General features: G+C 38.2%; 1 protein-coding gene across 5 annotated transcripts; it reads right to left on the minus strand.

The window, feature by feature from the left end:
• Window positions 1-1,062: 1,062 nt before the first annotated feature.
• On the minus strand, window positions 1,063-50,925 carry NPHP3 (nephrocystin 3). 5 transcript variants are annotated; one of them, XM_059162611.1, is made up of 28 exons: window positions 50,425-50,917; window positions 48,308-48,433; window positions 47,641-47,791; window positions 45,042-45,194; window positions 43,880-44,013; window positions 42,298-42,458; window positions 38,589-38,745; window positions 36,415-36,489; window positions 33,764-33,937; window positions 31,529-31,632; window positions 30,419-30,533; window positions 30,039-30,182; window positions 29,462-29,559; window positions 28,256-28,358; window positions 27,772-27,854; window positions 25,819-25,957; window positions 23,603-23,767; window positions 13,702-13,796; window positions 13,033-13,155; window positions 10,259-10,448; window positions 9,853-10,094; window positions 8,767-8,842; window positions 7,423-7,550; window positions 6,102-6,342; window positions 3,993-4,118; window positions 3,099-3,214; window positions 1,920-2,093; window positions 1,063-1,697 (listed from the first exon to the last, which is right to left on the minus strand). In XM_059162611.1, the coding sequence occupies exons 1-28, from the start codon at window positions 50,818-50,820 to the stop codon at window positions 1,685-1,687; spliced, it is 4,002 nt and encodes a 1,333-aa protein (XP_059018594.1). In that variant the 5' UTR covers window positions 50,821-50,917; the 3' UTR covers window positions 1,063-1,684. The 5 variants fall into 5 exon arrangements, with proteins under 5 accessions (XP_059018594.1, XP_059018595.1, XP_059018597.1 ...); XM_059162612.1 differs by having other exon boundaries at window positions 1,063-2,093; window positions 50,425-50,918; XM_059162614.1 differs by lacking the exons at window positions 6,102-6,342; window positions 7,423-7,550 and having other exon boundaries at window positions 50,425-50,921.
• Window positions 50,926-72,089: the final 21,164 nt, after the last annotated feature.

A 72,089-nucleotide genomic window follows, 5' to 3' on the forward strand; every position in this document is an offset into this window, starting at 1 on the left:
ATATGAGTACTCAAGTCCCAACAGTAATTAATGAATTTTTACCATAAATCACTTTGAATACTGTTAGGTTTACACTTACGTTTTTTCAAGTCCAGATTTTTGGGAACAAAGAATAAATGCCTGTTATCCTTTTGCTGGTTTTTCCCTTTTCAGGGTTCTTCTAGAATATTAATCCCAGATTATTTCCTAAAGCAGTTTCTAAAGGCATTAAACTTAGTAGACTACTTATAATGTATTAAATTACAATACTACCAGATAATAAAATTTTAAACTTTAGTAGCTTAATTCTGAAACCATTGTATGGTAATTTCTGAGCTTAATTACTTTGTGCCTTTCATAGCTGGGAAACCCAGAAAAATGTACTATGGTCATGTTTAATCTTTTTTCCTTTTGAACTTCTCTCAAAAGGAGAAGACGACGCTCATTTTATAAGCTCCTGCCAAATTTCTTCTAAGTCACCACCGTAGTGCCTTAAAATCAGACCATTGCTTCTCAAACTTAGGTGCATGTGAATCACCTGAGGATCCAGCCAAATTGCAGATTCTGATTTAGTAGGTCTGAGGAGAGGCTCTAGAGTCTTAATTTTTCATAAGCTCCCAGGTGGTACTGATGATTCTGGTTCATGGACCACCCTCTGTGTAGCCAAGGCTTACATAACATTAACCAAAACCCTATAGAGTCACCAAAACTTAATTTGATCAAACTACTCTGAGTATGGACAACATGCAAGTATTTTTTGTAATGTTTGAAGTATTTATTAATTCTCTAACTACATCTCTCTTGTATAAACTGAAGTGGGGAAAAACCTTGAAATTGCGCTTTTATTTTAAAACGGCCAGGTATGGGGGCGCCTGGGTGGCTCAGTGGGTTAAAGCCTCTGTCTTCGGCTCGGGTCATGATCCCAGGGTCCTGGGATCAAGCCCCGCATTGGGCTCTTTGCTCAGCGAGGAGCCTGCTTCCTCCTCTCTCTCTCTGCCTGCCTCTCTGCCTACTTGTGATTTCTGTCTGTCAAATAAATAAATAAAAAAAAAAATTAAAAAAAAAAAAAAACAAACAGCCAGGTATGGTTATTTTATCTTTTACCTTTATAATTAATATGTTGGAATCTTACAGGTATTAGAATTGAAGATTTTATTACATATAAATACATAAAGGGTACAAAACCAAAAGTGGCAATATTTGTAAAACATTTCATTTTCATATAAAATAGACTAATCTGAATTTGAGATAAATAAAGAGATTTAGGGCATGTAAGAAAGGAAAGGAGACTGTCATGTCCCTATTTTGGGGAAGGTCAAAGAATGCTAAGAGCTTGACTTACTGCATTAATAACTTCAGATTATGCGGATACATATAACACAGCAGAACAATGTGGAAAGCAGAGGGCTTAGCCCAGTCTTTTCTTGGAAAAGGTAAAATTTTTAAAAATGTAGCAGAGACAACTGTTACTAGTTCATTTCACAGAAAACAGTTCAAACCTTCCATAAACATTATCCCTTTATTCCTTGAAACTTTTCTTTGAGGTAGAGATTTGGGCCAGGCTACCGCTGAAAAGCACAACCAGGAATGGTGAGGCCAACATAGCTCTTGAGAGATGGAAGAATTATGGAACTGAACTCCTTGTTTTCATAGCTATGCCAGGTCTTGTTGAACAGAGAACAACCACTCTTCATGATCAGTTTCATCATTTTAGGGTTCTAATGTGTCAATATCCATGGATATAAAAAATTAGAAAGTTAATTCTTTTAAGCAGCATATACAATCATGACTCAAACTTCAATGTAGTCTTATGCAATTTCACTCAAATATCAGTTAAGTCACACAAACTCAAAATTCTTTGTTTTAAATTCTTATCTTCCAAATGTTTCTTAATTATTTAATCCCAACGTGCATTTACAATGAATTGTAATTGCTATTACCTCTGTCCTTGAAGGAAAACATTAGGAGAATGGGTTGTTTTTAAGCTAAATGTGTCTCCACTTGAAGAGGGTCGGGAAGGAGCTTTTCCACCCAAAAGTGACGTTTCTGCTTCTTTTATTTCCATCGCCCTTTTGTATAGTTCAGCAGCTTTTTCAAAATCCCCTTCTTCATAGCTTTGAGAGAAAAAAATCATTAAAATGAGAATATACCCTCTTAAATGGGAATGACCTTATAGGGGGGCGCCTAGGTGGCTCCGTGGGTTAAAGCCTCTGCCTCCGGCTCAGGTCATGATCTCAGGGTCCTGGGATTGAGTCCCACATTGGGCTCTCTGCTCAGCGGGGAGCCTGCTTCCCACCCCCGCCTGTCTCTGCCTACTTGTGATCTCTGTCTGTCAAATTAAAAAAAAAAAAGTGACCTTATAGGATACAGAATAACAAGTTGTGGATAATTCCCCATTTTCTCCTATTTCCAGTGTGTGTATTCACTCAGACCTGTAAAACAGAATTCCCAGACTCTTCTCTCTGAACTGCTAACGTGTATCTTAGTACCTCATACATATACCACTAAGACCATGTTGTAATGGATGCAGTGGACTGCTAATGGGAAGTCTCTGCATCCGGAGATACACAAACACAGACAAAGCAAAATCAATATGCACTTTTTTTAGAGAGAGAGAAAAGTGTGTACATGGGGTGGCGGGGTAGGAGCAGAGGGGAAGAGAGAGAATCTTGAGCAGGCTCCAGGCCCAGTGTGGAGCCCAGTGCAGAGTTTGACCAGGGCACAGTCTCACAGCCCTGAGATCATGACCTGAGCCAAAACCAAGAATCAGATGCATAACTACTGAGCTACCCAAGCACCCCCAAGTCAACATCCACTTAATGGTAAATTAATTTTTGAGGACAGTACATTGCCTATATTACCCACAGAACCAGTTAGCCGCAAATGTAAATCATCTTTCACTATTTACATGATACATTCTTCTACAAAACAGATTATGCAACATTGATTTCACTTCTGGATACCACTTTAGTATCTTGAAGTAAATCAACACAAAACAACCCCTTCCCCTCTTCCAAGAAAAAACAACTAGCATTAAATATTGTGTTCTGTGATAAGTCAAATTAAAGCTGTTCTAAAATGGGGTTTGGCTATTATTAGGAAGCTGAAAAAATTCTTACCTAAGCACGGCTAAATTTTTTAATGTTTCTCCAACTCGAGGATGCATCCGACCCAGGCTGTCTTCATAAATCTTTAATGCTCTTTCATATAATGGCAAGGCTTCGATGTGTTTTTTCTTATTAAAAAAAGCAGTAATATTCACTTGAACACACTGAGCTGCTGAAATTACTATTAACATTCTTAGACTAAGCTGATCTACTGGGGTAAGTCCCTTTAAAAAGTTAATATCCTCCTACAGATAAAAAATTTATTACTAATCATCATGGTAGAAGCATATAATAGAAAGTCAGAAACCTAAGTTTTAGACCGAGCTTGGTGACTACTGACCTGAATCCAATAATATAAGCAAAAACCTGTTTCCTTATTGCTCAGTGGGTATATGTGCTTTTCACCTATCATGGGCAAATGCCACAGCTTAAAGACAGTATTAGACATAGGGGCGCCTGGGTGGCTCAGTGGGTTAAGCCGTTGCCTTTGGCTCGGGTCATGATCTCAGGGTCCTGGGATCGAGCCCCGCATCGGGCTCTCTGCTCAGCAGGGAGCCTGCTTCCTCCTTTCTCTGCCTGCCTCTCTGCCTGCTTGTCATCTCTCTCTGTCAAATAAATAAATAAAATCTTTAAAAAAAAAAAAAAAAAGACAGTATTAGACATAGAGAGGTACGAGTCTCCAGGATTAAAAATGAAACTTCTGCAATGAACTAAATAAAAAATACTCAGTTGGTGTTTTACACTAACCATCTTACAAATCTATCTTCAATAATTTCTCAAATATGAAAGGAAGCATTAGTAATCTTAAATTTTCTTCAGTTACTTTTACTGTGCCACATCTATTTCATGTTTATATTTCATACCTTAAAATCATTCATAAAGAGTTATTAATATGTGGGAACTTACCATTTGGCTATAGAGAACAGCTAAATTCACCAGGGCAGTAGCTACACTGGGGTGCTTTGGGCCAAAGGATTTCTGCCGAATTTCAACAGCCAGCTCATACAAAGGTACAGCTTTGTCAAGTTTCCCCTAAAAAACAAAAGTGAAATCTAACAAAAATATTAAAATAATAAATACTATCTGATCAAATCTTTTCCCATAAATAAAATTTTCTATTAGTAATTTTGAGGAAAAAATTTCAGAAATAATCTTCTCACACTTTAATGGTTCAGTTTATAGATAACTGAAATCTAATGGGATATGTATAAAGCTACATTGAATGTAAAAATACTTTCTTTGATAATTCAGAAAGCCCTTTCATAAAGCTTGCCCAGTATCACTCAGTTCCCAGTGAAGTAAAAATATGCCAGTAGAATGTTTGCTGCAATGAATATATAATGAATATATAATGAATATATAATTCATTGTATATAATTTAGATACCATATCAAAAATAAAATCTCATTTCCCACCAAATCCCTTCAAGATTCTTTAATTTTTTAAAAAGATTTTATTTATTAGAGAGAGAGATGCTGAATCAACTGAGCCACCACGGTCATCCTCTAATTATTTCTTTTTCACTTGAAAGTTGGGCACAAGGATGCCTGGGTGGCTCAGTTGGCTGCCTTTGGCTCAGGTCACAATCCCAGGGTTCTGGGATCAAGTCCTGCATTGGGAGGTCCTTGCTCAGCAGGGAGCTGCTTCTCTCTCTCCCTCTGCCTGCCACTCTGCCTGCTTGCTCTCTCTCTCTCTGATGAATAAATAAATAAAAATCTTAAAAAAAAAAAATTGGGCAGAAATAGCAACAATGCATTGTTCTTACTAAAGCATTAACTTCAGGGCCAGGTTGACCAGCAAGGGTCTCACAAAGTCTAAAGATAGTTTAGTCTATGTAGCTCTCTAACTGCATTAAATGAAAAGAAATCAGACTTCGCTGGCATTTTTTTTTTTTTTAAGAACAGCTACAAAAATTCCAAAAATCACTTAAGCTAGAACCTAGGGAAAAGAATGGCTACATTTCATTATAGGGAAAGAAAAGAAACCATGAAATTTATTTATTTTTAAAGATTTTATTTATTTGACAGAGATCTCAAGTAGACAGAGGCAGGCAGAGAGAGGAAGAAGCAGGCTCCCTACAGAGGAGAGAGCCCAATGCGGGGCTCGATTCCAGGACCCTGGGATCATGACCTGAGCCGAAGGCAGAGATTTTAACCCACTGAGCCACCCAAGTGCCCTGAAACTGTGAAACTTAAATGCTCATTTATTCACCTACAGAGATTCCTCCTTCACCTTTGACAGCTAGGTGATTTGCTGTGTTTATGGCTGCTTAACTCATAAAACTTAATAGTGGTTGAATTTTAGAACTTCTGAAATAATAAGTTCCAATTAGAATGTTGATGAATGCATTTGTATTTGGAATATATTTTAACAAAATTACACCAGTACCTTATATAAGTCTGATATAATTTTTTTTAATGTTCTACTCAGCTATTTGTTAAAAAATTTAATCATCATGATTGAGAAGTTCATAAAAAATAATCTGTCCATTAGAAGACAAATTATTTTTTTTGTGTGAATTTTTTTTTTTAAATTTTATTTATTTATTTGACAGAGACACAGCAAGAGAGGGAATACAAGCAGGGGGAGCAGTAAAGGGAAAGGGAGAAGCAGGTTTCCCACCATACAGGGAGCCCGATGAGGGGCTTGATCCCAGGACCCTGGGATCATGACCTGAGCTGAAGGCAGACACTTAACTGACTGAGCCACCCACACACCCCAAGAAGACAAATTATTTTGCTGACAGTAATTATGACTTAAAATACATGTAAGCATGCCACAGATTACTTACCATTTTCTTTTATTTTTTTTATAAAGATTTTTTTTAATTTTTATTTATTTGACAGAGAGAGATTACAAGTAGGCAGAGAGGCAGGCAGAGAGAGAGAGAGGAGGAAGCAGGCTCCCCGCTGAGCAGAGAGCCCGACGCAGGACTCGATCCCAGGACCCTGAGATCATGACCTGAGCCAAAGCCAGCGGCTTAACCCACTGAGCCACCCAGGCGCCCCTACTTACCATTTTCTTATACAAGATTGCAAGATGCTTCACTGTGTAGGCCAAAGAAGGGTGATCAGGAGCTAGTGCTCGTCTCCGAATGTCTAAAGCTCTTTCATAAAGTTCTTCTGCTTTATCATACTGTTTCTTTTCATTGCATAGAGCTGCCAGATTATTTAAAGACTGGGCACAGTCAGGGTGATCTGGTCCTAGGACTCGCTCTCTCATTTCTAAGGACCGCTTCAGGAACTGGTCAGCAGTTCTATGAACAAAACCCCAAAATGGTTTAAATAATTTATTCTCTAAAGACTCCTTGGCCCTAGTTAGGTAGAGAACTGAAGCATTTTTATTTTTAAATCCAAGACAGTTGATATGAGGGATTTGGCTCAAAGTCCTTTCTCTCCCTCTTTCCTAGTCCATATCCCTCCCTGCCCTTTTCCAAAAAATAAAAATGATAGTGTGAGAGCCTAAAGTAGCTAGATGATTGCCTCAGTTCTCCACTTTGACTTTTCCTAAAAGACAAACCCATATTTTCCAAAACAAACTTTTGATATCTTTAAATAAAATAAAAAGACCTAATTCAAAAGATTTTAGTATTCATTGTTTTTCCCTTTGAAGTAGCTAATATATAATTTTTTAAAAATTTCTTTTCAGCATAACAGTATTCATTATTTTTGCACCACACCCAGTGCTCCATGCAATACGTGCCCTCTCCAATACCCACCACCTGGTTCCCCCAACCTCCCACCCCCTGCACCCATCGCTCCTTCAAAACCCTCAGGTTGTTTTTAATTGAAGTATCCCTTCCGAAGCCAGATAAGTATTTGTTAACGTTTTTCTGACATCCAGAGTATCAAATGTGTTAGTTTCCTGAAATCCAAAGAAGCCCAAAACCACTTTTTAAGAGTATAAATATTAACATAAATATTAACATCTTTTATAATAAATATAAATATTAACATAAATATTAACATCTTATAAGTCCAAATGAACTGAAGACCCAAACTAGCAGCCATCTACATTCTATCCTTTATTCTCCCTTCGTGCCAAGTTTTTTCTGTGAATTCTCATCTATACAAAACACTTTTTGTAATCATATAAAACATACTAGGGATGCTACGGAATAACTTTTTTAGCTAATAAAAGAAACAATGTGACAAGAAACCATGAAAAAATGCCATGGCCTTTGTTAAGCGTAGCTGTATGTTCAACCCACCACACGTGAAATCTGGCATGGTTTCTGTCAATTTTTTCTAGCTTGACTTGATAGAAATGGAAAGTAGCTTTCCATGTGAGAAACACAATGGACACTTATTTGTATTATTAGCACCATGGTACTCACTCCAGGTTATTCTGAAGGTAGTAGAGAACACCCAGCTCATTGAGGGTCCGAGCATTGTCAGGTGTGTCCTTTCCTAACGTGAGCTCTTCTAACTGCAGGGCTCGTCTACGTAAAAGGGCAAATCCATACTGAAGCAAACACAAATGGAGAATAGGTACCAAGTTAAGGGCAGTCCTTGATTCTGAAACACTACACTGGAGCTCTATGAAATCCTTTCTCCTTTTGCTCCCTTTAAAGTAGGTAACAATTAGTTTAAGTATCACACTGAATTAATCCAGTGGATATTGCAAGTGCACATACTTCCACCTGACATCACATTCTAAAATTCAGTAAAACCTGTTTTGAGAAAGTGATGATAAGCTATTTTAGCAAAGTGAACTGAGTCCCAAGGGCTTTGAAAAGATCAGGACACAGAATTAACCTGCAGATATTTACCAATCCCATGGCTTTAAGTGTTTAACTTAAAAAAATCAGGTACTTAAAACTGCACCCAGCACTTGAAAAATAGTAGACAAATAAATCATAGAGATCAAATGCACAGTATAGTGAATGTAGACAATACTGTATTACAATCATCAAACTTGCTAAAAGATTAGATCTTAACTATTCCCACCACAAAAAAGAAATAATTATGTGATGTGACAGAGGTGCTGTTACTACGATGGCCATTATATTACAATATAGAATGTATCAAATTAGCATGCTATACATATACATCTTAAATTTACACAACGTTGTGTGTCAGATATTATTCAATTTAAAAAACGTACATAGCATTTGAAATTAAAACAGGCTATATTTAGATTTTATCAGCAGCTTGGAAAAATGAAAACAATTTTATGTGTATGTGCTCAAAGGTAAGAATTTCCTTGCATTTGAATCTAACATATTAAAATTTTTAATTTGCCTTTCCTTTACAGATTGAAGCAGCTTTTAAGTTCATCTTCCAAAGTCTAACCTTCAAATGAACCTTATAGTCCCACTTTAAAAAAAGCAAAAAAAAAAAAAAAAAAAAATTTCCCATGTTTACTGAGATATATTGCCATAAAACATTGTGTAAGTTTAAGGTGTACAACATAATGATTTCACATATGTATATACTGCAAAATAACCATAGTATATTGTTTTATATACTTTTTAAAAGTCTGCAAAGTTGTATTTCTCAGTAACACTAATACTTAAACATATATTATATATATATAAGACAATGTTAGTATTTTTATAGAAATCACTTTAATATCTAAAGTTCTTAAACATGTGAGGTATACACAGCTATATTATGATACTCAGAGATGCTCTTTTCCTCTAGTTTAAAACCACAACACAAAAGAAATTTCTCATTACCAGGTTGCCTTTTCTCCTTGTAGCCTTCTGACGAATTTTAAAGGATTTTTTCCTAAAATGTTCAGCTTGTTCATATCTTAAAAAAATAACAATAAAGTCAAACAAAAGAAACATGTCCAAAGTATCATATTTCAGTGAGATGAAAGCATTCCTTACCTAGCGTAAAGCTTTTTTGGGCCCTTAAATGTAGCATAATTTCTAAAAATGACAGTCACATGTAATTAAAAATCTTTAACAAAAACGCTCATAAAACAAAATCTAACAAAACATCTAATCCTCCAAGTAGCTGACATTTAACAGATTTTTAACTGATTTAACTCATTCTGAATCTCTAAAGGATCCCCTAACTAAACAAAAATCTAAACTTTTAGTTTACTCCAACACCTTCTTCTGTACATGCTAACTTCTGGTGAAATATAAATGAGAAATTCACACAAAATTTGTGTGAAACAATACCTCTAGATATTAAAAGAAAAAAATCCAATCTGTATCATTAACGATACATGATTTCTGATAGAGGAAAAGATGCATTCAGTGCGTGTCTAATAGATTTTTTTTATTACACCAGGGATTGGCAAACTTTTTCTGGAATGGGCTACATAGTAAATATTTTATGCTTTGTGAGCCACATGGTCTCTACCTCAACTATGGAACTCTGTTGCATCACGGAAGGAACCACAGATAATATGTACATGAAAAAATGTGACTATGTTCCAATACAACCTTATTTACAAAACCAGGGGCCTAGTGGACTTGGCCTATCGACAATGGTTTGCAGCCCTCCATTAGCAGTGCACTTAATATTACAAAGCTAGTTAGTGAAGGAGCCCAACTTCAAATCCGACTATATGACTCCAAAGTCCCTGTTCTATCATCCATTCATCTTCAAATGGAGATGAATCTTGTAGTTCTAATTTTCTGTTTACTCCACAAAGACCTGCCACCAAGAATAATCTTTGAACATGGTAGATTCAAAAGATATCGGATAAAAAATTACACAGCCACAAAACAAAGCTTACCCCATAAGGACATTAAGAACTGTGACACCCCACCATAAAACCAGAGTATTACTGATCTAAGTCTTACTTATTTTGTTTCTGGTACAAAGTTGCCAGTGCCTCAAGTTCACGAGCAATATGGGGATGTTCCACACCATAAGCATTTTCGGAGATTTCTAAGGCCTGTTTATACAGCTGTTCCGCATTGCCAAACTTCTTCCACTGCACGTACACACTTGCTAGTTGGTGGAGGGACTGAGCTACTCTTGGGTGATCTGGATCTAAAGCTGTTTCTCGAATTTCTAGAGACCTCTGCAAAGGCACCACAGCCTAGGGGGGGAAGAAAAGGTTAAAGGCCAGTACCAGTAAGTGAGATGCTATACGATCTGCAGTCTCGTTAGCACAACAAATGAAGGCGACACTAACTCCTAGCAAGGAGAGAAAAGCCAACCAGGAAAAACTTACCCCTGCCTCCGACTCCCTGCTGGAGTTACCTGACTGAGGAGGCCTAGATCCTTGAGAAATCGCCCCAGGGTTTCATAAAGGTCAGCCAAGCAAATCATGTTCTCCTCGCCTTCGCAGCTTTTCTCATACTGCTTCAATGAATCAAAGTATTCTGCTGCCATTGCGCTTTTGTCTTTGCCAACAAACTGCCAGTAACTCAGCAACTCCGCAAAATGTCCTCTGTTTCAACCAAAAAATGTAATTTAATGAAAAACAAGCTTTAAAACCCACTACTGAATGAAAATGCCAGAATTCACGTCGGGCTACTGATGCTTCATTAGCAGGCAGGTAGAGCATAGAGGGAGATAAGACTGTACTCTGACTCTGTGTACATCCTCTGTGTCCATCCCTTCCTAGCTGTGGGGTGCTGAGCAGGTAGTCTGACCTCTTATGCCTCATCAACCTTATCTGCAGAAGGGGGGGTCACCAACCCGATCTGCCTCAGGTGCTACTATAAGCAGATGACAGCAGATAGCAAGTACTCCATAATGCTGGCTGCTGTCACTACACTTAACTAAAAACATCCCATTCTGAGTGGGAGACCTCACACTGCCTTCTTTCCCAATTAGCTAAATGCTACAGCTGAATCTAATTCCATCTGTCCTTCCTGGCCCACTTAGATGTCCCTCTTTGCCAGCTGCTTTCTGCTCTAAATCTCATTTTTATTATAGCATTATGGGGGTGGTTTGGTAATTTATTTATTTTGTGAGACATAATTGACATCCAAATTTATTAGCTTCGGGTGTACAACTCATGATTTGATATTTGTATATACAGTAGTCTGCCTTTGCCCCGGTTTCCCTTTCTCCAGTTTCAGTTAGTGGCCATCAACCACGGTCTGGGAGCAGATGCTCCTCCTTTGACGTAAGGTCAGAAGATCAATAGGAGCCCGTGGCTTCAGCACAAGGCTTACTCCATTCACCTCACTTCATCTCATCACTGGGACATTTATCATCTCACATCATCACGAGAAGAAGGATCAGTCCAGTAAGATATTTTGAGAGATAGACCACATTCATATAACCTTTATTATAGTATATTGTTATAATTATTCTATCTCATTATTAGTTATGCTGTTAATGTCTTATTATGTTCACAAATTAAACTTTATCACAGGTACGTATGTACAGGGAAAGACAATATATATAGGGCTCAGTATTATCTGTGGTTTCAGACACCCACTGAGGGTCTTGGAAAGTATCCCTCCATGGGAAGGGGGAACTACTGTATGGCAAAATGATCACCAGAGTAAGTCTAATTAACGTCTGTCCCTGTACATAATTGTAATACCTGTTAAAGGATTTTATTTTTATTGTGATGAGAACTTTTAAGACCTACCTTCTTAGCAGCTTTAAAATATGCAATACAGAATTATCAACTATAGTCTCCATGCTGTACACCACATCCCCAAGACTTATTTATGACTGGAAGTTGTTACTTTTCTATTCCTTTTACCCACTTTGCCCACTCTGACAATTTATAATCTCTTCTCTGCACCAAGGGCATGTTTGACTTTTGTTTTTGTTTTTTAGATTCCAGATATAAGTGAGATCATATAGTATTTGTCTTTCTCTAGCTTATTTCACTTAGCGTAATGTCCTAAGGATCCATCCATGTTGTTGCAAATGCCAAGATTTTGTTCTTTTTTATGGCTGAATAATATTCCATTGTTTGTATGTAATGTGCACATTTATACACACACACACATCTTCTTTATCCATTCATCTATCAAGGGACACTTAGGTTGTTTCCTATTTTGACTATTGTAAATAATGCTATAATGAACATGGGGGGTGCATATATCTTCTCAAATTATTGTATTTGTTTTCTTGAGATAAACAGCAAGAAGTGAAATTGCTGGGTCATATTGCAGTTCTAGTTAAAATTTTTTAAGGAACCTCATACTGTTTTCCACAGTGGCTGTCCCAAATTACATTCCTACCAATAGTACATGATCCCTTTTCTCTACATCCTTGCCAGCATTTGTTATCTCTTGTTTTCTTGGTGATAGTAATTCCAACAGGTGTGTGATGATATCTCATTTTAATTTTTAATTTGTATTTCCCTGATGACTAGTGATGTTGAACATCTTTTCATGTATCTGTTGGCCATCTGAATGTCTTTTTAGAAAAATGTCTATTCAGATCCTCTGCCCATTTTTTTTTTTAAAGATTTTATTTATTTATTTGACAGAGAGAGATCACAAGTAGGCAGAGAGGCAGGCAGAGAGAGAGGAGGAAGCAGGCTCCCTGCTAAGCAGAGAGCCCGATGCGGGACTCGATCCCAGGACCCTGAGATCATGACTTGAGCTGAAGGCAGCGGCTTAACCCACTGAGCCACCCAGGCGCCCCCTCTGCCCATTTTTAAATCAGATTCTTGTTATTGATTTGTAGTTCTTTATATATTTTGGATGTTAACCCCTTTGCAGATATACGATTTGCAAATATTTTCTCTCATTCAGTCAGCTACCTTTCCATTTTGTTTATGGTTTCCTTTGCTGTGCAGAAGCTTTCTTAGTTTGATGTGATTCCACTTGTTTATTTTGCTTTTGTTGCCTTTGCTTTTTGTGTCAGATACAAGAAATCATCACCAAGATTGATGTCAAGCAGTTTACTGCCTATGTTTTCTGGGAGTTCTATGGCTTCAGGTCTTATATTAAAGCTAAATTTAAAATGCCATTTTTCTTTGTTATACCAAATAACCACTTAACTCTGTTTCTTTTTTTTTTTTTTTGCATAAGGTATTCTACAAATAAGTTTCTTACCTTTTATAAAGATTTTGAGACACAAAGAGATTGAGAAGGCAATCATGCAACTTCTGTTTACTTCCCTGCTGCTGAAAAAGCCAAGGGAGCTCATCTGCACTTCTCCAAGTCACTCGGTCCTGACTGTCAGAATGGAAAGGACAACACTCAGTAATACCTTCCAACAAGGAAATTACCTTCAAAGTCTTCAGACAAATGTTGAAGGGAGAAAAACGTATTTGGCATCTATCTCCAACTCTTTAAATATAATCAATACTGAGAAAATTAGGTCAAAATCAGAAACTCTAAGAAATAATCTAAGAAAATAAATACAGTGATATCAGGACCACTCATCAAATTCTCAAGGTGTTTTCCTAAATTTGAGCTTTAAAAAAAAAAATCAACGCAAATATATACACACGGTATACAGACACACACATATTTTTGAACGATTAAACTGGAATAAATAATAAAATGATCTTATATTGATTTCATGTAAGTTTAAATCTTTAGGATGATATTAAAAGACTTACATAATAATCTCTTGTTCTTTTGACATTAACAGGGGAGATGAATAAATCTTTTCTATAATAATTAAATTTTTATACATTAAGTTATAAGCAAAGGAAGAGAGAAGTAAAGACAGGGGTAAAACAAGTTGCAGAAGAATAATACGGACATTCATAATACCTTAGCTGCATGGTGAAATAGTTGATTAGCTTTTGCCTACATGAAGAAACAATGGCTGGATCATCCATGTATTCCAGTCTTACTGTTTCCCAAGCCTGGGAAGAAAAAGAAAAAATGTTGCAGTTTATTTTCTGTAAGTCCCCATATATCTAAAAATTAATTTATAAACAAGAATTTGTAATTATTTTAATTTTACAGATGTATAATAGAGATGGCAAAAGACTTTTAAAATTCAGGATTTGTTTATGTGATAAACTGATAAAGAATAAAAATCTCCTGGAAGCACTTAAAACACAATTTAATTTAAACTTCTAATTACTGCAGTAAAAATTATCAGAAATGTAGACTGAAAAAGTACTGGACAGACTATATTTAAGCAATACACAATAGAGAAAGACAAGCCTGTGAAATTACAAACCTAGTACACCTGCAAATATAACGCAGCATACTCCCATGAAAGACTTCATTCACATTTGTATACATATAAGTCAACCACGGCATTGCAGATGGATAAGAATTATACCATTTGATAGTATTTACTACTACATACTAGACGTCATGCCTAGGACCTTACTAGGATCAAGAATCTGTCGATTCACTTCACAACCTCTGTAGTAGGCTAGAAAAATCTGCCCAAGGCTTACAGAATTTACCCAAGGTTACAGAGCTGTTAGCTGTGAAGAGCCAAATTGTGAACTAAGGCATGCTCACTTGATGAGCCCAAGCTCTTAAAACATAAATAATGACACCAGCAATCAATAATACATACAATTGAAAAAAATATCTTTTCCTCTTTCAGAAAGAAACTGCTTTTTAAAGAATTTTAAGTCCCTCTTTATCCCCAGTTTCAGTTTCTGCAGCCTTAGCTGCCCATGGGCAACTGGGATTTGAAGGGAGATGATCCTCCTTTGATAAATAGTCAGAAGGTCCATATGATGTAATGCTAGATCACAGTGCCCACATCATTCGCCTCACTTCACCTCATCAGGTAGGCATTTTACCGGTAATCTCACTCATTACAAGAAGGGTGAGTGCACTATAATAAGATATTTTGAGAGAGACCACATTCACATAACTTGGGAGTACAGTATATTGTTACAACTGTTCTGTTTTATTATTATGTTTGTTAATCTCTTACTATCCCTAAATTGAAAATTTAACTTTATCATGAGTATGTACTTAAAGAAAAAACATAGTGTATATGGGGCCTGGTACTATCCCGGTTTCAGGCATTAACTGGGGGTCTCAGAAGGTGTCTGCTGGGGATAAGAGGGCACTGCTATAATAGTCATTTCATAAAGGTACTTCATAAAAATGTTAGCCCAATTTTACATTTAATCTAAAATCAGTGCAAAAAATTTGGTAATGCCAAATTTCAGATTTCAATTTTGTCTTATAGTTGAAACATTTAAAATAGCATGATGTATGATGGCTTTTAAAAATTTTTTTACTTTTTAATTTAAATTCAACTAATTAATATATAATGTATTATTAGCTTCAGAGGTAGAGGTCAGTGATTCTTCAGTCTTTTTTTTTAATGTTATATTAGCCACCACACAGGACATCATTAGTTTTTTATGTAGTTTTCCATGATTCATTGTTTGCATATAATACCCAGCGCTCCATGCAACACATGCCCTCCTTAATACCCATCACCGGGCTAACCAACCCCTGCCCCGGCAAAACCTTCAGCTTGTTTCCCGAAGTCCATAGTCTCTCAAGGCTTGTCTCCTCCTCCAAATTTCCCCACTTCATTTTTCCCTCCCTTCTCCTAATGTCCTCCATGCTATTCCTTATGTTCTACAAATAAGTGAAACCCTAGGATAACTGACTTTGCTTATTTCACTTAGCATAATCTCCTCCAGTTCTATCCATGTTGATGCAAATGTTGGGTATTCATCCTTTCTTGGCTGAGTAATATTTCATTGTATATATAAATCACGTCTTCTTTATCCATTTGTCTGTTGAAGGGCATCTCGGCTTCTTCCACAGTCTGGCAATTATGGACATTGCTGCTATGAACATTGGGGTGCATGTGGCCCTTCTTTTCACTATGTCTATATTTTGGGGGTAAATACCCAGTAGTGCAATTGCTGGGTCATATGGTAGCTCTATTTTTAACTTATTCTGGAACCTCTACACTGTTTTCCAAGGTGGCCATACCAACTTGCATTCCCACCAACAGTGTAGGAAGGTTCCCCTTTCTCCATAACCTCTCCAACATTTATTGTTTCTTGCCTTGTCAATTTTTGCCATTATAATTGGGGTAAGGTGGTATCTCAATGTGGTTTTGATTTGGATTTCCCTGATTGTTAATAATGATGAACATTTTTTCATGTGTCTGTTAGCCATTTTATATCTTCTTTGGAGAAGTGTCTGTTCATGTATTCTGTTTCAGTCTTGGTAGTTTGTAGGTTTCTAAGAAGGCATCCATTTCTTCCAGGTTTAATTTACAGGCATATAGCTGTTGATAATTATTTCTGATGATTGTTTCTATTTCCTTGGTGTTAGTCAACATCTCTCCCCTTTCATTCATAATTTTATTAATTTGGGTCCTTCTCTTCTCTTTTGGGTAAGTCTGGCCAGTGGTTTATTGATCTTATTAATTCTTTCCAAGAACCAACTTCATTGATTTGCTCTACTGTATTTCTGGTTTCTAATTCATTGATCTCTACCCTAATTTTAATTACTTCTCTTCTCATGCGTGGCTAAGGCTTTATTTTTGTTCTTTCTCTTTTCTCCAGTTCTTTAAGGTATCAACTAAATTTGTGTATTTGGGATTTTTCTTTTTTCTTTTCTTTTCTTTCTTTCTTTCTTTCTTTCTTTTTTTTTTTTTTTGAGTGAGGCTTGGATGGCTATGTATTTCCCCCTTACAACTGTCTTTGCAGTATTCCATATGTTTTGCACTGACATGTTTTCGTTCTCAACGGTTTCCAAAAATTGTAGAAGTTATTTTTTGATTTCCTGATGACCCAAACATTCTTAAGCAGATGGTCTTTAGCTTCCAAGTGTTTGAATTTCTTCCAATTTTTTTCTTGTGACTAAGCTCCAGTTTCAAAGCATCATGGTCTGAGAATATGCAGGGAATAATCTCAATCTTTTGGTATCAGTTGAGACCTGATTTGTGACCCAGTCTGTGGTCTATTCTGTAGAGTTTTATGTGCATTCAAGATGAATGAGTATTCTGCTATTTTAGGGTGGAATGTTCTGTATATATCTACGAGGTCCAGTTGTCCTGTGTATCATTCAAAGCTCTCATATCTTTGTTGATTTTCTGCTTAGATGATCTGTCTATTGCTGAGAGTGGAGTTTTGAGGTCTCCTACTATATTATTATCAATACGTCTCTTTATTTTGGTTAACAGCTAGCTTATGTAGTTGGCTGTTCCCCTGTTGGGGGTATAGATGTTCCCCAATTTTAGATCTTCTTGTTGGATAGACCCTTTAAGAGTGATATAGCGTCCTTCTGTATCTCTAACTACAGTTTCTAGCTTAAAATTTAATTTGTCTGATATGAGAATTGCTACCCCAGCTTTCTCTTGAGGTCCACTGGCATGAAAAATGGTTCTCCATTGCTTCACTTTCAGTTTGGAAGTATCTTTAGGCACAAAGAGTCTCTTGTAGACAGCATATGGATGGGTCATGTCTTTTTATCCAATCTGCAACCCTGCACTGTTTCATGGGAACATTTAGGTAATACACTTTGAGAGTGATTATTGAAAGATATTATTTTATTGTTATTATGTTGCCTGTGAAGTCCTTGTTTCTATAGATTATCTCTGTAAATTTCTGTTCTGTCACTCTTGGGGTCTTTCTCCTTTTATAGGACTCCTTTAATATTTCTTTCAGGGCCAGCTGGGTGGTCACATATTCTTTCAGTTTGTACTGGTCTTGGAAGCTCCTTGTCTCTCCAGCCATTCTGAATGACAGCGTGTCTGAATAAAGTATCCTTGGCTGCATATTCCTCTCACTCAGTACCCTGAACATGTCTTGCCAACCCTTTCTTGCTTACCAGGTCTCTCTAGACAGGTCTGACATTTTTCTGATGTTCCTCCCTCTGTATCTAAGAAATCGCTTCCCCCTCACTGCTTTCAAGATTATTTCCTTGGATCTAAGATTTGTAAATTGTACTATTATATGTTGTGGCATTGATCTGTTCTCATTGATCTTGGGAGGGGCCCTCTATGCCCCTAACACATGAATGCTTCTATCCTTCCCCAGATTAGGGAAGTTCTCAGCTACAGTTTGCTGAAATATATCTTCTAGACCTCTCTCTCTTTTCACCCATTCAGAGATCCCAATAATTCTGATATTGGAATCTTTCATTGAGCCACTATTCTCTCCCAGTTCAATACCCTGGTTTTATTTTATTTATTTATTTATTTATTTGACAAACAGAGATCACAAGTAGGCAGAGAAGCAGGCAGAGAGGGAGAGAGGAGGAAGCAGGCTCCCTGCTGAGCAAAGAGTCTGATGCAGGGCTCAATCCCAGGACCCTGGGATCATGACCTAAGCCGAAGGCAGAGGTTTTAACCCACTGAGCCACTCAGGTGCCCCTTGATACCCTGGTTTTAATTTGTTTTTCCCATGCCACCTCAGTTACCTTCTTTTCTATCATCTTATCCTCTGGCTCACTAATTTGTTCTTCTGTTTCATTTACCCTGGCAGAGTATCCAGTTTAGAGTGCATTTCATTCATGGCATTTCTAAATTTTACCTGATTAGATATAATTTCTGCCCTTACAGATTATATATTATCATTAATATTTTTCTCAAGCCTAGATATCACCTAGATAATTGTTACTCTGAAGTCAATTTCTGACATCTTGGTTATATCCATATCCATTAGTTCTGTGGCAGAGGCCTCAATCTCTGAATCTTTCCTGTGTTGGGGGTTCCTCCCCTTAGTCATTTTGTTGAGGGGTGGTTAGGGGAATGTACAGAGAGTCCAAATTAATGACCACAACCCAAGCAAGATGTACCTGTTTTACAGGGACCTTAAAGTTGTCCCCTCCTGTTCTTCTAGTCTGTCTTTCGGGGAGGGCTCTGCTGCACTGTTACTCAGGCAACCCTATTTGGACAGAGTTGACTTGCCCCCTGTGGGGGAGTGATAGGCTCAGTGAAAACCCGTTTTGGGGGGCTTTTGCTCTGTACCAGTTTTCCGCATCTCTTCCAAGAGTCAGAGAAGAAGGGTCCATATCTCTCTGTCTCGGAACAGAGAGATCACAGTCTGCTCTCCATTGAGCTCTCCAGGCCACACTGTATCCCTCTCGGTCTGTGCTGCTAAATACCACAGCGTCCTGGGTTCTGTGCCCCACAGCAGCACTCCCAGCCCTTGCTCCCAGGGCCAGGCACGTCTCTGTTCTTTGTGCTTCTAAAACCATAAGCCACCCCCATTTGCAAGTATGCCCCAGTAGCTTCATATTTTATTCTGGGGGGCTGCCCTAAAGTCCTTTCCCTGACACTACCAGTTTGGGAGTCTGAGCTCAGTCCCCAGTGTGGGAAGCTTTTGTGCTCTGGCACAAGTTCCCGGAGGCTCCCTCTCCTTCCATTTATCTTTCAATATCGCCACTTCATACCTCAAGACCAACTGCCAGAGATATTCTGTTTGTAGAGACCCAGATATATCTTCTTACATCTCAGGCTGATTTCATGGGTGTTCAGAATGGTCTGAGAGATATCTAGCTCAATTCAGGGAACCAGCTGAAATAGGATCCCCTACTCCTCCACCACCTTTTTTCTTGATTCTTCAGTCTTATATAATAATGAGGGTTCAATACATCATGTGCCCTCTTTAATGTCCATCACCCACTTACCCCATCCCCCCATCCTCTCCCCTCCAGCAAACCTGTTTGTTTCCTACGATTAAGATCTCTTATGGTTTGTCTACATCTCTGATATTGTCTTGTTGTATTTTTCCTCTCTTCTCCACTGATCCTCTGCTTTGTTTCTTAAATTCCACATATGAGTGATATTATGCAATAACTGTCTTTCTCTGATTGATTCACTTCACTCGGCATAATATCCTCTGGTTCCATCCACGTCATTGCAAATGGCAACATTTTATCTTTTTGATGGCTGAATAGTTTTCCATCACACACACACACACACACACACACACACACACAAAAACACTCCACATCTTCTTTATCCATTTATCTGTCAATGGACACCTGGACTCTTTTCGGAGTTGGGCTATTGTGGACATTACTGCTGTAAACATTTGGGTGCACGTGCCCCTTCGGATCACTATATTTCTATCTTTGAGGTAAATACCTAATAGTGCAATTTCTGGGTCATAGAGTAGCTCTGTTTTCAACTTTTTGAGGAAAATCCATACTGTTTTCCAGAGTGGCTGCACCTGCTCACATTCCCACCAACAGTGTAAGAGGGCTCCCCTTTCTCAGCATCCTTGCCAACATCGGTCATTCCTTGATTTCTTAATTTTAGCCATTCTGACTGGTGTGAGGTGGTATCTCAATGTGTGGTTGTTTGTTTGTTTGTTTTAGATTTTATTCATTTATTTGTCACAGAGAGCGCACAAGCAGAGAGAGTGGGAGGCAGAGGGATAAACAGGTTCCCCAATAAGAAAGGAGCCCGATATGGGACTTGAAGTGCAGGACCCTGGGATCATGACTGGAGCCGAAGGTAGACGCTTAACCCACTGAGTCACCCAGTCACCCAAAAACCACCCATGTGCTTTTGATTTGTATTTCCCTGATACTGAGTGATGTGGAGCATTTTTTCATGTGTCTGTTGGCAATCTGTATGTCTTCTTTGCAGCGAAATGCTCTACCCTTGAGCTATACCCCCATGTATGTCTTCTTTGGAGAAATGTCTGTTTATATCTTCTGTCCATTTCTTGACAGGATTATTTGTTCTTTGGGTGTTAAGTTTGGTAAATTCTTTACAGATTTTGGATACAAATTCTTTATTTGATAAGACATTTGCAAATAACTTCTTCCATTTTGTCAGTCACATTTCAGTTTTGTCAACTGTTTCCTTTGCTGTGAAAAGCTTTTTATCATCATGAAGTCTAACAGTTCATTTTTACTTTTGTTTTCCTTGCCTTTAGAGATATCTCTAATAAGAAATTGCTTTGGCTGAGGTCACAGAGATTGCAGTCTATATTCTCTTACATTAAGGTCTTTCATCCATTCTGAGTCTATTTTTGTGTATGGTGTAAGAAAATGGTCCAGTTTCATTCTTCTGCATGTGGTGTCCAATTTTCCAACACCATTTGTTGAAGAGACTGTCTTTTCCATTGGATATTCTTTCCCGCTTTGTCAAAAGATTAGTTGACCACAGAGTGAGGGTCCACTTCTGGGGTCTCTATTCTGTTCCATTGATATGTGTCTGTTTTTGTTCCAGAAGCATACCATCATCCCGATTACATCTTTGTAATAGAGCTTCAAGGGGTGCCTGGGTGGCTCAGTGGGTTAAAGCCTCTGCTTTTGGCTCAGGTCATGATCCCAGGGTCCTGGGATCGAGCCCCACATCGGGCTCTCTGCTCAGCAGGGAGCCTGCTTCCTCCTCTCTCTCTGCCTGCCTCTCTGCCTACTTGTGATCTCTGTCTGTCAAATAAATAAATAAAATCTTAAAAAAAAAAAGTAATAGAGCTTCAAGTCTAGGATCGTGATGTCACTAGCTTTAGTTCTCTTTTTTAACATTTCTCTGGCTGTTCAGGGTCTTTTCAGATTCCATACAAATTTTAGAATTATTTGTTCCATGAAAAAAGTGGATGGTATTTTGATAGGGATTGCAATGAATGGGTAGATTGCTTTGGGTAGCATAGACATTTTCACAATTTTTGTTCTCCATCCATGAGGAAAGAATGTTTTCCCATTCCTTTGTGTCATCCTCAATTTCTTTCATGAGTGTTCTATAGTTTTTAGAGTACAGATCCTTTACCTCTTTGATTAGATTTATTCCAATGTATCTTATGGTTTTGGGTGTAATTGTACATGGGATTGACTCCTTATTTTCTTTTTTTCTGTCTCATTGTTATTGTATAGAAATGCAACTGATTTCTGTGCATTAATTTTATATCCTGCCACTTTGCTGAATTCCTGTATGAGTTCTAGCCATTTGGGGTGGAGTCTTTTGGGTTTTCCACATATTTCAGCATATCTTGACATTTGTGAAGACTGAGAGTTTGACTACTTCTCTGCTGATTCAGATGCCTTTTATTTCTTTTTGTTGTCTAATTGCTGAGGCTAGGACTTCTAGTAGTATGTTGAACAGCAGTGGTAATAGTGGACATCTCTTTCATGTTCCTGACCTTAGGGGAAAAGTTCTCAGTTTTTCCCCCCACTGAGAATGAGTTTTGCTGTGGCCTTTTCCTACATGGCTTTTATGATCTTGAGGTATCTTCCCTCCACCACTACACTGTGAAACGTTTTAATCAAGAAAGGATGCTGTACTTTGTCAAATGCTTTTTCTGCATCTATTGAGAGGAGCATATGTTTCTTATCCTTTATTAATGTAGTGTGTCTTGCTGATTGATTTACAGATATCGAACCACCCTTGTGGCCCCAGACTAAATCCCACTTGGTGATGGTGAATAATCCTTTTAATGTACTGTTGGATCCTATTGGCTAGTATCTTGGTGAGAATTTTGGCATCCATATTCCTCAGGGATAGTGGTCTGTAATTCACCTTTTGGTGGGGTCTTTGTCTCGTTTTGAGATCAAGGTAATGATGGCCTCATAAAGAGAGTTTGGAAGTTTTTCTTCCATTTCGATTTTTTGAAACGTCTTCAGAAGAACAGGTATTCTCTAAATGTTTGGTAGAATTCCCCTGGGAAGCTGTCTGGCCCTGGACTCTTGTCTGTTGTGAGATTTTTGATTACTGCTTCTATTTCCTTACTGGTTATGAGTCTGTTCAGGGTTTCTATTTTTTCCTGTTTTAGTTTTAGTAGTGTATAAGTTTCCAGAAATGCATCCATTTCTTCCAGATTTTCTAATTAAAAAAATTTTTTTTTCTTTATTTATTGAGAGGGAGAGAATGAGTGGTAGGGAGAGACAGAGAGAGAAGGAGGGAGAAGCAGACTCCCCACTGAGCAGGGAGCCTGATGTGGGACTCGATCCCAGGACCCAGAGATCATGACCTATTTTTATTGATTTGAGGTGTTGACCTATTTTTACTGATTTGAGGGGAGTTTTCTGTGCCTCCTAGATTTGAATGCATTCTTCCTTCCCCAGACTACGGAAGCTGTCCACTATAATTTGGTTCAATATACCTTCTGCTCCACTCTTTCCTCTTGTGAGATCCCAATTATTTTAATATTGTTTAACTTTATGGTATGACTAATCTCTTGAATTTCTCCCCTTGTGGTCCAATAGTTGTTTATCTTTCTTTTTCTCAGCTTCTTTATTCTCCATCATTTTGTCTTTTATATCACTAATTCTCTCTTCTGCCACATTTATCAAAGCTTCCATTTTATATTGCATCTCATTAATAGCCTTTTTAATTTCAATTTGATTATAATTTAGTTCTTTTATTTCTCTAGAAATGGATTCTCTAGTGTCTTCTATGTTTTTTCAAGCCTAGCTAGCTATCTTTATAATCATTATTCTGAATTCTAGTTCTGACATCTTACTTATATCCATACTGATTAGGCTCCTGGTAGTTAGTACTGCCCCTTGTTCTCTTTTTTGAGGTATGAGTTTTTCCATCTTGTCATTCTTACAGAAAGTGATTGCTTTTCTATTTGTAGACTTGCAGCTATTCTTTTCTTTGCTCTCCAGTTGAGTTCATAGGTGTTTAGAATGATTTGATAGCTATCTAGCTGAGTTCCTGGGACCAGACAAAACTAAGATCTCCTACTCCTCTGCCATCCTGGACTATCTCCCGGTATGTTGACATTTAAAAGTAAAAAACCTAATTAAAAAAAACACTTACCTGTAGATGTTGAAACTTGAGCAAGCCACAACCATAAGTCAATAAGCACATTTTGTGTAAACTGTGAATAAGGGAGGTCAAGACAGCCCAGGAAAGCTCAGGGTAGAGTTCCATCAGTTCTGATTCACTCACACCATTGTGGCTAACATTTATGAGGCAGAGAATCTAGGTAAAGAAATGAATTAAGAATGATCATAAGCCACCTCTATAAGTAAGAAAAAGCCATTAAAATTTCCATAACTCTTTTAAGGTTATTAACTTCTTATTCAAACTTATTATTCAAATGATTTAATAAAGCAAGAAACATACTTTTTAGAATAAAACACACTTTCCAAAAGACAATAAGCAGAAATAAGATAGTATATACATCAAATCTAGCATGTGAAAGACAACACACAGAAAAAAGTTTGATGAAAATTAAAACCTCTGTGGGCACCTGGTTACTCAGTTAAGTATCTACCTTCAGCTCAGGTCATGATGGGGCCCTGGGTCAGGCTCCCTGCTCAGTGGGGAATCTGTCTCTCCCTGGGAAGTCTGCCTCTCCCTCTGCCCTCTGTCCCTCCCTTTCTCTTTGCTTGTGCTCTCTCTCAAACAAACAAATAAAATCTTTTTAAAAAAGAAAAAAAATTGGAACCTCAGGAAATAGATTAAAACTAATGACAAAGTTCCAATTTGGGGAAGATGGTAGAAAAAAATGGTTCTTCTACTATAAATGCCTGTTAACATAAGACAACATATAACAAAATACCTTTAAAACTAAAAGTGAGAGGTGCCTGGGTGGCTCAGTGGGTTAAGCCGCTGCCTTCGGCTCAGGTCATGATCTCAGGGTCCTGGGATCGAGTCCCCCATCGGGCTCTCTGCTCAGCAGGGAGCCTGCTTCCTCCTCTCTCTCTGCCTGCCTCTCTGCCTACTTGTGATCTCTCTCTGTCAAATAAATAAATAAAATCTTTAAAAAAAAATAATAAAAAAAATAAAAGCACAAGTGAGCCTGCAAAAGGGAAAGGGAAATCCCCCAGGTGCCAAAAATGAATAGGAAAGCAAACATCGGAGGGCTAAGTGCTGGAGCTACTGTCCCTGGGGGAAGTGAGGGTACCGGCTAGGCAGCGATCTCAGTAATTTAAGGGCTTGGGTTTTCACACCCACAGTGGGGATGGAAGGTATGCCCTTAAACCTGGTAAGGTGAGTAGCCGGAACTAGAAAGCTTGCTAACACCAGAAATAAGCAACAAATAAGCAACGAATAAGCAAAACTGGAACAGAAGAGGTCAGAAAACAAACTCATGTTAATTTGTTGAGTGTGATATCCAAATCAGCAGAAATGCTGTGCTATTTAGTAAAATGAAATTAGCTGGCCATATGATAAAAGATTAAAAAGCAAATTCCTTCTTCACATAATAAACAAAAATAAGTTCTTAAGGACTCACACAGGAAGAACGAAAGTGTAAAACATTTTAAAGGGAAAAATACATATGCGAACATTTTTGTGATAACAAAATATTTTTGGATAATAAAAGATTTTTAAAATAAGATATAACAGGCAAAAACCATGAAAGAAACTATTGATAAATATGACTTCAACAAAATAAAACTCTGTATAATGAATGATACTAAAAAGTTAAGTCAATAAACAAACTGGAAAAAGATAATTATCTGCAAACTCTGTAACAGAATTTGTATCCAGTATGCACAATGTCTAAGAGCTCCTAGAGATCAATAAGAAAGACAACTCAATTAAAACTCATGTAAGAAAACCTGAATCAGCAATTCACATAAGAGGAAACAAGAATAGCCAATAAACATGAACAGATGAAAAATTTCAATGGTAATCAGGAAAATGCAAATTTCTTGAGCTATCACTTCTGGCCATAGGTACACTATGGCAGCCAGCCTTCCTGTATATGCTTGAAATATACTTAAGCAAAGATTTAAAAATAATTACTATTTTCTTCAATTCACACATAAATGCAAACTTTTATGAGGTTTTTTTTTTTTTTAAGATTTTATTTATTCATTTGACAGACAGAGATCACAAGTAGGCAAAGAGGCAGGCAGAGAGAGAGAGAGGGAAGCTGGCTCCCTGCCGAGCAGAGAGCCCAATGCGGGACTCGATCCCAGGACCCTGAGATCATGACCTGGGCCGAAGGCAGAGGCTCAACCCACTGAGCCAACCAGGCGCCCCCAAACTTTTATGAGTTTTATAAGTTTATTATCCTTTACCTGTTTCATTAGTTCTTTATCCATATCATTTGCCATGGACTCCTGGATAGATCGCAGAGCAAGTCTATATAATGAAATAGTATCTTGACACTGGAAACACTGATGAAGGATTTTATCTAAATTGCCTGCTCTTCCAGCACTGTTGGAATTGAGAATAGATTTAATTTCTTACAGACAGCCAACATCTGTGAAAAATTTGGGGTAGATAAAAACAATGTGGTCTCTATTTTTTATACTTCAAATGAAAACAGAAATTCAATAAAACATGATATAGGAATATGACACTTGTATGGGGCTGCTTGAGTCATCAGTTTTATTTTAGTATACTAGTTAGCTCAATTCAGTGAACACATGATGGGAACCTACTATGTGTCAAGCAATTACTGCACATTATAGAACACAGAAATGAGTAAGTCATGGTTCTAATCATCTAGAAACATGCCACCTACATACAGGAAGCAGGAAAATAATTATAAATGTTATTAGTTAACCATGCAAGTTAAATTTATTTCGAGTCAAGATTTAGGAGCCATCAAGCTAAAGACAATCAGTAAAAAGGGTAGTTTGTTTTAAAATATTACACATTATTCACTAATAGCTTCTTTTTTAAATATGAAGATACATAGAGAAGAAAAAATAAATAAAAGGTCTATAGGCCCTGTCTATAGGCCTAATAAATGGCCTAATATATATGGGAAGCCATTTCAGATTTCTTTCTAAATCGGCATTACTGTACATCAATTTTATTTAAACCAAAAGTCTCATTTATGGCCCAGCAGGCACATTGTACATCTGCCTTGTAAATGAGCAGCCTAAAGGAAAACCATCTGTCTGTAAGATATGGACCAATGGTTCTACTGTCTGCATTTTTTAATGTTAAAAAACATGATTTATCATCTTTCAAGCTTTTACACGACATAAAAAAGGTATATAACCCATAAGAACTGTCCATTCTCCAGAGCACTTTCTTCCCCATGAAGATTGTGTTTCCCAGGCAGCTGTCCTAACTTGGGCCTGAATAAAACTCTCTTTCTTACTTTTAGAGGTTCTGAAAGTTTGTTCATTTTGTGTCAACACTCTTAAAATAGCTAAATTCAATAAATATTATGGAATGTGTGGAAAGGGACTCCTGCTCTTGGAGTGGACTCAGTCCAGCTTCTGATGTTCACAGAGGCCAGATGCACTGGAGACAGTGGAAGAAGATTGTGGGAATATCACAGGCAAGTCAAAATTGTAGAAGATGTTTTAATTTCAAATCTAGTTCTTAAGATGAGAATGTGGAATTAAGAGCCAAGCGTATGAGATTCACGGTCTAGAATAGGAGTCGGGAGTACAATTACTGTCCACTGCAATGATTACCAAAACCATATTCATCTTTTTTGGTCTCTGGTTGTGAAGAGACAAAGTAAGGTGAGGTATTGAAGAAGAAACATAGTTACACTTTGTAAGGCTTATCTAAAGGCAAATGACTAAAGGGTATCTAGAACAGAAAAACCTAAGATGAAAGGTTTATCAGGATATAAGAATAGAGACAATGAAAAATTCCTATATACCTACCTACTAATAATATTCAAGGTCACCCCAAAACAGCATGTGTTTGCCTCAGTTGTCCCTCACTTTCTCAAAGCTAGGGGGCTCAAGCAGGTGACAAGGAGCACCCATGGGCCCTATGGAGGGCAAAGATGGCCTTCATTGGCAACCCCCAACAGGGAAACAGTGTGATGCAAATGAGACAACTATATCCAATATGTTCTTGTAATGCATAGGCTATCACCTATCTGCAGTCATGAGTCCCATTCTCCCAGGATGTTAGTATCACTGTTAGAACCCACAGAATCTGATGTGAGTGGCTCAGAGAGACTGCCGCAATGATTGCTCTCAGTTTCACAAGGTGAGGAAGCAGTCTGCAGCAAACACAAAACATGCAGATCATGTAAAATCGCCACCACTTACCATGAGATCATTTTGCCGAAAATGGTGACATAAAGGGCATTGCAGGTCGTAGCAGAACAACAGTGTCGTTCTAACTTCTTCTCCTGCATCAGTTTACCAGAACACAAAACAAACACAAAAACACAAAACCACCCTGAAATGAAATTGACTTTACTGTAGAGTCTTCAACAAATATCCCTGGCAGAAATGACACGGTTCCTGCCACCTGAATAGTGACATCACTGCCACGCAGTGGTGGACTGCAGATGTTCTGCTTTTAAATATTCCTGCTTAATATAATATAATAAAGTAAAACTTAAGCCCCAAATGTTTTTTATTGTTTTTTCTATATTTGTTAGTAGTTTAAGAGCCAATGTATTTAACAATCAGGAAACTTCAAATTCCCTTAACACAATAGAGAGTTCCTATATTGAATTTTAAGTCTCATATAAGGTGTTTTATAGGAAAGCTGATAGTAAAAGAGCAACAAATTAAAAATACTTACCTGCTCTTTATTCAATTTAATGTCCACAGAGTGGCATTCTGCAATTATAAGAGATTTTGCATCTTTTGGATTTAAAGGATCAAGATGAAGTGTAGGCCATAACCTTTTATTCAAAGAAAAGAAAATGAAATTCTCTTCTAAGAAGACAATAAAAGCTGTAATCCACGCAAACACAAGTCAAAATCCACTATAAGAGTTAATTTTTTATATTGCTTTTATAAAGTAAACAAAACTAATCTCTGTTAATCTTACTAGGTAAAGTTATTTAATTCTTTTTAACATGTATATCATTACTTTTAGGAATCAACCCAACAAAGACTTTTAAATAGCATAGGCAGTAAAGGTGGTAGAAGTAAAGTGGTAAAACACTTCCAGTTCCATGTTCCATACTAATAATAAAACTAAACATATTAGTACCTATGAAGAATAGTACAAGGTAGTGTTTGCCCACAAATTACTTGTAATCCAATTGGAATGTAATCACCCTGTAACATCCATTCTCAACAGGGTACTGAAAATTGTTTCAGGGTGGGGAAATGAATATTACTCTTTTTATTATAAAGTGCAAATATACACACATATCTGTTTATATACATAAACTGATATATAATATATGGATGGTATTAAAATTTCTTGGGATGAGGGAGGTGATTAGGAAGAAAATGTCTAAAAAGGCTCCTAAGGGGAACAAAAATAGGTTAAGAAATACTGCCCTACAAATTCAACCACTGTCTTCCTTTTTTGAGGACTGCCAAAGTAAGCACATGTTTGAGGATAACAGGTGTCTAGTCTCATAGCCCAGTCCTCTCCCTATTCTTCTCATCTGTAAATGTCATTGCCTGCTAGCCATCATTAGCCGGAGGTACAACTGGCAACTCAGGCTAACCATGTCCAAAACAAAACTTACACCCTTTCCTCCACAAACCTGCCCATCCTCTGTGTTCCCTATTTCAGTTCATGGAACCATAATTCACTTAATTTCGCAAGCCAGAAACTTGGGGGCCATCTAGCCCACCCTGCCTTGACATCCCAGCTCTAACCTCCCACCAAAGCCTATAGAGTATATCTTTCTCCTGAATTTATCCAATTCTCCCCACCTTCCTCCCTGCCACTTACATGAAAACACAAACACACATGCAAAAACCTTTTCCGATTTGTACTTAACACATCCCATGTAATCTGAAAGAACTGGAGTGAGCATCGTACCTCCAGGCTGGAGGGCATGTTTCTACATTCACAGAAACAATTACTCTTACATTCACTGGCAGTGGGTCGATCAGCCATTTCATGTGTTTTTCAACTTGCTTAAAAATATAAAAACAAAATTCATTTTATTAATTCAAAATATTTCAAAACAATCTGGTAATAGCTCCTCAAGTAAAATGAAATTGTCATTAAGTTTCCCATTATTATTAAGGATATACTCTTGTTTTGGGATGATAAATTTAATCTCAGGATATTAAAAGAACAAGTGGCAAAATACTATTATAGCTGATAGGAATTCTGGACACTTAAGGAAATGTGAAGGCCCTAGAAATAAGTCAAAATTAACTTTTTTTGCTAATTGTTTCATTCAATTGGTCTTTCCCAATAAGATACTAGTGTGTATTCGCCTACAGTACATTTTTTATGCACATGCTTCCTCCCTAGAAACTGAACAGATATACTAGAAATAACACCAACATTTTCTTCTCATAAACATATTTAAATGCCTGCTATAGCCATTACTGATAATTTTGTTTCTTTCTGAGAGTACCAGTAGGTTACAAGGTGAAAACAGTACCTGAACTTGATCTATGGAATCAATAATGATGATGATGCTGCCTTGATGACGGGCAGAGAGTTTTTCCAGCCAGCGTGGAAATTCTTCCAGAAGCTTAGCTGGATCCAGTGTTAGAGCAGATACCGACCAAGAGTGTTGCATCAACTGCAAGAATTCAGGCAGTTACACTTCATCACAACTGGTGGGAAACATTTTTATCCTGACTTTTTAAACCCAAATTGAGTGATCAAGAGGAACCAACTGCATCAAGTATTTTTAACCTTATACAAATCTAAAACAAATGGGTAATGTTGAAAATTGAAAATTATTGGGTACTCAGCCCTAACAGCTTCTGATTTGAAATAAAAATTCTGATAGTACCAAAATATGGCGTTTTATACCTTTAGAGTTAGTCGTTTAATAATCAAGGAGGACTCAGAGCTGGTTGACATGGGCCTTCCCACAAAATGAGAAAGAATTAGCGTGTTAGGGGAATTCTTCTGTTGTAACTGAATCCTGAAAGAAAAAGACCTTTTAGAATAGTGATGAAACTCACTTATTATCAACAAAAAAAGAATTCACAATGCAATTAAACATTAAGTGCTACCCAACTGTCAGCAATCACATGGTCAATCACTTCTGAATAAACATGGGACATTCCATTTTCAGTCCACTTTTAGATCCTTTTAAAATAAGCATTTAAAAATTAAAGAATCATTTTAATTACAAGTTGATATTAACTAATGGAAACCAATATAATATACATTTGAGGTTATGTATTAGTGAAATGAGCATTACCCTTTAATAAGCAGAGGAAAAAAGAAACTTCTTTGCTAAGTACAAAAATATTATTTTCCAACAAACTATTATTTTACACTAAATAAAAGAGCAGTAAAAAGGAAGAAACATATGCTAACTCTTCAATGTAAATCATAATTATGAAAGAAAATATTCTTACGAATTGTTTTTAAATAATAGAAATAAAAATGAAAGTAAAAAAGAGTTTATCAGCTTCTATAAACCTTAGTCCCCAATCTGAGGAACCACTCTGCATTCACAATACATGTCATCCTTTATTTTGATGTTCTTTATGACTTATCTCACTCTAAACAGTCTGTCTTTGCCTTCTTTCAAATATTTAAAATCTCAATGAAACTTTGAAGATGAAGCCGGTAATTGAAAACACAGGTACATCCCCTGTATATCTAGTTCACTTAATTCCATTCCACAAGGACCACTCCCTTACATAGCACGGCTTAGCTCTAACCTTCGTAATTAGTGTACACAATCACAAATGGCCCTATTTTCTATTCCTTTCTCATCCTGTATCCTAATATTCAAATTGTATATAGTTCAGGGCATGACTCTATTATTTTATATCTTTATTGCTTTCTCAATGTTTAGTACAGGCTGTGCAGGAAGGCAGACAGGCAATAACATATTTTGTCGAATATGGTCAATGAGTCAAATGATGACAATGGTAACAACAACTTAATTGCACTGTGTCATACCACTTTGATAAGAGAAGGGACTTTCCGGAACCTGGTCCTCCAGATACAAGAAGGGGTGGAATTGGTGCTGGTGCCGCCACTAGATCGTTAAGGCGCTGGTAATACTAGAAAGAAAAATGAATTTTTAAAATTCATTTAATTAAATAAATTAAATTGTGAGGAAGCACACGCCTCGGAGAATTCTAGAGTCAATTTCTGACTACCCTCTGAAATCATTAGCGAAAAGCTGTGTGAGAAAATGAAATCTACTTTTAGTCAACAGCCTCCTCATGACTGCTTTTTTTTAATAGCTGGTTAAATGTGCCCAAAGTGGTAAACTAAGAGTAAGCCCCAATTTCTTCTACATATAGCCCTGCTGTAAATTAATGGTTGAGAGACAACACTTGAGATCCCCCTTGGGTTTTACAACATTCGGATTTTGTAGAATGCTACAGGGAGGCCACTGTATTCCCCTGCATCCCCTAAATCACAGAAAAGTACAGTAGAAGGCTTTGAGGGTGCCGGCAGGCAGCCTCATTCTCCTGGGCAGAAGAGTACCTGTCCTGGACACCACCTCACTTTCCAGGGATTTCTGAGTATCAGTCCAAACAAGAACTGGTTTTGTCTGGGCGCTTTATCTCAGTATCCCAACCTGAGGCAGAGAATCAGCTTAGGACCGGCTCCCTGAGAGCTTTCTGAAATTGAGTGAGTTCTCAGGCTTTCCCCAGACATTAAGAAACGGGTTTAGAGATGAAAAGAACACACTCAGGAAAGCAAAATACCTCAGTACTTATTAGGGAGTTGGCAAAGTTATCTTGGGGCTTGAGATGTTCATTAAGTATGCCAGGGCTCTAAATGACAGCTAATAAGGAATTTAAAGAATTTGTAATAAGTAGTTTGTGCCTAGCATTAGGGTAGCAGAAATTTCCAATAGCTACAATAAATAATTATTTGGTATAGTTTTTCAATTAAATTTTCTGTTTGCCAATATATACATAGAATATATTCCTCAGGAACTCAAATTATTCTGATAGCAATGGTGTTTCTCAGAAAGCAAAGGACTTTATTGATTTAGGAATTTATAAATTCATGGTCCCATATAAAGCCCATTTATAGACCCAAGGTTCCTGAGTTAAGACCATTTGCCACAGAAGAAAGACATAGGATTAAGAGTCAGAAGACCTAGGTTTAAATCCCAGATCTGTAATCTACTCCATGTGTGCTTTTAGGTTCTTTATTTATGAAACAAGGATAACAATGCCTCTCTTACAAAATAGAAACAATTTACATTTATCATGTGCTGGGTACTGTGCTAAGGGGTTGATGTGTTTTATTTGCTTTAGTTCTCCCAACAACACTGCCAGGTGGGTAAAGTAGTCAATCTCATTTTATAGACAAGGAAGTCAAAGTTCAGAGCTAAGTAATGGTCAAAATCCAGAATTAGCAAATGGTAGAACCAGGATATAAACAGAGACAACCTAAATTATAAAATTTCTATGAAATTACTGTTACTGACAGCTATGATAATATTCTTTAAAACACTTGTTGTTGGAGCACCTGGGTGGCTCAGTCAGTTAAGCGTCTGCCTTTGGCTTAGGTTATAATCTTGGGGTCCTGGGATCAAGCCCCGCATTGGGCTCCTGGCTCCCTGCTCTGTGGGGAGTCTGCTTCTTCCTTTCCCTCCACCTCTGCCCCCCCATTCATGTTGCTCACTCTCTCTCAAAATAAACAAACAAAATCTTAAAAAATAAAAGAAAAATTTGTTCTTACATTAATTTTTAAATATTAATCATTCTTTGAACTTTGACACAGATTCTTTGTGCACTTTAAATTCTGTTAATTTGTTTAGATATTTAAGGATGCTGATGAACTGATCAGCCTATTGCATTAATTACTGTGGTATTTTCTGAATGTTTGATATTTTGAGTCCTCCAAGCTCTGGAAGAATAGATAGTCTCATGATTTTTATCAAATTTCTTAGTTACCCTATCACTGCAGGTGATAGAGAACATGTGGTTAATATATCCTAATATCCTAATCTTAACTACAAATGTTTGATGTTCAAAAATGTAATTGAATCTCACTTATCTTTCATATGATACAAAGTTAAGCACATGTCTCAACATGAATAATCACACCACGAGGACAAACACTAATACACTTATTAACCTTGACTATGTTTAGGTAAAACCATAATCACAAAACAGCCTTAAGTGGCGACTGACGTTTGTCGGAACGATAACTCCAAATGCTTACTTTCTCGAATCCCAGCTCATGGGCTGAATTTGAAGCCTGTTGGAAAGTTTCCATTTGCTCTTGTTCATCATGTATGTCCCACAGAACATCACCAAAATCATCTTCTTCTGGAACAGAATCTTCACTGCCCAAATCCTTAGTCTCCAGGTCTGTGTTCTCAAAGCCCAGGATGTCCTGAACACCAAGAGCAAGCACACAACAATGAATAAAGAGTGGAAACACCTCGTAGCAGTGTGAGCACACAGGCCTAAGGTGGGTTTCACCTATGCTGGAGGGCAAGTCCAAACCTATGACCTTTGAATGGGACCTACATGAATGATTTTATTTATTAATTTTTTATTATTAATAGTTAGCCAACATATAGTACATCATTAGTTGGCACGTGCTGTGATGAACACAGGGTGTTATATATAACTAATGAATTGTTGAACATGACCTCAAGAATACATTTAAAACTATAAAAAACACCAGTTTAGAAATAAGTATTAAAATGACAAACACGAAAACCCCCCCAAACTCTTAATAAAAAACTTTCATTAAAAATAGAGGTACATGGGGCGCCTCGGTGGCTCAATGGGGTAAAGCCTCTACCTTCAGCTCTGGTCATGATCTCAGGATCATGGGATGGAGCCCCGCATTGGGCTCTCTGCTCCGTGGGGAGCCTGGTTCCCCCTCTCTCTCTGCCTGCCTCTCTGCCTACTTGTAATCTCTCTCTCTCTGTGTCAAATAAATAAATAAAATCTTAAAAACAAAACAAAACAAAACAGAGGTGCGATTAGGGCACCTGGCTGGCTTAGTCAGTAGAGTATGTGACTCTTGATCTTGGCATCCTAGGTTCAAGCCTTATGCTGGGCATAGGGCTTACATTAAAACAAACAAACCAACAAAAACAACTGTAAGATAAAAACAGAGGGCCATTTGACTCTTGGGGATCTGTTTTCTGAAAAATGTTACACAATGTATTTGCTTATATCTGGTTGGAGAATAATTTTAAAGACTGTGCTAATACCTAAGAAATATGCTGCATTATATTTTTATAAGATTTTAATTACTAAGATGGAGTTTCTTGATATAAAATATTTGTGTCATGATATCTAGTCTTTATATCACTGAAAATACATTGTTCTTCAAGCAGTAAAGACAGCAAATATGTCCACTCTCACTTGCTACCATTTATTCTGCTCAGTTAATTCTATTTACTAGGATCCTAAAATTCACAACTTATTTAGAAGATCAAAACTCATATCAATTTTTATATTAAAAATTGAATTTTATATTAAAAATTAAAAAACAGTATACAAAATGTGTTGCCCAGAAGTCATATCATTATGTTTTGGGGCTCATTCTTTTTCTCTGATAACAAATCTCATACTTGTAATACACCTTAATTAGAAAAAGTAATCTAATCCCTAACTCAAGTAGAATCCCTGGCACCCTGGAGGATGGATCAGCAGGCGCAGGCAACAGCAGGCTAACTCTGGTACCTCTTGCCACTGTGCCCATTTTACTTTTAAGGTAGGGGTGGGTTCTTTTTCTTATCATTATTAGAATTTGATAGTATATAATTTAAAATGATTTTTTACATTAAGCACAAGTATAGCATTAAGTAGAATATATAACTCACATAAATTTACAAGATAATACATGAGATGTTGTAGAAACTTTCAGCTTGAGATACTGTCTATGACCTATAACCTCTGACCCATTGAGGTATGCTTTCACCCCCTCTATTATAAGAATGGTGTAGTAGATAAATTTGAAAAGGATTTTTTTTTTTTTTTTTTTGAGAGAGACTGTGCATGTGAAAAGGGCTGGGTGGGGTGTGGGTTGGGGAGGAGGGGCAGAGGGAGAGGGAGAGAGAGAATCTTAAGCAGGCTCCATGCCCAGCAGAGCCCTACGTGGGGCTCAGTCTCATGACCCTGAGATTATGACCTGAGCTGAAATGGATGCTCAACCAACTAAGACACCCAGACACCCCTGAAAAGGTATTTTTGTTTTTTCATAAAGATTTCATTTATTTATTTGACAGAGAGAGAGTGAGAAAGAACAAGCAGAGGGAACAACAGAAGGAGAGGGAGAAGAAGACAATCCACTGAGCAGGGAGCCCAAAATGGATCCCAGGACCCTGGGATCATGACCTGAACCAAAGGCAGATGCTCAACTACTGAGCCACCCAGGCGGCCCAGGGATCTTTCTACTTTATAAAAATTCAAGGTGCATACAAAACCTGAGGAGACTCTATTAATAAGATAAACATTTGCCCTCAAATACTTATACCTTTTATCTAGCACTTTTGTAATCTATTTTACATTTAACCTGGTGGTGAGGCATCAAATAGCTTTGTGAGATATATGACAGATAAAGAGATATGGTACTACTAATACTACTAATATCACAGGATAGACAACCACCAGAAACAATGGCACTCTCTCCCCAAGTATTCTTTTAAAAAAAACTAGGAAGTTGTTTTTACTGGAACACCCAACTTGATGGATAAGAGTTTTAGAATTCTTTTTTTTAAGTTGGTTCTATGCCCAACATGGGGCTTGAACTCACGACCAAGATTGAGGATTTCGTGCTCTACCGACTGAGCCAGCCAGGCGCCCCCTTAGAGTATATCAGATGACATCTTACAAAGAATGCATATTTACCTGCTTAATAATCTTTTCCACATAAATATAAGTTTTATATACTCCTTCTGTAGCATCTCCAGAGTGATCAATGATCTGGAAAAAGAAAGAAGTTTGACAAAAACATGAAGAAAACAATAGTAACAGGAGGGGGTAAATACTTCTACAGAATTTATGTATCAGGGATTATTCTAAGTGCTTTACACTATTGGCTCATTTGTCCTCACAACAAGCCTATGAGGGAGACACTATTATTATTATTATTATTATTATCCATTTCACAGAGAAGGAAACAGAAGCACGTTATGTAACTTGTTTGAGGTATCAGGAGGGATTTATCATGAACAATGAGAACAATGTCACAATAAAACAAAAAGTATACTTTTTTCTTATGGTATCCAAATTGTCTTATGTACTTCCATGCCACTCAATATATATAATCTTCAAAATACATCAAAATCAATTTTTATGAGAGTAAGGCTATAATTCTACAAAACAAAAGAGCAAAATGGTACTTGGTTACATAAAACAGTAATCCTCTGGGGCTCCTGGATGGCTCAGTGTGTTGGGCCTCTGCTTTCGGCTTGGATCATGATCTCAGTGTCCTGGGATCAAGCCCCGCATCAGGCTCTCTGCTCTGCAGGGAGCCTGCTTCCCCCTCCCCGTCTGCCTGCTTGTGATCTCTCCCTCTCTCTCTGTCAAATACATTAAAAAAAAAAAATCTTTAAAAAGAAAAAAACCAGTAATCTAAGTTTGCTGAAAGAAGAATGTCCTACGTGTAGAGAACATGTACATTGCTAAGTGATTAGTATTTGATAGAGTAAGGCAATGGTTTTATGAAGCACATCAAGTGAACCAGAATAAGTTCATCCTGCATTTACGTTTGTAATCATGATACATCTTATTTTACTATTTCTATAAAATAAATTCATCCTTCTAGTGTTTTAATTTTTAAAAGACATTTATAAATAGAATAAAGATCAGAAAAGAGAATCAGTTTCTTTCCTCTTGGGGTCTATGGACTAGGCTCATACTAAAACAATTAAAGCAGAGAATTAATGGTTCTGGAGATTATAAAAAAGGTGTACTTTTTTGTGTTAGGTTTTTTAAAGTTATACTGGTCTTAAGCTTTTCAATACTAAATGATGTATAAAAAATGTTTGTATTCATATCTGATCTTATTTCCTAAATGAGCACAGAGAAATAAAAACAATGTCAAAATCTGAGTTATTTTCAACTGTATTTTTTTTTTTTTAAAGATTTTATTTTTAAGTAGTCTCTTCACCCAACATGGGGCTTGAACTCACAATCCTGAGATCAAGAGTTGCATGCTCTTCTGACTGAGCCAGCCAGGTACCTCTCAACTGTATTCTTAACATTAACAGTAAGCATTTTCAAGTAATCTCAGTGTGCAGTAAGGCAAAGCCTACAACTCTGTTCTAAAAATTATGCCACCATGCATCTAGGAATGATCAAATCTCTCACATTCATCATTACAGTTTTGTTTTTCCCCATGCTCTTAGCAAAGGTTACTATAAAAAGGTTCTTCCTTACATTGATCCTTGGTCAACAGTAGACAAAAGAACTCCATACTTAGGGAAAAAAAGGAACAGAAAAAAATCTGATTTGATTGATCCAGATTTATTTGATTTATCCAGATTTATCCAGATTTCCTGTTTTTCACCACTTTCTCTACCACCACCCTGACCCAAGCCACCAGCATCTCTCACCTGATGACTACAGGAGCTCTCCTCCCCTACCTCCAAACCAATCAATTCTCAACACAGCAGCGTAAGAACTCCTTGTCAGCCCCTGGGGCTAATAATACATTATATGTTAATTTTTTTAAAAAAAGAACTCCTTCCCAGAATGGCATTTCTTCTGTTGCTGCTTAACATTTTCCAATGACTCAAGTTAAAAAAAAAAAACTCCAAGTAAAAAAACCATCTCACTCCAAGTAAAAAAACCCATCTCATTCCAAAAAAAAAAACAAAACAAAACCAAAAAACAAAACAAAACAAAACCCCAAAAAAACCCCACCAAGATTTCTAAAATGGTCTCCAGGGTTCTTTACCCTTGGCTCCCAGTTAACTATCCTATTTATCTCCCCTCACTCACTCCTACCTCATGGCCTTTATTCTAATACTTCCCTTAGCCAATCAAGTTCTTAAAAAAAATAACCTTAGGAATTTTACCTTGGCTTTGTTGGTCTTGTTCAGGCTAGAAACTTGATCAATCAATTGCTGGACGGAGTCGGAACTGACTTTCCCATCCTCCAAGCGATGATAAATTAATCGTGGTTTGCCTTCAGGGTTTTTCAGAAAAGCTTCTTCACAGTCTTCCAGTAAAAGGCTAGATCGGAAATCAGTATTTCTTGTGCTACACTGCACTAGGGCAGCAAACTGTCAGTCAACCTAAGTGTCAATAATGGGACTTTACAGGGATAACAAGGGGCCAGAAGCAGTCCAGGGACTGAACAAGAGCAGCTTTCCAAAAGTGGATGTCTCATAGCTCTGTTGCAGCTTAGTCACAAAAATACGATGTGTTTATTACTAGACAGTGAGAACGGGTACAATAAGATCTGCATTAAATTGAGTTTTAAAGCATACAGAACTTTAAGTTTTTATATCTAGCAACAAGATGAAAACTCTCAAAAATATTGTAAACATGGCTCAAAGTAATGGACCAGACATATGAGACTATGATTAAATGGAAACCTAATTCCACTTACAAATATATAATTTCCAAATTAAGATACAAATATTGTGAACCCCAATGCTTCAAGATTTTTCTCTTCTCTAGTCCTTTAGCCTTTCTCATCCAATAAATGACTTAAATGACCTGAATCTTTTTTTTTAAGATTTTATTTATTTATTTGACAGATAGAGATCACAAGTAGGCAGAGAGGCAGGCAGAGAGAGAGGGGAGGAAGCAGGCTCCCTGCAGAGCAGAGAGCCCGATGTGGGGCTCGATCCCAGGACCCTGAGATCATGGCCTGAGCTGAAGGCAGAGGCTTTAACCCACTGAGCCACCCAGGCGCCCCAGACCTGAATCTTTATACTCAAAATACAGTATGAGAAAGATCCAGAAGCAGATGGGGGAGGTCAGGTGGCTAGTAAAAATCTTAACTGAGGTACAAGGTTAAAAAAAATTCTAACTTTTGGGGTACCAGGGTGGTTCAGTTGGTGAAGTCTCTGCCTTCGGCTCAGATCATGACCCTAGGATCAAGCCCCACGTTGGGTTCCTAGCTCTGTGGGGAGTCTGCTTCTCCCTCTCCCTCTGTCTCTCCCTCCTGCTTGTGGTCTCTCTCTCTTTGTCTCAAGTAAATAAAAAATCTTTAAAAAAATTTCTAACTTTGCTACAGGCCACCATAACAACAGTTTTCAGTATAATTTAAATTCTGGAATAATCTTGGAAGAATCTGCCAGTGTTTTCTATACTGCAAGGAAAATTGCAACCAATTCCTCTAAAAAGCATTAAATGATGTCTGTCTAGATACACAAATTGGTGTGTGTATGCAGAGGAGAGCTATGACATGATTCAGAATTTACATAATATATTAAAATATAGACCCAATACAAAACAGCATAATATTCTATTATATAACTTTGTGCCAATCCAATCAATCCAAGCCACAGATATTTTTCCCTTGTTACAATTCATTCTGACCATGCTCTATATAATTTTTGTATTTTAACAGTTCTTTTGTTATTGCTTTGGGAGAGAAGTTTGTGGCCATATGAATACCAAAGAATGGGCATCTGTTTGGGCACAAGTTCCTATTTTAAAATGACTCCCTACAGAATTGACTTGTGGAGCTCAGATGAAATCTGAGATTATGTGGAATTTGGTTCAAAGTCTTTGGTGGGAGAGAAGTAGATAAGATGACTGTGTACTGCTCAGGGGACATGTTCCCAGATTCATCTTTTGAGAAGAATAGGGAAATCATCATGAGAGATGAAGGAACAACCTGAGAGAAATAAAAGCTCTAGCAGCCTCTGTTTATGGTGTGAAGCCCACCATTACTGCCATGCTTCTTGACAGCCAGTTAATAAACGTTATGGAAACAAAATAATCAGCAAATGGGATAAGAAAAATTAAAGCAAAATAAAGGCAAAGTAGAGGTGAAGAAATAGTTAAAATTTTAGAAATTAATTTTTTTAAAAAATTTATTTATTTATTGGAGAGACTGAGAGACAGAGAGAGCAGGTACAGAGGGAGAGGGAGAGTCTTAAGGAGACTCCATTCTGAGCATGGAGCCCTGCACGGGGCTGGATCCCAGGACCTTGAGATCATGACCTGAGCCAAAACCAAGAGTCAGACCTTTAACTGTGTCACCCAGGCAGCCCTAGAAATTAAAATTCTTACTCTTTAAGAAGAGTAAAGTTTTAAAAATATAAAATAAATATAATTTTAGGTGAAGAAGACAAATTGAAATCTGCCCAGGAAAGTAATTAAATATGAAAGAAATGGCAGATAAAAGATTAAGAGGAATTTAAGATGAGGAAAATAAATGTTAAAAGTTTAAAAATAATGTACAATATTTTATTAACTAAATATGGATAAAAGATAAAAAACAAGACGGTTTTAAGGATTAAAGAATTAATCAGGAAAACAACAAATGACATCTATTACCACCTGAGATAAAACACTACCCAGACATTAAATAAAACAGAATATCTCCTTGATAAATATAAAAGAAAAAACAAGAAAAGAAAAGAGGTAAGGGAGGAAAAGAACTCCAACTAAAGGCAACCAAGTGGAAAAAATCCTAAACTTGGTTTTGGGTTAAGGTTCATTGACCAGGTGGTTCCCTGGCCCCCAGGTAGTCTCAAGGATTGATGATGGATTACACTGCAGGGTCTCTGGTAAAGCCTAGGGCTCCACGTACTTCTGTACACAGGTGAGGTCAGAGCTGGTCCTCAATAAAGACAAAAATGCCTTGGAAGGGTTAAAGCCAATCAGACAGTAAATGAAGAAAGAAAACTTAACCTCTTATTAAATGTATTTTGTCTTCTATCTATGTATCTAGTTGGTTAAAAAAAAAACTTTATTTGCAGACTAGACTCAGTGGCATAATTATATCCACATTATAAGAAAATTGCTCACTTTACTGGAATTACCGGTAAACTCCTCAGAGAATTAAAAATTTGGATTTAACATTTTTACAAGTGTTCAAGTAGCTCTCAATTTGTATTTGAAGAAAGCAAATAATGAAGGTGAATGCTGATTATTGAAAACAGGAGTTGCCAACTTGTTCTGTTATGGCCAGAGAGCATATACTTTAGGCTTTGTGGGCTACACACAGTCTCTGTTGTAACTACAGTATTTAATTCTATTGTTGTGGTGTGAAAGCAGCTGTAGAAATACATAAATAAATGAATATAGCTATAGTCTAATAAAATTTTATTTATAAAAGCAGATTCTGACTGGATTTGGCCTGAGAGCCATAGTTTGTTATCCTTGATTAAAATGATCTTTACTTTAATAATGTTAACTTTAGGGATGCCTGGGTGGCTCAGTTGGTTAAGCAGCTGCCTTCGGCTCAGGTCATGATCCCAGCGTCCTGGGATCGAGTCCCACATCGGGCTCCTTGCTCCTCGGGGAGCCTGCTTCTCCTTCTGACTCTGCCTGCCACTCTCTCTGCCTGTGCTTGCGCGTTCTCTCTCTCTCTCTGACAAATAAATAAAATCTTTAAAAAAAAAAAATGTTAACTTTATGACCTATTAAACAACTCAAACAGTGTAAAAATTTTAATTCTTTAAGTATGAAAACTCAAAAAGTTTACTGAATTTTGTGGATGTTTTTGATTAAAAGAATGCAATTATGACTTCTCTTTGAAGTTCATTTCGTAATCTCAATTCTATTTATAACTCTCCTAATAAGTGGCAATTTTCAGCTTACCTTGGTAAAGTTAAATGAATAAATAAAATAACTAATGAACTCTTCTCAATTTCCCATTTTCTTACAGCATGGTATTGATTTTCAATATCTATTGGAAAATATATAGCATGGAAAAAATATCCCATTGTCTCACACATTCTTTTAAGTTTAGGTGAATAGTCCTAAAAAGAAATTAAAACAAAACAAAAGAAATGAAAACATAATAAAAGGCCAGCTTATTTAACTAAAGGTCAAGTCGGCTTCATACTACTTAAGAAAGCACGTTTTAGAATAGCTTATGTTGTGTATTTTTTAATTTAAAATTTAAAAAAATAATCATATTTTACGAAAATCTTTAAGGGAAAGGCAAGGTTCCTTTAAAACAAAAATAAGAGCATAGTAACTTGGCTATTTTCTAGTTCAGAAAATGATTTATTTCATAATAAAACCTAAACCAGTGAAGAAAAGTATTGGGCTATTTTCCTTTGGTATTTATTATTATAATAAATGATTTCTGCTTTATTGTTACAAAGAGTATCCATGAATCTACATAGTAAACTGCCAACCATGATATATTAGATCATTAAAGCAAACAGGTATAAATGAAAACTATTTGGTCTATAACAAATTAGCTTACTAAGTAATGATGACTTATTATTATGCAAAGTATGAGGAATTCCCTTACCATCAGTTTGCAGTTTGGTAATAACCTGTATTCAATTAGTGAGTAGAAACTTTGGTTTTCAAAATATTTTATCTTTTTACCAAAACTGAATAATATCAAAAAGGAGCACTAAATGAGTTCCTTACTCAATACTCTGGTGAATGTTAATATAGCAGGTATCGCATGTGACATGCAGATGTATTTCAAATGCAGTCAGAACGGTAGTTGGCAAACTTTTTCTGTAGAAGGCAAATATTCTTACAATTTAGTAACAGTTGAACAACTTGGATGTTTTCGTAGAGGTCGCTGCTGTAATTTATTCTGCCCTTGTAGTGTGAAGCAGCCATAGACAGTATGTAAATAAGCCTACTTGTGTTCTAATAAAACTTTATTTACAGACACTAAAATTTGAATTTAATACAATTTTCACACGTCATAAACATTCTTCTTTGGATTTTTGCCCAACCACTTGAAAAGGTAAAAAGCAATTTTAGCTCTGGGTCATGCAAAAATGAGCTGCAGGCCAGGCCTGGCCCACAGGCTGTTGTATGCCAACGTCTGCCTCAGGTTAACTCCAATGGCTGCCTTGAAAAATTAAAAACCATGATAAGGATTAAATTTTGCTATAACCTGAAACAGATTCAATCCTAGAGCTGACAGATATTAACTAAGGCAGGCACTATCAACATGTGTCTTAAACACTGTGAAGAACAAGTAATAAAGCATTCAAAAGCATAGCATTCCAAGGACTTAATTTGAATACACTGGTAATACTGAGCAAGATTTTCTCTAAAGAAAAGCTCTAAGTTACTCCGGTTCTTTAAGATATCATCTGGTAGGTAGTAAACTACGTGGTTTAGATGTAATAGTATCATAAATAGGACACAATACTGACTTATATTTTAAATCAGTGAACTCAGAATTTATAAACATCCTCACCTTAAGGAAAAGGTCCATTTCAGGCTGGGTTTCATCTGTATAAATGAGGTAACATCTGACAGCGTTACTCCAGAGAGAGTGTGAAAACAAGGGAGTAACTTGTAATAAACTAGCTACAGCAACATCCCAGTCATCTGAAAATAAAATTAATCTTAAGTTCATGAAAAAAAAAATTACTAGAAAAACATTTGACAAGATGATTTTTTTTTTTAAAGTCTGAAAAAACACAACAGACAAGGTAGAATGGAATCTGATCTCACTCATGAATACTGACAGTTTCTGGAATGACATATTAGAAGGCAAACAGTTCTCTAACCTCAAATTCTATCCTTGGGAATAAAGCAATCAATGTTGCCAGTGGTCCCTCCTGGGGTACCACTGGTTCCAGTCAGATAACATGAACCTATGTTACATGAGCTGTTCAATGAGTTTGCAACTTTGGGAGAGCCTACATTCCCAGGCTGGCCTGTAGTTTTACCTACTTATTATTCTTGAGATATATAAAGTCAAAAAGAAACTTTAAGAACGGCATAAAATGTAATGCTATTTAGTGAGAAAGAACATTTTAAGACATACCTGGCTAATTCAAAAGGCATAATTAAAAATTTTCATGTCGTTAACAGACAATTTTGTAGTTTTAAGAAAAAAGAGTGGAGCTACTTACAACACACAGATCTGCACTGGTATTGAAATTCTGAATAGACCTTACTACTGTTTTGGACACCAAATTACATAAAAATAATAAAAATATTCCTTTGACTAAGGATACTACAATGCATAACTGAGGTTTTATATTCCATTCTGCAACCTTCTCCCATCTTTAACAGCATCAAAGACATGGAGGAAAAGACCAAAAGCTACTGCTTTTCAGTTAATCTACATTCGATTCTCACAGATCAACTGCAACACCTGGAATTCAGACCAGAAGCTAAGTTTCTGGAACATGGTGGGCCAGTCTGGCTGTGGAGCACCATCTGATCCTGATGGGAATCATATAAGTTAATCAGCCCTGGTCAGTGACAGCACCAGTACATGCTGTTTTGGCAGTGGAAGACACCCAGAATAAAAATCTGCCCTGCTGAAGGGTCTTTCTGCCAGCACACACAAGATTATAGGACCTGAACAGTCACTACCATGGTAATTGGCAAATGGCATGTGTTACCTCTGTTGACATTTGCAAAGGGTCCTTCCACATCTATGGAACTATGGGCAAACTCAGGGCCCCTGAAGGACTGCTGAAGCTGGATCATACTCCCTATGGAAGGTTCACTTCCCAAGGCTCCTCCAGTCCAGTATTCACACTGGGTTCCAGCAGCTATAAATCCAAGAGATTTCATTACTGAATGTTCAAAAAGTTATCACACATACTAAACAGGATTTCTTAAATCTTTTTTTTTTTTTTTTAAAGATTTTATTTATTTGTCAGAGAGATCGAGCGAGAGCGAGCACAGGCAGACAGAGTGGAAGGCAGAGTTAGACGGAGAAGCAGGCTCCCTGCGGAGCAAGGAGCCCGATATGGGACTCGATCCCAGGACGCTGGGATCATGACCTGAGCCGAAGGCAGCTGCTTAACCAACTGAGCCACCCAGGCGTCCCTAAACAGGATTTCTAATTAAAAAAAAATTCTATAATATTATAAATACAACAAATATTCAATCTTTAATAATTTTGAAAGTACTCTGTCACCAACTTCTGGCAAGTTCTAAGGTACTGGGTAACATAATTCTGGTTAGCATCTCCAAGTCAAAGAGGGGATTAAAAAGAGAAAGAGGAAATGAATAAAGAATATAATAATCATAATAATCAAAGTAATTGTAACAACAGAGTCAGTTAAAAATGTCCCTATACAAAAATTTTAAACAACATTTCTAACATTATGGTTTAGGTGTCAGTATAAAATTGGAAGGAGAGAATTTCAAAGGAAGACCAGTTCTTGCACACCTGTAATTAAGATTAGTAATTCATTAGGATGTAAGCTAAGGATGTAAAAAGTACATCTTCCTTAACCTCCGAGAGTAACAAAATTAATGTATTAATCAATAGGTACTTTTGAACATCTTGATTTTTTAAAAAAAGGTTTATTATTTATTTATTTGAGTGCGAGAGAGAGAGAGAGAGAGAGACAGACTTCCTGCTGAGCACGGAGCCCTACATGGATGGCGCTTGATCCCAGGACCCTGAGATAATGACCTGAGCTGAAATCAACAGTCAGATGCTTAACAGACTGAGACACCCAGGAGCTCTTTGATTTTTTTTTTCTTTTAAATAAATTACATTTGACAGAATATCTACATGGCATTCTTGACTAAATATGAGTTATACTAGTAATGGGCTCAATATCTGGCAAAAATAAGATTATTATTTGCAGGTCTCTGAATGTGAAATGAGTGATGGATATTCCCTTAAGCATTCTTTCGTCAGGTTTAAATCAAAATATGAAGAAAGACCTAGGAGGAAGTATTAATTTGTTCTTATTAACTTGCCAAGTCAATTACAATATAATAGTTTTGAAACACTGTACATTTTAACATATGTCAGCCCTGAAATAACCATTACTAATGGTTAATGTGGGGGCAGAACAGCATCCTCAAAGCCAGTAAGAATCACTTCATTTTTTTTCCTCTTAAAAGTTAGTAATAAAAGTCCTTGGATGCTGGTCAGATCCCAGTGGCTCTAAAATGCATATTAAGAGGCAATTATCAGTTGCCATATTTTAGTCCAAAATCAGTTTATAAGATAAAATGCATGGGGCGCCTGGGTGGCTCAGTCTGTTAAGCACTGGACTCTTGATTTTGGCTTAGATCATCATCTAAGGGTCATGAGATGGAGCCTTGAGTTGGGCTCCCTGCTGAGCATGGTGCTTGCTTAAGATTCTCTCTCTCTCATCTACACATAACTCCCCTTCTCCTCCCCAACCCCACTCACATGTCTCTCAAAAATAAATAAATAAAATAAAACGCAGTTTCCCATAAATGAGAGAGCAACTGCATTTTTCCATTGCATTTATAATAGAATTTTTTTCATTTTTTCAATATCAATCACAGTTTATTATTATTTTCTTGGAACATGGTAGACCCTTTCATTTCAGGACTCCAGGCTTTTCTTTATTTCTAGAAAAAACATATTTTACATGTTTAATTATAAAATAAAAACTTTTTGAGTCGCTTACAAAACTACCAGAAGCCACTCAGCGGAATATCATGCAGATATTCTAGTGGATGGTTGCAAAGAATGTATCAATATGTGGAAAAACAAGGTGACAGAGATGATGAACTGTTCTCCAATACCCATCCTCCCCTTCTTCTTTTAGTAGCAGAATTTTAAACTTTAGGTGGATACATCATTCTCCTACTAATGTTTACACTTTCCAGTCTTCCTACTTGTCGTTGGCCCATGGGGTTTGGGGAGTAATCTGTATACCTTTCGTATTGTGCTTTCAGGGAGAAGAACGAATTCCCTTCCCTCTTCCCTTAGCTAAAATGTAGATGTCGTGGTGAGACCTGGAGGAGCGGTCTTGCATCAGAAAGAGAAAAGCTATGGGGTGAGTTTGGCAGAGTAGCAAGAAAGAAGGAAACCTAGCACCCTAACAGTGTCATGGACTTTAGGGAAAATTGCTGTTACAACAGCTGAGAAAGAGGGAAAAGTGCAACTCTATTTGTAAGAGCAACCAGTTTAACTTATAAAAAGATTCAGAGTTGGCTGTATGATATCATTATACCTATACTGAAGGCTCAAAATATTATACAATGAAGTAAATATACCAGTAACATCTGTACAGTTGTCATCTGAATCAGATTCTCCAGGATCAAATACTTGGATCCCCTGAGCCTGGAGCCTCTGAAGTTTGCTTTCCAACTCTCGCTTAGCTCTCAGTAAGTCCTGAATTTCATTTTCCTTGGTCTCCCTAAAAATCTTTAAAAGACAAAGATCAATTTTGAAAGCTTTTCCATCATCAAAAGGTGTCATCAACTTAACAGAAAAGTGTTTCACTCATAAAACCAATATTCATGTGATCCTGATCTTTTTTGTAACTGGAACCCACTGGAATTTGGGCAGGAGTCCTCTCTGTGGTATGGGGCTCTCTTGTGCACTGCTAATATTTAGCAAATTTGTCCCCTTCGCACTAGATGCCAGTAATGCCTTCCCATACAAAATACCTCCAACTATTTCCAAATGCCTTTCCCCCCATATGGAAATACTTTCCTTTTCCCCCAAAATTCCATTTGTAATGCTCATTTCTTTTTTTACTTTTTCTTGAAGTGATCTCAAGTTTACCAGGTCCACTCAAAAATGCTCTACTCTGGTTCTTAGAATCTTCAGGATGCCTACATCATTCACGTGTATTTACTTACACAGCATCATATAAACTTTTAAAATGTGCTGTTTTTATTCTATGTCACTTTGGGGGTAAAAATGTAAGGACTTTACCTTGAATTGCCTTTTCACTTTGTCTCTGTCATGTTCAAATGTCGCTGCCCTCTCCATCGCTTGATATTTTGCTTCTAAAGCACTTTCCTTTTCCCGAAGTATTTTTTGGTAAGTTTTTTGAAGGGCCTGAAATAATAGACCTTGTTACTTCTAACAAAAACAGTATTCCTCCCAAATTTCACATTATCCTACCTCCATACTATATACATACCAGAACTGTAACAATCTAATTACTATTTTACATTATCAAGAACTACATATTGCCATTTTATTCAAACATGGAATAAAAAAATGCAAATATACTTGAACTGTAGTAAATAATGATATTTCAACAATGAACTTTTAATGGAAATCAGTACTTTTTCTTTGAAATACTGTGCCAAATTCTTCCTATGCCTCAGTTTTCCGGTCTGTAACAGAACAAAAAGTATAATTTACAGGGCTTAACCTGAAGGATGATTAATTCTGCATGACCATGCAGTCCTTGGCTCCATGCCTTTTTCATTTTGCTATCCCCAGAGACCTGTTGGTACCAGATAAATTGAAGGCCTCCGTTAAATGACCAAATGGGTTAAATACATTCAGAAGAGTTTTTTAAATGTCTAGTATGTGAGAATCAAAAGGGCTACATAAAAAAAGGGGTAAGTTAGTTAAGAAATCAATTTAGGCCCCAAGAGAGTATGTCCCCTTAAATTAAAATGCAATGAGGTTTTCACTTAACTTTCAAAACTACTACATAAGGCAATAGGCAGAACCCGATATTGTGACATTTTTCAGCCCTTAACTGCTCTAAGCCCTGGTTGATTCAGCCTTCTTTTTTATCCCCATAAAGTGCAGTGACTGCTGGATAATGGCTTGGGTGCATGAAATCAGGTACCTGAAATGCAAAAGGTCCATTTTACACATGCAAATGCATCAAGACTGACCAGTAAGAAAACTGGTTAAGACAAAAGGTAGACTACTGATAAGTTCTTCCCAGATAACAGTGCTTATAATAGAACAGCTAGTGGGGAAGGGGGTGACTAGAATGCCCAGTCTAGAAGGAAGAAGGCTCTTCCTATCAGAAAAATCAGTCTGAGATATTTATTCATTTCCTACTGTGATGAGCCCAGGAACACCTGGAGTGTCTCTTCCACAGTTTAAAAAAACAAAACACTAAAATCACAACCCTCGGAGAGGCCCAAAACTGATGGCACAAAGTCTTACAAGTCATAGAAAAGCAATCTTTTGCTTTATATACTATTTTGATGAGTCAAAATACATCTACTACAGGGAGCCCACGCAATACTTGTTTTTTGAGTAAATTAATCAAATGGATTAAGGGAATTTGATTTCGGCTAGGGAATGTTTTCAACCACAGCTTGTTAAAATGGTGAAAATCAGGCTTCCATAAAAATTCACTTCAAGACCATTAAAACTCAAAAGCTTCACGCAAAGAAACTGAGAGATCTGTAAAATTTAAGAGGGGGGAGGGCGCGGGAAGTGGAGTTAAAAACTCCTAGGGAGGGACGCCTGAGTGGCTCAGTTGGTTGGACAACTGCCTTCGGCTCAGGTCATGATCCCGGAGTCCCAGGATCGAGTCCCGCATCAGGCTCCCAGCTCCACGGGGAGTCTGCTTCTCCCTCTGACCTTCTCCTCGCTCATGCTCTCTCTCACTATCTTTCTCTCAAATAAATAAATAAAATATTTAAAACAAAACAAAACAAAAAAACTCCTAGGGAAAGTCGACATATGTCACCACAGTCTTTGTGCGTCCGTGTGCTCTGGGTTGACCTACTTCCCTGGAGTCCCCTGCAGATTGGCATGTGCTACTTCAGGGCACTTTCAGGCCAATTGCTTCAAGGTGTGTGAATGAATGAACCAGAAATAGAAGAGGGGCGGGGTTAGTCAAGGAATCAGTTTAGACACCAAGAGTATGTCCCCTCAAATTAAAGTGCAGAGCGGGTTCTATTCAACTTTCCAAAACTACTTGGTTTGGAGAGGGGACAGGATGGAAGAAGGACTGAGTCAGGCGTCCAGAGTCCAGCCCGGCAGTGCGCGGGTGTGCGCTGGTCTTTCCGACTCTCAGCTTCTCCACGTCTCGGCTGCCCCAGCCGCACACCCAGGCCCGGCGTTACCTGCAGCTCGGCCCGCAGCCGCTTGTTCTCCGTGTCCAGCTTGGCCTCGCGGCGGCCCATGGACAACAACTCTTGATTCTTGCTGACCCGGAAGATCTCGTATTCCTTCTTCAGCCGCTCGTACTCAGCCGCTGCGTATTCCAGCTCGGGCACCGACGAGCCGGTAGACTTAAAGCTAGCCCCCAGCAGCCCGCCGCCACCCGCCCCGCGGGGCAGCGACCCGGGCCCTGCCCCCGCCGCCGCCGCTGCAGCGCCACGGCGGAACGAGCTGCGCAGCAGGCGGGCCTTGGGCTTCACCTCCACCGGAATCTCGCAGGCCTCGCCGCCGCCCGCCCCGTAAGTGTCCTCGATCACCTCCCCGCCCGCGGGGCTCACGAGCGACGAGGCGGTCCCCATTACGCCGGTGACCGCCACTTCTAGCCAGCGGGGTACCGGGAGGGGGCGGACCGCTACAAATGAGACGGGGCGGGGCAGCAAGAAGGGGCGGAGCGTGGTGGGCGGGCGGGGCGAGCGGGATGATTTGAAGCAGCAGGACCGGGCAGGGCGGTACGCCGGGCGGGGCGGCAGGAAGGGGCGGGACAGAGCGCAAGGTGGGCGGGGTTGGATGGATGGGGCGGGGCAGCAAGACGGGGAGGGACAGAATACAAGGTAGGCGGGGCGGAATGGGTGGGGCGGGGCAGGACGACGGGGCGGGACAGAGCGCGAGGAAGGCGGGGTGGGACAGCGTGGTACTGTGGGACCAGTATTACGCCGTGGGGGGGCGGAGCGCAAGGTGGGCGGGGCGAGCGGCAAGAGACGCGGAGCTCAGGGTGGGAGGGGCGGGATGGACCCCGCGAGGTGGGGCCGAGCTAGCAAGAGGCGGTCGCGTGTGTGGGGCGGCTGCTCTACGTTCTGGGGTAGGGGCCACCGTGCGCGCGGATTTTCTCAGCCGGTTCTATCCAGCCAGAGGCCCCCTCACGGGCACGTTCTTCGCAGTGAGCGCCGGCCTGGGTCCCGGCTTGCGCCACCTTGGCGTTTTTTATGTCTGTCCTGCTGCTACCCCTGACCCACAGCTCTTTTCCGAGGGCAGTTGAGAAAGCTGAGAAACAGAGCGCTTGGTGTGTGCCTCCCGCTAGGTGTCTCCCAGTTTACAAGTAGTTGGAATGACCATTAAGACCTAATACCAGATAAGAAAAAGCTTTTAGACTCTACAGCCTGAGACCACCAGGGACACTGTTTAGACAAGGTGAGGTTTTTTGACTTTTTGTGACAGTGGACTCCGGAGGCCACACATCAGGGGAACTGTGGGACATCTCACCAAATAAAGGGAAAGAGTATTACAGTTATTTGGGGTAAGGCTGGGCTTTAGGTGATATGAAAACATTTAAAAGATGGGGAAACTGTTTTAGACTTTAAAGTCAGAGGAGTAGCATTGACATCTTCTCTTACCATTCATTTCCTACCATTCATTTCCTACCTATCATCTTGTGTTCTTGGGCCTGCAACCGGCTAATTTGGGCTACCAGGCTCTCCAGGTTTGGAGGCCTGGGAGAGGTGACCGGAAGGGCTTTATTTGATTGACACTCCTGTGAGCTGGGTGTTGGTGCTCTTTGGACTTGGTAAACTGCTATAGTTGGCCTTTTTTTCTCCCCAGAGGTACTTTTCTAAGTTCTCCAAAGACCCTTCTTCCTCTCATAATTGAAGACCCTTGATCTTCATTTCCCTTGACCCAGGCTGGTACGGCTCTATTCAAGCTGTTGATCCTTCCCGCCTCAGGGGTAAGGAATCCAGTGATACATTAACCATCCTTTCTGCGCATGTGTGTTCAGGTTCAAGAAAATCCACTAGCTCACTTGCCCATGAGACCTACATCTGATCCACAGGTATTACAGTTCAGGTTCCCTGGGAAGATGGAGATGGAGATAACCATGCAAGATGTTTATTAGGGAGTGCCCTTGGGATCAACACCTGTGGGAAAGAAAAGAAGCACGTTTGTATAGCAGCAGAAGTTGAGCTTTGCTGCAGTCTCAGTGGAGGCCTCAGTCAATCTTCAGGAGTTTTGAAGCTGGGATGATGCTGCAGAGTTGTCCTAAATTGGGGTGAGGGCTGGGGCTTTTTACCCTCATTCCAGCAAGTCATCAGCTAGCTCTCTTCAGCCAAAGCAGTCCCCATGGAGGCTTGACAGTTGAGGGCTGTTTGCTGACATCACTTCCAGTGGCTGGAGGGACAAATCTTTCAGTCATCACAACATCTAACAGTCTTTGCTTTGAAGAACTCTGGGAATGCAGGCCAATCTCCATCATCCTTTCTCTTACCCTTTAGATTTTCATCAAGAGGGAATCCAGACATCAAGCCCTTACATTCTTCAAACTCCAAGAGACATAGATTAAGTCTTCAGGTTGTCTCCTGAGATTAAGGAAAACATTCCAACCATCACAGTATCTCAGGAACTCTCTCTCTTTTAAAGTCCCTTCTGGGGGCACCTGGGTGGCTCAGTCAGTTAAGTGTCCAACTCTTGATTTTTGCTCAGGTCATGATTTCAGGGTCCTGAGATGGAGCCCCTGGTCACGTTTCTCACTTAGGGGGGGTCTGCTTATTTCCCTCTCTCTCTGCCCCTCCCCTGCGCACTTGCACACAGGTATACTCTCTCTAAAAATATATAAATCTTTTAAAAAAAAATAAAACCTCCCGATTTCTTCCAATTCTTGTACCCTCAATGTGGATCAGTGCTTTAAGGATTATCCACCAGGCTTCTGACCACCTCCTTTGCAAAATTCTCCATTTTAATCTTTTTTTTTTTTTTTAAGATTCTATTTATTTATTTGACAGAGAGAGAGAGAGAGCACACAAATAGGAGGAGTATCAGGAAGAGGAAGAGGGAGAAGCAGGCTCCCTGCAGAATAGGGGAAGTCTGATATGGGACTCGATCCCAGGAACCCAGGGTCATGACCTGAGCTGAAGGTAGTCGCTTAACCAACTGAGCGACTCAGGCACCCTGCATCTTAATCTTGCACCTCCTTTAGAATGTGTCTCAGCTAAAGACTTCCGTTATTATGCTTGCATAATAAAATAAAAAGCCATCCCCCATTCCCTCTAAACCAGTAACGAAGTAAACTTCCCACACTTTGTGGAGTAAATTCAGATACTGCAACCTGGTACTGAGGGCCCCAAAGCAATGAGTCTCTTTTCCCCACTTCTCATCTACTCAGACATCCCTCTACTCATGTTACTCCATTCTAGTCAAGCTGATTTTCTCCTCATTCCAATATAGTTTCTATTTCCTTTCAGTACTGCCTGTCAACCCACATCTCTTTCAACATCTACCTTTTTTATCTAAGAAATTTTCCCTGGATAATTAGACCTGTTGCGTTTATCACATCAGTAGTTTCAATTCAATAATCCTTGCTTCCTATTTGCAAAATACTGTACTTAACTGTTTTCCTGATCTTGTCCTCCATTATTGTGTCTATCAACCCTGTTTTTTGGTAGTTTTTGTTATTGTTATTATGCTACTTGTTGCTTAGACTCATCCCAGCTACCCTTATTGAACTCCTGCTGAAAATATGTTTCAAAAAACGAATGACTGATGACCCAAAGAGATACTAAATACAGCCCAGTTCTCAAGAAGCATGTGAATTGTCACCGCCTTCTGTAATAACCGTTATTTTTTTTTTTTTAAGATTTTTTATTTATTTGTCAGAGAGAGAGAGAGGGATAGAGTGTGTGAGCGCACTGCACATAGAGGGAGAAGCAGGTTCCCTGCTAAGTAAGGAGCCCAATGCATGATGTGATCTCAGGACCCTGGGATTATGACCTGAGCTGAAGGCAGATGCTAACCTGACTGAGCCCCTTAGTAAACTTTAACTAGTTGTTTCAGTTGCCCCAAAACACAAATCCAGGTTTGCTGAGATCGTGGAGGGTTTTCCCTACATAGTGATTACTAACTGCCTTTCCATCAGGAACACTATGTGTAAGTTCACCTTGCATACTAACCTTGAATAACTGTTGGTTCATGGTTAAGTGACCCAACTGGGTGAGCCCAGAGGTGATCCAATCTAGAGTGCTGGCAGTTACTCAGGATAATGGTGTGGTTGGTTTTCAACGTATTTCCTAATCCTAAACATCACAGAATTTAGTCTAATGTTTAGTCTAATTTCCAACCTAGTAATTTGTTTCCCTTCTTTATGCTGAATTTAATGCACCTACCACAAGCTGCATTTTGAAAGGATAGCTTTGAATACAGAAGTATGGTGAGGAATAAAGTCTCTGGCAGATAGGTTGTGGCTAATTAAGAATGGCTACAATTTTTTTTAACACTACTTTAAATGAAAGGTGAAATTTATGACGAGGATGGGATATACAATTTGTGGGATCTAGTGTAAAATGAAAATGTAGTGTACTTTATTTTTTTGTTGTTGATCCCAGTACCTGGGATCGTGACTTGAGCCACAGGCAGAGGCTTTAACCCCCTGAGCCACCCAGACACCTCTGTAGTGCACTTTATTAAAAAATGATAAAGAATTTCAAGATGGCAACAAAATTAAACGAAGTCTGGGGTCCTTTTGTGTTGAGCCCTTGCGGTTCTTCAAGTGTCCCACATCCATGACTCCAGCCTGTTTATGACTCCTCCCCTTGAATCTGGTTGGGCTCAGTGACTGCTTTAACCAGTAGACTATGGCAGAAATGACACCGTGTCGGGTTCTGAGCCCAGGACTTGAGAGAATGGCAGTTTCCTCTTCCTGTGTCTTGGAACACTCTCTCTTGGATCCTTGAGTTGCTGTTTAAGGAGACCTACCTCACCTACCTCACCTGAGATTACCAGACTGGAGAGGTTATGTGTGGACATTCTAGGCAACAGTCCCAGTAGGACTCAGCCTTCCAGCCAGGGCACGTGAAGTGAAGCCATCTTGGTTGGACTCTCCATACTAGAGAGTGACTCTGGTTAGTGACAGGGAGAGCAGGTGAATTATTCCAATGATCTCTACTCAAATTCCTGATCCACAAAATCATGAGATATAATAAAGTTGTTAGTTTAAGCCACTGAATCTGGGAGTAATTTCTTACACTTGGAAGAAGAGAAAAATTTCCCCACATTTGGCTATTAAAGTAGTTCTTGAAATTAATGCCGCCTTTAAAAAATGTGATTTGTAGGGGTGCCTGGGTGGCTCAGTGGGTTAAAGCCTCTGCCTTCAGCTTGGGTCATGATCCCAGGGTCCTGGGATAGAGCCCCACATCTGGCTCCCTGCTCAGCGGGGAGGCTGCTTCCCCACCTCTCTCTCTGCCTGCCTCTCTGCCTACTTGTGATCTCTGTCTGTCAAATAAATAAATAAAATCTTTTAAAAAATGTGATTTGTAGAATAAATAGCATTTTTGGCAGTTGGTGTATACTTGGTTCTTAGACTATGAATCTCAGAATGACTTGAAACACTTGTTAAAAGCTAAGATCCACTGAATTTTAATTTCAGACTAGAGCTTGCAAATTTGCATGTTTCATTAGCTCCCAGGTGACACTTATATACGTAATGATCTTAGAACCAGTGAAACTGCATAAAAATTGTGGATGGGGATGATCTGATTCCTTGCTACTGAACGTGTGTTGTATGGACAGCAACATCGGCATCACCTTAAAGCTTGGCAGGAGTCAGATTCTCAGGTGCTATCCCAGATGGACTGAGTCACAATACTCAGATTAAGAAGACTCCCCAGGAAGGGTGCCTGGGTGGCTCAGCCGGTTAAGCATCTGCCTTCAGGTTGGGTCAATGTGGCTCCTTGCTTAGCAGGGAGACTGCTTCTCCCTCTCCTTCTGCCTGCTTCTCCCCCTACTTGTGTTCTCTCTTACTCTCAAATAAATAAATAAATAAATAAAATTAAATAAAAAAATATTCCCCATGTGGTTTGAATATACCTTAAAATGTGAGAAACACTGCTATAGAATAATGATCCTTAACCTTGGTTACACATTACAATCACTTGGAGAACTTAAAAAAAGAAAAAAAAAATACTGCTGCCTGGGCCTCTCCCCGGAACAATTAGATCAAAATCTCCAGGGGTGGGGATCTGGCCATCATTATTTTTTAAAAGCTCCTCAGAGGATTTTAATCAGTAGTCAAGGGGGAAAACTAGTGGTTTCATCCTCTGCTGTCTCATTATTGCCTACATGTGTGCAGTCACCCTTGGTAACCGTCTTGGCATATGTTTGCATACATCTAGATTCCTATCAATGCTTTCTTTCCTTTTTTATCCCAGTTCATCATAGTGAGTGCACATGTGATTTTGAACGTATTGATAGTATTGTGCTTCACTTTTAGAGGTAGACGTGGCTTCATAAATGGCTAATATGTCCCTCCCACAAAAGCAATTTGAAATGCTATGTGGAGTAATAACGTTTGGAGAGAAAGCAACTTTACAGAAGGAAGGGATTCTAATTCTCATTAAAACTGCCAACCTTCTCGCAGGCCATTTAGCCTTCTGGTTCCTGAAGTCCCTTGCTGTACAGATGACTCTGATTTCAGGAATTAATTAACAATGGGGAACATCTAATCTGATTAAGCATCTGTGATTTAGCATTTCTGCCATTAGGGGGCAGTATAACGCAGGAAAAATTAATTTGGTTGGTCATTTGTATATATAAAAAAGTCTTCTTTCTCATATGAAAATAAAATTTTTAAAGAATTCAGTCCAGGTCGGGACGCCTGGGTGGCTCAGTTGGTTAAGCAGCTGCCTTCGGCTCAGGTCATGATCCCAGCGTCCTGGGATCGAGTCCCGCATCGGGCTCCTTGCTCGGCAGGGAGCCTGCTTCTCCCTCTGCCTCTGCCTGCCATTCTGTCCGCCTGTGCTCGCTCTCTCCCCCTCTCTCTCTGACAAATAAATAAATAGAATCTTTAAAAAAAAAAAAAAAAAATTTAAAAAAAAAAAAAAAAAAAAAAAAAAAAGAATTCAGTCCAGGTGTTGTTGTTCTCAGCAGTGATCATCTACATTGCCTTACTTATTTCCCGTTACAAGTAATAACATCACTCTGGAAATTAGTCCTGAAACAAAACAAGAGCAGAGGTTGGCAAAGTTTTTCTGTAAAGGACCAGACACTAAAGAGTTGACTCTTTATGGGCCATTCGATCCCTGTCTTAATTATTCAACTCTGCCATTATAGCTCAAGAACAGCCATACACAGACATAAATGAATGGGCATGCCTGCATTCCAATTAAACTTGATTTACAAAAACAGATGGCAGGGCAGGTTTGGCTTGAGGGCTGTAGTTTGCTGACCTCTGAACTAGAGGGGTAATTTTCAAACCTGGATCATTTACAGAAGTATCTGGGGAGCTTGTTAAAAAATGTAGAGTCCTGAACCCTACCTCAAATCTACCAAATCAAATGATCTGTGGATGAGGCCCAGGCATCTCATTTTTTTAAGTGCGTACAGGACTCTGAAGCAAATACTAATCTAGTAACCATTATGCCAAAATAAAGTTAGCTGCCTTTTTTTTTTTAAAGGAATTTTAAGGTCCTCCATGGCATTTTATAAAGTTTTCAGTATCTGAAAAACTACCTGTGTTGTAAAAGATATAAAGATAGAGTTTTGGCTTAGATTATCCTGTCCTTAGATGTGCTTACAATCAAAGCACATCAGTGAAGTTCTCATTTCTACATAAATGTTTGTATTAAACCACTGGTTTGGTGGTGGTTTTGTACCAAAGCACATTTTAGCCCATCCTGACTGATAGAGGGGCATACTGAATTAGGTCGAAAAGAGAAGGGGGGAGATTGAAGAAAATGGAAAAAGGAGAAAGAAGAGTTTAGAGAGGTGGTGGAATGTTGTGCAGTATCTCCCCAAAATGTCCCAAATCTTTAAGAAATTTACAACTTCACAAAAAGTTTGCTGCGATTGAAGATTTGATTTTTTTTTTTTTTTTTTTAGGAATTGGTGAAGGGGAGGAGTTTAAAGCCTGGACGAGTACAAAGGTGAAACAAGAAACGAGCACAGATGCTGTGGGCAGGGAAGTTGGGTAAGGATTTTTTTTTTTTAAGATTTTATTTATTTATTTGACAGACAGACATCACAAGTAGGCAGAGAGGCAGGCAGAGAGAGAGAGAGGAGGAAGCAGGCTCCCTGCCGAGCAGAGAGCCCGACGCGGGGCTCGATCCCAGGACCCTGGGATCATGACCTGAGCCGAAGGCAGAGGCTTTAACCCACTGAGCCACCCAGGTGCCCCGGGTAAGAATATTTTAAATACAAGGTGTCCATTCTTCATGATGTATGTTCTCTGAAGATAGAGGAGCCCTGGCCTTCTTACTTTGGACTAAATAACTACATAGATATATAGAAAGACTTGCTTTAAAAAGAGTTGTAATGGGTTTTCTTAAGAATATGATCACAAATGTCATAAGTGATAACCACTTACTAGAAGATCCTAAAGAAGACTATACATTTTAGACATTTTTTTAACAAGTAAAGTGGTTCTATTTTTCTGGAGCAGCTTTGGGGCTACAGGAAGCCAATTATTTTTTGCTTGCTGGAAAATGTCCCTTTGTTTCTGAAGTTCAGGGTTGTTCCTCCCCCTCCCCTTCCATCTTCAAATTCAGCTCTGAAGGTGAGTATAACCTTAATTTTTTTTTTATGGAAATACCCATTTCGAATCTGACAGCCTGTGTCCACTTCAGGCTGTCATTAGTGACTATCACTTTTTAGCCACACTCACGACCCACATGCCAGGAAGCAGGCAAGGAGCAAGATTTAATCAGCCCCCATGAAGGAGAAATGCAGTCTTTACTGTACAAATTTGAAAAGAACATACCTTTTCTGACTTGTAATAATAATGTACAACATGGTGACTATGGTTAAGAATATTGTATACTTGAAATGTGCTAAGAGAGTAGATTTAAATGTTCTTACCATACACACAAAAATGGTAACTATATGAGGTGTTGGGTATGTTAACTAACTTTATTGTGGTAGTTGTGTCACGCTATATATGTATATATAGACATTGAGAAAAGTCAGCTGAGATTTAGAGTTGTAAGAAAAAAACTTAATTTCTTCACAAGTTATTATGGATAAAAATGGCAAGTTTTAACTTTCAGAGTTTAAAATATAGGAGAGTTTATCTTTTAGATAAGATTTATTCATGATTATAAAATTTTACTAACTCTTAATAATACTAATGGGAGTTTTTATATTTGAGTTATATCCTCAATCTGTAAGTGAGTTGAGTTCCAGTGATTAATCTAATAATCTGATATTTAGTACTTCAAGCATATTTTCTCAAGAAACAATGTTAGACAAGGTGGTTATTGTTTCAGCTCAGCACACAGAATATTATTATGCTAAATGCAGAATAAATATAATTCAGGTGTCATTGTAACATGTATCCTACGGAATCATGCTTTCAGCATTTAAGTCAGATTATCTAGAACACATTCATCCTTGGGTTGTGAAATCTTAGATATCAGTCCTGCTCATATTTGTGGCCTGTTGAATGAAGAAGATATCTACAGAAGGAAATAATAATAGAGTAGAAATACATGAAATAGAGATTGGAAAACAGTAGAAAATATCAACAAAGATGAATGGTTGGTTTTTGAAAAGATAAACAGCATTGATAAACTTTTCATTAGACTAAGAGAAAAGGAGACTCAAAGAAAACAGAGAAGAAGCTCCTTGATGTTGGTCTTGGGCAATGATTTTTTTGGATATGATGCCAAAATCATAAGCAAGAAAGCAAAAATAAACAAGTGGGATTACATCAAATAAAAAAACTTCTTTATGGTGGTGCCTGGGTGACTCAGTCAGTTGAGCAACTGACTGTTGGTTTCAGTTCAGGTCATGATCTCAGGGTCATGACATTGAGCCCAGGCTCCATGTTCAGTGAGGAGACTGCTTAAGATTCTCATTCTCCCTCTCCCTTTCCCTCTGTCCCTTCCCCTGCTTGTACTTGTTCTCTCTCAAATAAATAAATAAATAAATAAATAAATCTTTTTTTTTTTTTTTTAAAGATTTTATTTATTTATTTGACAGAGAGAAATCACAAGTAGATGGAGAGGCAGGCAGAGAGAGAGAGAGAGGGAAGCAGGCTCCCTGCTGAGCAGAGAGCCCAATGCGGGACTCGATCCCAGGACCCTGAGATCATGACCTGAGCCGAAGGCAGCGGCGTAACCCACTGAGCCACCCAGGCGCCCCTCTTTTTTTTTTTTTTAAAAGAAGCTTCAGTACAGCAAAAACAAAACAACCCCCCCCAAAAAAAGCAACTCAACAAAATGAAAAGCCAACCTAAGGAATGAGAGAAAATACTTACAAACCTTATAACTGATAAGGGGTTAGTATCTAAAATATATAAGGAACTAAAATATAAAAATATAAAAAATATTTATAACTTATATGACTCAATATCAAAACCATCAAATTTTAAAATGGGCAAAAGACCTGAACAGATGATTTTCCAAAGAAGTCATATAGTTGGTCAGCAGGTACATGAAAGGTGTTCAATACCACTAATCATAGAGAAATGCCAATCAAAACCACAATGAGATATCACCTCCCTCTTGTTTGGCTGTTCTCAAAAAGGCAAGAGGTAATAGGTATTGGCAAGGGTATGGAGAAAAGGGAACTCATTTGCCCCACTGTTGGTGTCATTATGGAAACCATATGGAGTTTCCTCAAAAAATTAATAGAACTACCAGCAATCCAACTTCTGGGTATATATCTGAATGAAATGGAATCTCAAAGAGAGAATCCGCACCTTGTGTTCATCGCGGCCTTACTCATAATAGCCACCATATGGAAATAACCTAAATGGATGAATGCTGATAGATGAAAGAATAAAGAAACTGTGGTACACGTACACAGTGGAATAGTATTCAGCCTTAAAGAAGGAAGTGCTGCCACAGATGAACTCTGAGGGCATTAAACTAAGTGTAAGAACCCAGACACAGAAAGACAAATATTGTGTGATCTCACTTATATGTGGAATCTAAAAGAGTTGAATTCATTAGAGGCAGAAAGTAAAATGGTGGTTACCAGGGGTGGGGAGGTAAAGGAAATGGGTTGGTCAAAGGATATAAACTTTGCATTATAAGGTGAATAAGTTCTGGGGACTTAATGTACAACATGGTGACTATGGTTAAGAATATTGTATACTTGAAATTTGCTAAGAGAGTAGATTTAAATGTTCTTACCATACACACAAAAATGGTAACTATATGAGGTGTTGGGTGTGTTAACTAACTTTATTGTGGTAGTTGTGTCACACTATATATGTATATCAAATCAATACATTGTATATATTAAACTTATACAATGTTATTTTTCAGTTATATCTCAATAAAGCTGGAAGAAACCCAAGATTCTGCTATATACTCATCCAAATAGCTAAAATAAAAAGAAAAAAAGAGGCAATTCTTACTGTCACAAGGACAAAAATTTGGAGTAACTGCAACTCTTCTCCAGTGTCTGGGGGAGTATAAATTGACACAAACCCTTTGAAAAATTGTTGGGCAGTATCTCTTAAAGCTGCATATCCTGCCTATCCTAGTTGTAGGCATAATCCTTATGGAAAAGCACCCAAAGAATGTGCAGAGTAATGTTAGTCCCTGCCCAGGAAGGTAAAGAGTAGTATGACTCATAAATACCCAAGTTCCCATCAATAGTAAAATAGAGGACTATATGGTGGTATATGGTCACAATAATAAAATGCCTACACAATAATAAAATGCATAAATTATGTCAATAAGAAGTAACACAGTTACATTTCACAGATGTTTGACAAAAGACACAGACACAAAAAAGTTCATGTTTCATGATGTCATTAATAGTATAGTATATTCCAAAGCAGGCAAATGTAATGTATGATGGTCAAGGTCATAGAAATAATTTCCTTTGGCAATAGGGAGAAGGTCTGGAGGCTTCTAGGGTGCTTCTCCCTTTGATCTCTTCTGTAATCTGGAAGGTAGTAACATGAGTTGTTCACTTTATAAAAACTAGCTGAGATTTACACTTATGATTTGTGCACTTTTCTACATGTCTGCTAAATTTCGATAAAGAAAAATCTCTCTTAGATAAATGAGGACACCTATAGCCACAGGTCAAAGTGGGCACATTCCATTGGTCTGACACAGAGGCTTCAGCAAGGAGGGGATCTGGAAGAAGGGAGACGGAATAAGTTGTTATATAGTTTCCATTGTTTAGATTCTAGCAAGATCTTGTGCAAATTATTTGACTTTTTGCACTTTAGTTTTCTCATTTGAAAATGAAGACAATAGTGAGTCACTTCAAAGCAGCTTTAGACAGCCAAATGAGTAGTCTAACCTGTTAAAATTCATTTTATCTTGTTCCTTAGGGATTCAGAAACACACTACCTAATTGAGCTTAAATCTCTAAGTAACTTAGTAGGGTGACTCTAAAGAAAATTTGACAAGCCTGACAGATATATTTCATTCTCTGAAGGCTATTTGGACTGACAGACCAAGACTTAGCCTTCCTACGACAAAGAAAACACTGGCATATCTGCATCCTTAAGCACACATCACCACTATCCTAAAATCAGTGTCTCTTGACTGCTTTTGTGGCTGTTTCATGTTGAGAGTGATATTTGAAAGATATGATTTTATTGTCATCATGATGCCTGTGATGTCTTTGTTTCTATAGATTGTCTCTGTAAATTTCTGTTCTATAGCACTCTTGGGGTCTTTCTCCTTTTATAGAAACCTCCCTTAATATTTCTTGTAGGGCCAGCTTAGTGGTCACATGTTCTTTCAATTTCTGCCAGGCTTGGAAGCTCTTTATCTCTCCATCCTTTCTGAATGACAGTCTTGCCAGATAAAGTATTGCTGGCTGCATGTTCCTCTCATTTAGTACCCTGAATATATCTTATCAGCCCTTTCTGGCTTGTCAGGTCTCACGTTATTCTGATGTTCCTCCCTCTGTACCTAAGGAATCTCTTCCCCCTAACTGCCCTTAAGATGGTTTCTGTGGTTCCAAGATTTGTGAATTTTACTATTACATGCCAGGGCATTGATCTATTCTCTTTGATCTTGGGAGGGGTCCTTTTTGTCTCTAGGACAAGAATGCTTGTTTCCTTCCCCAGATTAGGGAGGTTCTCAGCTACAATTTGCTCAAATATATCTTCTGGTCCTCTCTCTCTCTCTTTTTACCCACTCAGGGATCCTAGTGATTCTGACACTGGAATGTTTCATGGCATCGTTTATTTCTCTAATTCTGTTTTCATGGATTTTAAGGTGTTTGTTCCAGGCCTCCTCCTGTTCCTTCCTTTCTATCAGTGTATCTTCTAGATCACTAATTCATTCTTCTGCCTCCTTTACCCTAGCTGTTAGAGTATCTAACTTAGATTGGATCTCATTTATAGCAGTTTTAAGTTTAGCCTGATTAGCTCTCATTTCTGCCCTTAAAGGTCAGAAAGTAGGTCTGCAAGAGAGGCCATTGTCTCTGGTTATTTCCTTTGCTTGGAGTTCCTCCTCCTAGCATTCTGTTGATGGGTGGTTGAGGGAACGAACAGAGTTGAAAATAAATCAACCACAATCCTTGCAAGGTGCACTGTGGGAAAGTTTGAAGTGATTGGAAGCCACTGCCAAGAAAAACTCAGCCAAAATGAAATCCAAGAATATGATTTATAAAGTTAAAAAGAAATAAAATAAAAAATAAAAAAGGGAAAAGAGGGGGTGGCGAGGTAAGGGGGGGGCTTTAATCTCTTAATGTGGGTGAGGTAGGGTTTTCAGTTCTCTCTTTTTTAAAAAGATTTTATTTATTTATTTGACACAGAGAGAGATCACAAGTAGGCAGAGAGGCAGGCAGAGAGAGAGAGAGGGGGAAGCAGGCTCCCTGCTGAGCAGAGAGCCCCATGCAGGGCTCAATCCCAGGACTCTGAGATCATGACGTGAGCTGAAGGCAGAGGCTTTAACCCACTAAGCCATTTTGTTCTCCTTGTTAGAGAACACTACTTCCCAGAGTTATAGAGAAAGTAAAACTGGTGTGTGTGTGTGTGTGTGTGTGTGTGTGTGTATAACTGAATACGAAAAGAAGGACTACATTGAAGCTTATATATGTATCTATATCTGTATATATATAAAAGAAAAAGAAAAAAGTATATGTACGAAACACTAGAATTTAAAAAGTTACTATGGAATATGTTGTATTAAACATCTTGTTGAAATGCTAAGTGAGTACAAAGAAAAAAGAACAAAGAAGAAACATGAACAAGAATAGAAAAAGTTGTGTCTAAGAAATACACAGGTCGTGAGGCAACACAAGGAATTCAGTATACTCTTTTCCCCTGGTGCTGGGGTTTTAGAGTTTTGTGGGGACCTTCAGGTTGTCATCCTCTTGTTCTTCCAGCTTGTCTCCTGGGGAAGAGGCCTGCCATACTGTTTTTCAGTCAATCCTACTTGGGCAATGTTGCCCTGCTCTGTGTCAAGGGGATGGGCTCCATGGAAACTGGTTTTGGGGCTTTTGTTCTCTGGTAGTTTTTTGTGCCTTTTTGAAGCATCAGGGCAAAGGAAAAAGTCTGCACCCAGACCTCTGCCCCAGAGGAGAGAGCCACAGTCTGCTTCTCTCAGAACCCTCCAGAACGGTCTCCCTCTGTGAACACCACAGCTGCCCACAGGCAGTGCACACCCCTAGTAATCCTCTCAGCAGTTGACCCAGGACCCCACTTGTCCCTGCCCCACTGTAGTACGGAAACCATGAGTGATCCCATTCTGGGTGTGTATGGACAGTGGTGACAATGGCTGTAGCAGCAGCCAGGCCCCAAGTGTACAGGCACAGGTCTGCACAAGTGACCACCCTGGTCCCTGCATTTGTCCCTAAGCTCTCAGACTCTGTTGGAGTGCCGTTATCAGGTGCTTCCGGTCCCCCCACCTCCAACCCTCTCTAAGCTATCACTGGTCTCCAGGCATGGGACGCTTTTGCCCTGGGGTATTATTTTACTTTCTAGTGTGTAGCTTCTGGTGGCCTGCTCCTCTTTTGGTTTATCCTCTGATATCTGTCTATGCAACCACAACCCCCTCCTTTGTACCTCTGGACTAAAGATCCGCCCCCATAGAGATCCAAACATATAATCTTATATGTCAGGCTGATTTCGTGGGTGTTCAGACTGGCTTGGTAGATATCCTGCTAAATTCAGGGGACTGGTTGAAATGGAGTCTCCCACTCTTCTGCCATCTTACCCCTCCTCCTGTCAGACTTCTTTTGAGCAGCACCTGAGTTGTCTTTCATACGACAGTTTTTCAGATGACAACAGATTCACAAATCAAATTGAACCAAACCAAACCAAAAGCCACACACAAAAAAATTACCCTGCAAATGGGGGAAATGGTTATTTTTCATGGTGCAGGAAAGAGCACCATTTTAGTCTGAACAAATCATTACTTGGCAGCACAAAACTACAGGGTATAGCAAATAGGGAATAGTTTGCCTAATCACTTTTTATTACATAATTAATGTTTTCTCCATTCCTGTATTATGCAGGGGGTCTTCCCTAAACTGTGTCTTTGGCTTTTCTCCCAGTTTGTTTGGGTTTTGAGTAGCCCCAACTTCAGCCACAAGGTCAGTGGCAGTCTGTGTACAAGTGACATTTAAATCTACCCTCCTACCCTTGAACTTCTCCTTTTTGTCCATTTTTGCGTTGCGTTTTGTCAAGTGTACTTCCACTGGATGCTCATTTGCAATTCAAATTATATCTGGGGAAAGCTCATCTTTTAATCTTTTCCATAGAAGGATAAGCCACAGTCTTTTTTCTCATACTACTTAATCTTCAAATCAGGCAATTAAGTAACATTCATGACCTACCAATAGGGTCTCTCCACCTTCACAAAGCCAGTTATGCAAATGTACATGATTCTGTCACTAGGAGGTTTCCAGAGATTCAGGTTCACTGTCCTTGCCTTGCCCTATGCCTCCTACAGGTTAATTTTGATCCTTGGTGATTATCCATAATTTCCCTTTAGAGTAGTTTAAAAATACCACCTAAAAAGAAACTTCAGATTCACTTAAAATCCACTCCTGTCTTTCTCCAGTATATACTATTTGTTACTTGGGATTATTAACTTTCTCACTAGAGGATTTTAGATTTTTATGTCTCTTTTTCATCTTTGTGGTTTTAGAACCGCAATAATATTGCCAAGAATAATGGAGCTATATTTCCACCATAGCACACTCTCCAGCATTGGTCCTTTCCAGTTAATCCCTGAAGCTTTCTAAAAATTTGGCATAATAGAAGGAATAAAAAGCAGTGAGCTATACCAGTCTTTGAATCCCAAGTCTGCCATTTTCTAGCAGTGTGACTTTTGATAAGTTACTTTACCTCTCTGAACCTTTTTTCTGTTAGTCTTTTCTGTTAGTTTCTTTCCTTCTTTCTTTCTTTCTTTCTTTTTTCCTTAATAGTAAAATGCAGTAGCCTTATAGACTGCCTTTTTTTTTTTTTTTCAATATACCATATCCTGGTGATTTTAGTGTGTGTGTGTGTGTGTGTGTGTGTGTGTGTGTGTGTATGCCTATTTATTTATTTATTTTTCAATATTAGTCTTTTATTTTTTTTTAAATTATATTTTATTTTTTCAGTGTTCTAAGATTCATTGTTTGTGCACCACACCCAGTGTTCCACGCAATACGTGCCCTCCTTAATACCCACCACAGGCTCTCCTGTCCCCAACCTTAAATTTGGGGGAGTACCTGAGGCTCATTTGTTAAGTGTCTGCTTTTGGCTCAGGTCATGATCCCCAGGGTCCTGGGATCCAGCCCTGCATCAGGTTCCTGCTCGGCAGGAAGCCTTCTTCTCCCTTTCCCACTCCCCTTGCTTGTGTTCCCTCTCTCACTGTCTCTCTCTCTGTCAAATAAATAAATAAAATCTTTAAAAAAATTAAATTTGATTTCAATGGTGACTGAGCTTTATTTAGCATGATCCCTTCCCATTCACTTTTCTCTCCCTTCCCCTCTGATCCTCTGTGCTCTTTCTTATGTTCCACAAATAAGTGAAATCATATAATTGTCTTTCTCCGCTTGACTTAGCATAATCCCCTCCAGTTCCATCTATGTCACTGTAAATGGTAGGTATTCATCTTTTCTGATGACTGAGTAATATTTCATTGTATATATGAACCACATCTTCTTTATCCATTCATCTGTTGAAGGACATCCCATCTCCTTCCACAGTTTTGCTAATGTGAACATTGCTGCTATAAACATTGGGGTGCATGTGGCCCTTCTTTTCATGACATCTGTATCTTTGGGGTAAATACCTAATAGTGTAATTGCTGGGTTGTAGGATAGCTCTATTTTTAACTTCTTGAGGAACCTCCATACTGTTTTCCAGAGTAGCTATCCTACCTTGCATTCCCACCAACAGTGTAAGAGGGTTTCCTTTTTCCACATCTTCACCAACTTTTGTTGTTTCCTATTTTGTTAATTTTGGCCACTCTAACTGGTGTAAGGTGGTATCTTCTTGTGGTTTTGATTTGTATTTTCCTGATGGCAAGTGATGTGAAGCATTTTTCCATGTGTCTGTTAGCCATTTGTATGTCTTCTTTGGAGAAGTGTCTGTTCATGCCTTCTGCCCATTTCTTGACTGGATTTTTTGGTTTTGGGGTGTTAAGGTTGATAAGTTCTTTATAGATTTTGGATAACAGCCCTTTATCCATTATTTCATTTGCAAATATCTTCTCCCATTCCATGGGTTGCCTTTTAGTTTTACTGACAGTTTTCTTTGCCATGCCGAAGATTTTATTTATCTTGATGAAGTCCCAATAGTTCATTTTTGCTTTTGTTTCTCTTGCCTTTAGAGACATGTCTTGCAAGAAGTTGCTGTGGCTGAGGTTGTAAAGGTTACTACCTATGTTCTCTTCTAGGATTTTAATGGATTCCTGTCTCACATTGAGGTCTTTCATCCATTTTGAGTTTATCTTTGTGTATGATGTTAGAAAATGGTCCAGTTTCATTCTTCTGCATGTAGCTGTCCAGTTTTCCCAGCACCATTTGTTGAAGAGACTGTCTTTTTTCCACTGTATATTCTTTCCTTCTTTGGCAAAGGTTAGTTGATGATAGAGTTGAGGTTCCATTTCTGGGCTCTCTATTCTGTTTCATTGATCTACAGGTCTGTTTTTGCACTGGTATTATGCTGTCTTGGTGATCATAGCTTTGTAATATAGCTTGGAATCAAGCAACATGATGCCCCCCAGGTTTGTTTTTCTTTTTCAACATTTCCTTGGTGATTTGGGACTTTTCTGGTTCCATACACATTTTAGGATTTTTTGTTCTCAGCTCTGTGAAAAATGTCGATGGTATTTTGATAGGGATTGCATTGAATGGTAGATTGTTCTGGTTCTGTATTCTAGAAACTACAGAACACTTATGAAAGAAATTGAGAAAGACACAAAGAGATGGGAAAAATTCAATGCTCATAGATTGGAAGAATAAACATTGTTAAAATGTCAATGTAATAGGTTTTTAAAAAAATTTCTATGCTAAGTAGTTAGTATGTTTTCTTAAAACAGATGGTGGCCCTTCATCAAGAAATTTCGATTATCTTGAAATCTTTTTCATGTTATAATAATACCAATATTTTCTTTTCTTTTTTTTTAACTAACATTTTATTTTAAATAACTGTATTCATGTAATACAAGGAACATACAATTTGAGAGTTCTATTGACATGTGTTTACTGCTCCACTCTCTCTGAAATTATTTTTTTTTGTGAGATTTTCATTCTTTGGTTGGTGGAAAGATTTAAACATTATTTGTTTACACAGGCAAAAATCACAGACCCTCATTTTAAGATTTCTTGGGGGTGTTTATGAAGAATTTCTTGAGTTGTCTCCCTATTTAGGTTGGTGTCCTGTTGGTATTGTGTGGAGAAATATTAGGGAGATCAGCATCTTACAAAAATGACAAATTTTCTGATATTCCCCCCCATCTCAAAGTATTCTCTTTGTGCATATAGACAGTGGTTTATTATGAAAGGATATAACCCAGATGAAAGAGATGCATAAGGCAAGGTATGTGGGAAGAGATGTAGAGTTTTCATGCCTTTGCTAGGCATGTCACTCTCCCCAAATCGCCACATGTTCACCAACCCTGAAACTCCCAATTATCTTGAAATTTTATATGTGGAACATCTGTGATGTCAATTACTTCTACTCATGTTTCTGTGTGTGTGTGTGTGTGTGTGTACCTACAAACACATGATTCTCTTTAAAAGATTTTGTTATAAAGTAATATATTCATGTGAGGTAATCTCTGAGCTACTTTGGGAGATGCAGTTACTAAGAGTACAAAAATTCTTAATTCTAGTATGGTTTCACAGAATATTGCTGTGGTAAAGTTTCAGAGGACAAAACCACATCTATCAAATCCTATTTTCTTGGATTATGAACAAACATTCTTTGAGTAAATTAGATCCTTCTTCAATAAAATTTCAGGTTTCCCATCATCTAAAAAGTGATTTTTGCCATTCTTCCCTCTGCATTAAATTATGCTGAATACTTCAGCCTCTTAGAGTAAATTGGCTTCCCCAGAACTACCTGTGTTTTTGAAATTACTTTTCTTTCTGTAGAAGTAATTTCTATACATTATTGAACTCTATCAAATGTTTCTATCCTGGGTAATTTTTCTTTATCCTGGGTAACTTCATAGATTTAAATATAATAGTTTCACAAGCCGTATATAAATTGACAGTTTTTTTGGTAAGTACTCATGAATTAGTTAAAAAATATTTTTCCTCTTTGTTTTTTTTTTTTTAATCAAAATAAACTGAAGACCTATATCTAGCAGATGCTGCAGTTCTACTTTTTTTTAAAAGGGAAAATATGTACCTACATTACCTTCATTTAGATCAGTCAAGTATTTTAAATTTTTTCCATCTTTACATATGAACTTGTTAGGTGTACATTTATATATTAATCTTTTAGTGGTTCTCTCTAAACATTTCAACACATACGCTTGGTTTATTAGAGTTTATCATAAATTAGGACTTTTAACACTTCTCAGATAATGAAAGTATTTAAAAACTTGAACTTCATTTATTCCCCTTTGACTTTTATGTTTTTGTTATGCATTTTATCTTTATATATATTTAAAATCCTATGACAATTTTTTTATATAGTGGATATTCATTCATATTTATGCCACTTTTACCTTTTCTTTTGCAATTCCTACATTCTCTTCTTCCCTCTGGGGTCATTTTTATTCACTTGAAAAACTCGCTTTTGTATTTTCTTTTAGGGAAAGTCTGCTGATGACAATTTTTCTCCATTTTTATTTTTCTTAAAACACCTTTATTTCATTTTCTTTTTCAAAGGATATGTTTATTGAGTTTATATTTTATACAGTTTATTGAGTATATTATATTTATAGAAAGGATTGTAGGCTGGCAGCTTCTTCTTTCAGCATCTTAAAATGTGTTATTCCATTGATTTCTACTTTCATTGTGTATGTTTGATAGTCAACTATAAGCCTCATTGCTGAGCCCTTAAAGATAATGTCCATCCTGTGTCTGCCCCATCTGGCTGATTTTTGATTTTCTTTTTATTTTTCATTTTCAGCAGTTTGGCTCTCATTTTTAAAAAAAAGATTTATTTATCTATTTGAAAAAGGGAGAGAGAGCAAGCATGAGCAGGAGGGGCAGAAGGAGAGGGAGAGAGAATCTTAAACCTGATACTGGAATTGATCTCACCACTGTGTTATCACAACCTGAACCAAAACCAAGAGCCAGATGTTTAACTGACTGAGACACCCAGATGCCCCTGGTTATGACTTTTTGTTGTTGTTGTTGCATACTGTTGGGATTTTAGAGTTTCTTCAGCCTAAATCTTGATATTGATCATCTTTATAAATTCTCAACCAATCATTCTTTGATTCAAATATTGTTTAAAAAACAAAACCAAACCAAAAAATCCACAATTTTTTTTAAACCAGATCTCTCTCTCTTGTTATTCTGACTCTTTGATTAAATCTATATTTGATGGGGCGCCTGGGTGGCTCAGTTGGTTGAGTGACTGCCTTCGGCTCAGGTCATGATCCCGTACTTCTGGGATCGAGTCCCCCATCAGGCTCCCAGCTCCTTGGGGAGTCTGCGTCTCCCTCTGACCTTCTGCTCTCTCATGCTCTCTCTCACTCATTCTCTCGCAAATAAATAAATAAAATCTTTAAAAAAAAAGTATATTTGACTTTTGACCTTATCTGATAAGCTTCTTATCTGTTTTCTGCAGTTTCCATTTTTTTAAGGTTTTATTTATTTGACAGATAGAGATCACAAGTAGGCAGAGAGGCAGGCAGAGAGAGAGGAGAAAGCAGGCTCCCTGCTGAGTAGAGAGCCTGAATGTGGGGCTCGATCCCAGGACCCTGGGATCATGACCTGAGCCAAAGGCAGAGGCTTTAACCCACTGAGCCACCCAGGCGCCCTTGCAGTTTCCGTTTTTTAAATTCTCCCTGTGCTTCAGTCTGGATATTTTATACTGAACTAATCTCTTTCACTAATCTTCACATATACTGAATTTAATCTGCCTTTAGAATCATGGTTAATTTTCATAATTATTCATTTATTTATTTGTGCTTATTTATGCTAGAATTTTAATTCCTTCAAGTAGAGTCCAATCCTTTCATAAAAGCCCCCATATTGTCATCTATTTTCTTGAACATATTAGTTTCCTAGAATACTCACTGGACCAAATGACTTTAGTGGAAAATAAGTC

This window comes from Mustela lutreola, chromosome 2 (genome assembly GCF_030435805.1).
Source record: "Mustela lutreola isolate mMusLut2 chromosome 2, mMusLut2.pri, whole genome shotgun sequence".
Lineage (NCBI taxonomy): Eukaryota > Metazoa > Chordata > Mammalia > Carnivora > Mustelidae > Mustela > Mustela lutreola.

What these genes read in the sequence shown, in the direction of transcription:
- NPHP3 (XM_059162611.1), bottom strand. Translation starts at nt 50,820, where the DNA reads ATGGGGACCGCCTCGTCGCTCGTGAGCCCCGCGGGCGGGGAGGTGATC. An exon ending in ATGAGCTGGGATTCGAGAAA is followed by an intron (nt 31,633 to 33,763) that starts GTAAGCATTTGG and finishes TTTTCTTTCTAG; the next exon opens with TATTACCAGCGCCTTAACGA. An exon ending in TATTTCACCATGCAGCTAAG is followed by an intron (nt 13,156 to 13,701) that starts GTATTATGAATG and finishes CCATTCTGACAG; the next exon opens with TCAGGACCGAGTGACTTGGA.